General features: G+C 35.3%; 3 protein-coding genes and 1 pseudogene across 11 annotated transcripts; 2 read left to right on the forward strand and 2 right to left on the reverse strand.

The window, feature by feature from the left end:
* Positions 1 to 9,916: 9,916 nt before the first annotated feature.
* LOC306662851 (U6 snRNA-associated Sm-like protein LSm5) lies at positions 9,917 to 10,629 on the reverse strand. The gene has a single exon (XM_079143033.1). The coding sequence runs from the start codon at positions 10,549 to 10,551 to the stop codon at positions 10,156 to 10,158; it is 396 nt and encodes a 131-aa protein (XP_078999159.1). The 5' UTR covers positions 10,552 to 10,629; the 3' UTR covers positions 9,917 to 10,155.
* A 198-nt stretch (positions 10,630 to 10,827) lies between these two features.
* Positions 10,828 to 23,917, forward strand: LOC306662848 (killer cell lectin-like receptor subfamily E member 1). Of its 8 annotated transcripts, XM_079143025.1 has the most exons (8): positions 10,828 to 11,765; positions 15,985 to 16,054; positions 17,495 to 17,580; positions 20,329 to 20,433; positions 20,734 to 20,772; positions 21,413 to 21,576; positions 22,364 to 22,464; positions 23,666 to 23,917. In XM_079143025.1, exons 3-8 carry the CDS (start codon positions 17,511 to 17,513, stop codon positions 23,799 to 23,801), a joined length of 615 nt encoding a protein of 204 aa, XP_078999151.1. In that variant the 5' UTR covers positions 10,828 to 11,765; positions 15,985 to 16,054; positions 17,495 to 17,510; the 3' UTR covers positions 23,802 to 23,917. The 8 variants fall into 8 exon arrangements, with proteins under 8 accessions (XP_078999151.1, XP_078999148.1, XP_078999150.1 ...); XM_079143022.1 differs by having other exon boundaries at positions 17,495 to 20,433; XM_079143024.1 differs by lacking the exon at positions 10,828 to 11,765 and having other exon boundaries at positions 15,911 to 16,054.
* Positions 23,918 to 27,044: 3,127 nt separating this feature from the next.
* LOC306662847 (pre-mRNA-splicing factor SPF27-like) lies at positions 27,045 to 40,582 on the reverse strand (annotated as a pseudogene). The gene is made up of 2 exons: positions 40,463 to 40,582; positions 27,045 to 27,953 (listed from the first exon to the last, which is right to left on the reverse strand). The product of its transcript is annotated as a pre-mRNA-splicing factor SPF27-like (transcript).
* Positions 40,461 to 43,327, forward strand: LOC306662853 (natural killer cells antigen CD94-like). The gene is made up of 4 exons (XM_079143035.1): positions 40,461 to 40,582; positions 41,813 to 41,905; positions 42,050 to 42,112; positions 42,848 to 43,327. The coding sequence occupies exons 1-4, from the start codon at positions 40,576 to 40,578 to the stop codon at positions 42,919 to 42,921; spliced, it is 237 nt and encodes a 78-aa protein (XP_078999161.1). The 5' UTR covers positions 40,461 to 40,575; the 3' UTR covers positions 42,922 to 43,327.
* The last annotated feature ends 28,762 nt before the right edge of the window (positions 43,328 to 72,089 follow it).

Here is a 72,089-nt window from a genome sequence, read left to right on the forward strand (position 1 = left end):
AATGAAGATAGAATGATGGTTATCAGAGGCTGAGTGGTAAGGAATGAGGAAGTAATGGTCAAAAAGCATAAAATTCCAGATTTGATAGTAGAAAAGGTTTTGAGGTCTACTGAACTGAAAATGAGTATGTGGGCTGTTGAATATGTTAATTATCTTGATTTAATCATTCATGAGGTGTATGTGTGTGTATAACAGTATATATAACAAAATATCACATTGAACCCTCCAAATATATAACATTATTTATTAATTTAAAAAGTGAAAGCAAACCAACCACAATAGAAGATATGGAACAATATGAAAAATCTGGATATTGTTTGTTTGTTTTTTCTATAACAATTTTATTTGGCAATAATCCTTTTTAAACAAAGTTTAGAAGTTCGTGGGGCAAGAAGTCATGACTCTATAATGGCAGTTGTTCAAGGTAAGTATTCAAGTGTTCCAATGTGCTCAGCTTAACATGACCTGTTCAGAGGTGCCTTTTCATGCTTCACACACCAGGAAGGTGTCTAAGGAGATGCATGGGACGAGTGGAAGCTTCTCAAGGTTTCTACAAACTCCTGAAATACCTCTGATGACTGAAAAGGTTTTCAAGGTCCTCTAGCTAAACTGCTTACCTGTAGCCTTAGAGTTAGGTGGACCATTTGTTTCTTATGGTAATACACATCTGAGATTGATCAGTTGCCTCTAGACCAATGAACTGGTCCTGTATAATTTCATTGCACCAGGTTGTGGGGTGTTAGAGTCACAAATGAACACTCCATCCACACATCACAAACCCCAAATGCTTAATTAGTACTATTACAAAAATCACAGGTTTTGATCATAACACCCTGGCATTGCATTTGCAAAAAGCTGAGTAAAACAGCAACTTTTAGTGAGACAATCAACTTTCGTGTGCTAAAGCCCTTAACAAATCCATTCATTTTAGGAAAAGTCAAGTAATTAGTAGAACGGTAGATTCTCAGAGTTACAAGAAATTTACTTAGCTTCAGAGTGTTGGAACATTCTTCTAATGCTGATGATCCTCGACCCTGTTCCTTTTGGCCAGCAGTCCCACCCAGGTGTGAATTTTATCATCTGGAAGTGCTCCACTTCAGAAACCTTAGATTACAAAGTATGCTCTCAGAAAACAACCTCCAAACACTTCTTTTTTTTTGCATTACTTTTTTTTCTTTTTTTTTTTTTTTATCAATATGTAACAACATATTGATACATGTTGTTTCTCTGTACATGGAGTAAAGGCATACCATTTGTGTACTCATAAATTTACATAGGGTAATGTTGTTTGATTCATTCTATTGTTTTTTCCCTTCCCCCACCCCTCCCACCCTTCTTTTTCCTCTATACATTCCTTCCTTCGTCCATTCTTGCCCCCTTCCCTAACCCTAACCCTAAATCTAACGTTAACCCTAACACTAACCCCTCCCACCCCCCATTATGTGTCATCATCTGCTTATCAGTGAGATCATTCGCCCTTTGGTTTTTTGAGATTGGCTTATCTCACTTAGCATGATATTCTCTAACTTCATCCATTTGCCTGCAGATGCCATAATTTTATCATTCTTTATGGTGGAGTAATATTCCATTGTGGGTATATATATATATATATATATATATATACCCATATATATATATATATATATATATATATATTTCTTTATTCATTCATCAATTGAAGGATATCTAGGTTGGTTCCACAATCTGGCTATTGTGAATTGAGCAGCTATGAATATTGATGTGGCTGTATCTCTGTAGTATGCTGATTTTAAGTCCTTTGGGTATAGCCAAGGAGTGGGAAAGCTGGGTCAAATGGTGGTTCCATTCCAAGCTTTCTGAGGAATCTCCATACTGCTTTCCAGAGTGGCTGCACTCATTTGCAGCCCCACCAGCAATGTATGAGTGTACCTTTTTCCCCACATCCTCGCCAACATCTATTGTTGCTTGTGTTCTTGATAATCCCCATTCTAATTGGGGTGAGATGGAATCTTAGGGTAGTTTTGATTTGCATTTCTCTTATTACTAGAGATGTTGAACATTTTTTCATATATCTGTTGATTGCTTGTAGATCTTCTTCTGTGAAGTGTCTGTTCATTTCCTTAGCCCATTTGTTGACTGGATTATTTGTATTCCTGGTGTAGACTTTTTTGACTTCTTTATATGTTCTGGAAATTAGTGCTCTATCTGAAGTATGAGTGGTAAAGATTTTCTACCACTCTGTAGGCTCTCTCTTCACATTACTGATAGTTTCCTTTGCTGAGAGAAAGCTTTTTAGTTTGAATCTATCCCAGTTGTTGATTCTTGCTTTTATTTCTTGTGCTATGGGAGTCCTGTTAAAGAAGTCTGATCCTAAGCCAACAAGGTGAAGATTTGGACCTACTTTTTCTTCTATAAGAAGCAGGGTCTCTGGTCTGATTCCAAGGTCCTTGATCCATTTTGAGTTGAGTTTTGTACAGGGTGAGAGATAGGGGTTTAAATTCATTCTGTTGCATATGGTTTTCCAGTTTTCCCAGCACCATTTGTTGAAGAGGCTATCTTTTCTCCGCTGCATATTTTTGGCCCCTTTGTCTAATATGAGAAAATTGTATTAATTTGGGTTTGTGTCCATGTCCTCTATTCTGTACCATTGATCTCCCTGTCTATTTTGGTACCAATACCATGCTGTTTTTGTTACTATTGCTTTGTAATAGAGTTAAAGATCTGGTATTGCGATACCCCCTGCTTCGCTCTTTCTTCTAACTATTGCTTTAGCTATTCTGGGTTTCTTATTCTTCCAGATGAATTTCATAATTGCTTGCTGTATTTCTGTAAGGTATGTCATTGGGATTTTAATTGGAATTGCATTGAATCTGTATAGCACTTTTGGTAGTATGGCCATTTTGACAATATTAATTCTGCCTATCCAAGAACATGGGAGATCTTTCCATCTTCTAAGATTTTCTTTAATTTCTTTCTTTAGTGTTCTGTAGTTCTTATTGTAGAGGTCTTTCACCTCTTTTGTGAGATTGATTCCCAAGTATTTTATTTTTTTCGAGGCTATTGTGAATGGGGTAATTTTCCTAATTTCTCTTTCTGAAGATTCATCACTTATGTATAAAAATGCATTGGATTTATGAGCATTAATCTTGTATCCTGCTACTTTACTGAATTTGCTTATGAGTTCTAAAAGTTTTCTGGTGGAATTTCCAGGTTCCTCTAAATATATAATCATGTCATCAGCAAACAGGGATAGTTTGAGTTCTTCTTTTCCTACTCATATCCTTTTAATTTCTTTGGTTTGTCTAATTTTCTGGCTAGAGTTTCAAGGACGATGTTGAATAGATGTGGTGAAAGAGAGCATCCCTGCCTTGTTCCAGTTTTCAGGGGGAATGCTTTCAGTTTTTCACCATTTGGAATGATATTGGCCATGGGCTTAGCATAGATGACCTTTACAATGTTAAGGAATGTTCCCACTATCCCTGTTTTTTCCAGTGTTTTGAGCATGAAGGGGTGCTGTATTTTATCGAATATGTTTTCTGCATCTATTGAAATAATCATGTGATTCTTAACTTTAAGTCTGTTGATATGGTGAATGACATTTATTGATTTCCTGATGTTGAACCAACCTTGCATCCCTGGGATGAAACCCACTTGATCATGGTGCACTATCTTTTTAATATATTTTGCATGCGATTTGCTAAAATTTTGTTGAGACTTTTTGCATCGATGTTCATTAAGGATATTGGTCTGAAATTTTCTTTCCTCGATGTGTCTCTGTCTGGTTTAGGTATCAGGGTGATATTGGCTTCATAGAATGAGTTTGGGAGGGTTCCCTCCTCTTCTATTTCATGGAATACTTTGAGGAGTATTGGAATGAGCTCTTCTTTAAAGGTTTTGTAGAACTCGGCTGAGAACCCATCTGGTCCTGGACTTTTTTTTGTTGGTAGGCTTTGATGACCTCTTCTATTTCATTGCTTTAAATTCATTTATTTAAGTTGTGTATGTCCTCCTCATTCAGTTTAGGCAATTCATATGTCTCTAGAAACTTGTTGATGTCTTCGAGGTTTTCTGTTTTGTAGTAGCATAGATTTTCAAAATAGCTTCTAATTATGTTTTGTATTTCTCTCGTGTCTGTTGTGATATTTCCTTGTTCATTCCAAATTTTAGTAATTTGAGTTTTCTCCCTCTTTCTCTTTGTTAGTGTGGCTAAGGGTTTATCAATTTTGTTTACTTTTTCAAGAACCAACTATTTATTTTGTTAATTTCAATTTCGTTGATTTCAGCTCTGATTTTAACTATTTCCTGTCTTCTATTACTTTTGGTGTTGGTCTGCTCTTCTTTTTCTAGGGCTTTGAGCTGTAGTGTTAAGTCGCTTATTTGTTGATTTCTACTTCTTTTGTTGAATGCACCCCATGAAATAAATCTTTTTCTAAGTACTGCTTTCATAGTGTCCCAAAGATTTTGATATGATGTGTCTTTGTTCTCATTTACTTCTAAGAATTTTTTTTTATTTCCCTCCTGATGTCTTCTGTTATCCATTCATCATATAATAATGTATTATTTAATCTTCAGATATTGGAGAAGTTTCTGTTTTTTCTTCTGTCATTTATTTCTAATTTCCATCCATTATGATCTGATAGAATACAAGGTAGTATATCTTCTTGTATTTGCTAACAGTAGCTTTGTGGCATAAAATATCGTCTATTTTAGAGAAGGATCCATGTGCTGCTGAGAAGAAAGTGTATTCGTTCTTTGTTGGATGGTATATTCTATATAAGTCTGTTAAGTCTAAATTGTTGATTGTGTTATTGAGATCTATGGTTTCTTTATTCAATTTTTGTTTGGAAGATCTATCCAGTGGTGAGAGAGGTGTGTTAAAATCGCCTAGTAATATTGTGTTGTGGTCTTTTTGATTTCTGGAATTGAGAAGGATTTGTTTGACGTACATGGATGAACCAATGTTCGGGGCATAGATGTTTATGATTATTATATCTCGCTGATTTATGCTTCCCTTAAGCAGTATGAAATGTCCTTCTTTATCCCTTCTGACTAACTTTGGCTTGAAGTCCACATTATCTGAAATGAGGATGGATACTCCAGCTTTTTTGCTGAGTCCATGTGCATGGTATGTTTTTTCCCATCCTTTCACCTTTAGTCTATGAGTATCTCTTTCTATGAGATGAATCTCTTGCAGGAAGCATATTGTCGGATTTTTCTTTTTAATCCACTCTGCCAGTCTATGTCTTTTGATTGATGAGTTTAGGCCATTAACATTCAGGGTTATTATTGTGATATGATTTGTATTACCAATCATTTGACTCATTTTTGTTTTTTGACATGATTTCGTTTTTCCTTTATTTGGCTATTCCTTTAGGCTAGTGCCTCCCGTTGCTGATTTGCATCATTGTTTTTCATCTCTTCTTCATGGAATATTTTGCTGAGAATGTTCTGTAATGCCGGCTTTCTTTTTGTAAATTCTTTTAGCTTTTGTTTATCATGGAAGGATTTTATTTTGTCATCAAATCTGAAAGTAAGTTTTGCTGGGTATAAGATTCTTGGTTGGCATCCATTTTCTTTTAGAGCCTGAAAAATGTTGTTCCAGGCCCTTCTATCTTTTAGGGTCTGGATTGAAAAATCTGCTGATATTCTTATTGATTTCCCTCTGAGTGTAATTTGATTCTTTTCTCTCGCAGCCTTTAAAATTCTGTCTTTATTTTGTATGTTAGGTATTTTCATAATAATGTGCCTTGGTGTGGGTCTGTTGTAATTTTGTATATTTGGAGTCCTATAAGCCTCTTGTACCTGGTTTTCCATTTCATTCTTCAGATCTGGGAAATTTTCTGATATTATTTCATTGAATAGATTGTTCATTCCTTTGGTTTGTTTCTCTAAGCCTTCCTCAATCCCAATAATTCTTAAATTTGACCTTTTCATGATATCCCATAATTCTTGTAGATTCTGTTCATGATTTCTTACCATCTTCTCTATTTGGTCAGCTTTGTTTTCAAGATTATATATTTTGTCTTAGACATCTGAGTTTCTGTCTTCCAGGTGTTCTATCCTATTGGTTATGTTTTCTAAGGAGTTTTTAACTTGGTTTATTGTTTCCTTCATTTCAAGGATTTGTTTGTTTGTTTTTTTCATTATCTCTATCTCTATTGAAATAATCTCTTGCTTCCTGTATTTGCTCTTTTAACTGTTGATTGGTGTGATCATTTAATGCCTGCATTTGCTCTTTCATCTCATCCTTCAATGCCTGCATTTGCTCTTTCATCTCCTCGTTTGCTTCCCTGATTGTTTTAATTATGTACATTCTGAACTCCCTTTCTGACATTTTTTCTGTTGTGCTGTCGTTGGGTTTTATTCATACAGTGTCTGGGTTTGTTTGGGACATTTTCTTCCCCTGTTTTCTCATATTGGTCAGATATCAGTGGGACTGTGAGATATTGCAGATTTCTTCTATTGGCTTATAGTGTCCCTGTAGATTTCCAGTATATCACCTCCCAGCCTTCAGTAGCCTGAAGTCTTGGAGGAACTTGATAACGCAGTGCTTCCAAAGGAAGCTGCCCCTAGCCCACTACTGGGTCCAGGACTTGGGGCTGGTTCTGCGTGGAAATCCTCTCACTGGGCGGTCCTGCTACTAGAAGCTGGCTATAGACAGGGCTTGCCCCCGCCTGAGGGAGCCAGGCTGCTTGGGGAAAGCCTCTCCCTGTCCTGACTTGGTCCCAGAAGCCACCTGCAGGCCGGGGCCCACCTCTGGGTTCAGGGCTTGTGGTTGGTTCTGTGCGGAAAAGCTCTCAGTGGGCAGGCCTGCTCGGAGAACCTGACTGTGGACCGGGCCTGCAGTGGGAGGGAGCAGGGCTGCTTGGGGAAGTCTTTCGCTGCCCTGCCCTGGTCCGAGAAGCCACCTGCGGGCCGGCCTGACGCTGGGTCCAGGGCTGAGGGTTGGCTCTGTGCGGAAAAGCTCTCACTGGGCAGTCCTGCTCCTAGAAGCTGGCTGTGGATTGAGCCTGCCGTGGGAGAGAGCAGGGCTGTTTGGGGAAGACTCTCGCTGCCCTGCCCTGCTCTGAGAAGCTGCCTCGGTCGGGGCCTGCTGCCCGGGCCATGAGACTCACCCCGCAGCTCTATGTTGGTCAGAGTCTCTCAATACCTCCCCTTCTTGAATCCTGAGTTCTGGAGTGACGGGAGATGCAGTCACCCTCTAATCTGCCATCTTGGATCTCTGGATATTGTTATCAGTGCTAGACACTGACTAATAATTTTACAAAATGAGGCATCTAACTAGGAGAAGAGGTGTGTGAATTAAATATGTTATGATATGGAATATTAATCTTGCTTGAGATTCTCACTGAAAGAGGTCTTACTCCCCAGAGTAGAGAAGAACATATACAATATGATTTTAAAATACTATGATTTTGTGTCACTTTTAGTAAATATATGACTAAAAAATGTGGGAGATTAAAATAAGGTGTTAATACCTCAGCAAACCTTCAAGGAGCTACAGCTATGGTTGCCTGCATATGTGGTTAGAAACCATTGTCCTATGGTGAGTTGTTGATGGCCTCAGGTTGCTCATTCTGAAATAGCCAAAGACTTGCAGCAAATAGGTCACTTGCTGAGCAAAGCTCAGGCAGCTTTGTTAAGCTCTGAGCAAGGGAATATAAGAGAAAATTTCTATACCATAAAACTCTGTGGTCTATGATTCTGCTGTTGCAACTTAAGCATCAAAAGATAGAAAGGGAGACAAGCAAATGTCTGAACAAAGATCAGGGGACAATTTATGACAGAGAATTACAGAATCAGTGATCAAATCTATAGTTACACGTTGAGCTCAAGAACATGTAAACGATCACTTGTGACCAATATCCTATTCACCCCCTGTCAATCAGTTTATGAAGTATCAAGCTCTAGAAACCAAAACCAGATAAAATCAGGAATAAAATGAGAAAAAGTCTCATTAACCATGAAACTCAATTATTGTTATAATGTAATTGAAGGAACCCATGCTTCTTTGATGGAGTAATAATTCAATTTTGACTTCATTTAAATATAACACATTAAAAAAATAAATATAACGCATAGTGATATTAATAGTTCTTGATGTTTACTGTGTAGCAGGATTTTTGTTAAGCATTTTCATGCATTAGTTCATATAACCTTTTTCATAATTCAGTGAATAAATCTCATCACTGCCTACATTTACACGTGAGGACACTGAGGATTACCAGCTAATGTGCTCAGTTTCACCTGCTAGTGGGAGAGTTAATCCCCTAAGAGGTTTATCCCACACCAGTTAAGTAAACAGAAAGTAATATGCATAATTACATGAAAATATACTTTCTTTTTTTTTTTTTTTTTTTTTTGCGGTGCTGGGGATTGAACCCAGGGCCTTGTGCATGCAAGACAATCACTCTACCGACTGAGCTATCTCCCCAGCCCTATACTTTCTTTTTTCCTCAATTATCCCAGTAGTTTTATAACTCTAAATTTATCTATGTAAACAAAAATTAATGCATTGCTACTTTGATTATTCATCAGTTGTTTCTGTACATGTGCTTAACTGTGCTCTATCTATCTGTCTTCACTGGGACAAAATATAGATTTTGGTGTATGTTTAAACATGTCAACGTTCACTGCAACCAATGTGGGGGGTTTTAGTCACCTTTTTTATGTGCCTTATTTCTTAGTTTCTCTCTTGCCATGTTTTCTTTCCCATAAAGAACATATATTTAACACTAACCCTCTCTTCCTTTGTATATTTAAGAATTTATGATACTTTTTAACCTAACACCTTGGACATACTTAATAACTTTCTTGGACAGACTTAACGTAGTATTTTGCATATTTTAGATGTATCATACTTATTCATTATTTTTCATTACTCATATTTTGTTTCACCTTCACATTTTTTGTTCTTTTACCTGTTTCAATGAATCTAAGGTACGTTGTTTTCTGTTGGAGGCTGTGCCATGTTGGCGGTGCCAGGATGGCGCCTGATCACATCGGCAGCGAGGAGGTTAATTGACATAAGCACACTCAGGTAATTTTCTCGTCCATGCACACAATGTATGTGCATGTGTTCTTGAGCACTAATTGCCTGCTCGAGCATCTCGCCTAATTTTTGCATAAGAGGCATGGCCCTGCTCTCCGTGTCCTGGAGGTGATATAAGCGTAGGCAGCGCGAGACAGATATACAGCAGCCATTAGCAGAAGAAAAGCAGTAGCAGAAGACACGCCACAGCAGCCATTAGAAGCAGTCAGAGGGAAAAACACAGCAGCAAGTAGGGGCAGCTGCGGAAGGCAGATTGCGGAACGGAGAACTCAGACGCATCACTAGGGGACCTTAGGTAGACACACCCTTAGTTCTCAGGATGTAGGACTTTAAGGCATGGCAGGCCTCTCTCCTTCTAAGCTCTAAAAAAAGCCTGTCTTTCTTTCAAAGTTTCTCTCTTAAGCAAAGTTTCTTTCTCTCTGATAAGCTGGGTCTCTCTCTCTCTCCTCTCAAAGCAAGTAAATCTCATTTCCTCTATCCTCTATAAACAAGCAAGAAAGCAGTGCACCAAAGAGAAAGATAGAAGTGCCTCAGTTTCCACTCCACCACCCATAAGACCCGTGCAAGTTGTTGCTGCAGGCGGTGACAAATATCCATGGATTTTGGAACCGCAAAGAGCCAGCGACAGTTTTTACATTTTAACATCTATGATATCGATACATCTTAATATGTATGGAGTCTTACCATCACTGTTGGCTAAGAGGTAGTCACAATCTGCTTATTTCTGATTTCGATCCTGGCTGGTGACAGTGACAATACAGAATAGTAATAATGCAAGTGTGCATTTTGGCCCTGCATGTTAAGTCAACAGATGATTTTTTAGCATCATTAGCAAATGGAATAGAATTCCTTAATCCTATATTTTCCCCTAAAAGTTCTACAACCTTTTTTTTTTTTTAACCAAAAACACCTTTATTTTTGTCTTCAAAAAACACACTAATTTCTTCTTTTTCCAAGATAATCATGATTAACTTAGAAAAATGGTCATGCAATACATCTTCAAAGCATTTCCCTTTAACGGGAAAATTAGCTTTAGAGAATCTAAACATTAGAAGATTTAAAAAAATCTATTTTGTTGCCATTATAAAACAAAATGGAATCTAGCATAAGTCAAGGAAATTCTTTCATACTTCAGGTCCTTCACCTCCAGGAACCAGCATTGTTATATTATTTCCATTTAGCAAAATCTGATCTACTTTAGTAATCCTTCTTCCTTTTGGTGTGATTTCAAACTCGGTAACATCTTCCAGCACCATATTGACAAAGTCATCAAATCTTAGAAGTGTTCCAACAATTTCCTTATCACTCTTCATCACAATGTGAATTCTTGATGCTATACACTTGTCCACAAGCTCTCGCGGCAGCAGCTGCGAGGGGTTGGTAGTAGAGTTAGCCACCATGGCAAAGCCACCATGGCTAAGCCAGAAGTGGCCAGCCAATCTTTCTTTTTCTACAAGACTTTCAAGGACAACTTCTATAGATCTTTCGCAGATCAAGTAAAAACCAGCATAGAATTTCATTAATGAGCATCAGAAGCTAGACATATTAGAGGATACTTTTCTAAGAAATACTATGTGATCATTGTTCTTACTCTGTGCAGAGTACAGCATTGTGTCAGAACAATTCTAATGACAGTAAATTTTGTTTATTGACATTAATAAACTTTTCAGATTTTTTTAAATATGTATTTTATTGTATGAAATTATATTTAAATATAGTTTCTTATTGATGGTTAAACATTTTTTTCATTTGACCCATGTACTTAGATGAAACATCATTATCATTCTATTACAATAGATTTTAACTCTGCACACTTCAAAATAACAGTTTTTGAGTTCCATTTGAATCTATAATTATATCATATATAGTAAGGTATACATGACTGACAAAATATACTTTATCTAGCCATGAACAATGTATATGTGCTTTCAAGTATGGGACCATTGGCATCAGTATAAAATTGGGGAAGATTTTAAATTAGGCACTGAGGTAGGAAAGGAGGTTGATGTTATCCCTTACATTACAGAATTAAAGAAGTTCTTGATTCTGCTATATCATGAGGACTTTACTTCATGACATATTTCCTGAAAGAAAAAAATAGGTAAACCAAAGGAGGAGAAAAAAATTTTGAATTAGAAATAAAAAAGGCCCAATAACAGTAGTTAACAATGTTTTCTCATTTAATCTCTAGATGAACCCTTTGACGAGGACACATTTATTCTCTTTATTTTACAGATTCAGAAATACACAGATTATAGCGTTAAACTGGACTAAGACTGCAAAAATTATAAATGGCACAGTTGAACTAATATTCTGACTTATGTGATACCAAACATGTGCTTTTAGACATAATATCAAAATGTCTCCAAGAAAATTAAAGATAGGGATTAGAGGCAGTGTACAAAATCTTGGGCAGTTCATTGAATTTATTTATTGAGAAGCAACCTTGACAAATCTTGACAAGAAAAAGTGTGAAATTATTTCACACTTGACTTTTTACAAGGCATAATGAGTTTCTTCTCACATTTACCACAAATTTGCAGTGAAGATGACCTGAGGGCTGTGGTTGTATCTTTCAGGCAGGAAAGACCATTTGGTTGAACTTGCCAAGCCCGGAGGTAGAAGGCCAGGACAACTAGTAATATGTTCCTTAACTGACTGCTCCCTTTGTGGTTTCATCTGAGTACAAAGGAGCTGCCATCACTCTGATTTTGTGGATCTCAACTTTAAGGAAGTGAGTAGAGTTGTCCTTTTGTTGGCTCTAAGGCAAACTAACTTTGAGGATCATTTATTAAATATATCTTGTCCACCATGCTAGAATTTCCCAGGAATTATATTATCCTGTGTTCCTCTCTTTATTCCTGTTCTGGTGTATTAAGATGTCAACCTAGAAAGAAGCATTTACGTCTCCTCAAGTCCTCTCTGGAGTCTTTATTGAGTCCTTAAGGTACTGATAACTTTTTGCTTTCTCTTTTTGGAGAGGGTACTCTTATGAGTGGGGTTGGAAACCAGGAAAGGATGAGCAAAAGAAAAAGCTCCCCTGGGTGGTTTTGCTCACAAACATTTTGACATACTGAAGGCCTCCAGAGCCTTTCAGAAATTCATAGCGTTCGTTCAAAGATCCTGCCCTGTCATTTGCAGCAGCATGGAGGAACTGAAGGTCTTATGTTAAGTGACATAGACATACATGGAAAGGCAAATGCCACTTATTCTCATTTGTGAAAACTAAAAAGACTCTTGTAGAAGAATGGAATAAAACAGTGTTCATAGAGACTAGGAATTGAAGGGGGGAATTGTGGAGGGAAAGAAGTTCAAAAAGGGTCACCACAACACAGAGAGAAGGAATTCTGGTTTTTTCTATAGCATAGTAGGGTAACTATTGATTTAAATAATGTATACTTACAAATGACTAGAAAAGAAGAATATGAAATTTCCAACACATGAAAATGATTAATGTTTGAAGATATGGAAGTGCTTATTACCTTAATTTATTACATATTGTCTACATGTATTGAGTTACCAAAATGTACATTAAGATGCATACATATTATGTCTTAGTTAAAAAAAAAAAAAAAACTACTACCTCCATTTATTCATCTAGGGTCTGTACCTAGATAAAAAGAAAGGAATATCTGTTCCTGAGTCACTTTATCTCAAACTTGCCTACTTGACCTAGATTAAGTCTAGTTGTTAATGTATCAGTCAACTTTCTGAAACATTCTATATTTTTACTTTGTTTTTGCAATATCCTTCTGATTATTAACTTCCATTATATGTTGAGGCAAATCAGTGCAAAGTTGTTTCAAAAACACATAATGCATTAAAATACATAGTTTATTAGGGTAATATTAAATGGTCTTGGGTCCATATCAGGTGCTATAGTTTATATTCTGAATGTCCCAAAGGCCTGTGTATTAAAGATCTGATCCCTGACTTGGTGCTGTTGGCTGGTAGTGGAGCCTTTAAGAAGTGGGCCCTTGGTCAGGGGATATAGCTCAGTTAGTAGAGTGCTTGCCTGGCATGGAGAAGGCCCTGGCTTCAATCCCCAGCACCACTAAAAAGTAAAAAAAAAAAAAAAAAAAAAAAAAAAAGACTGAGGTATTGTGAGAATTCTTAGGTCTTGGCAATATGCCCTCAGAGATAGAAGGACTATAGTCCTTTTTTCTCTCTGCCTACCACCATGAGGTGAATATCTTTTTGCTCCAATAAATGCCCCTTCCTCATCATTGTGTATCTTCTCACCATGGACTGAAACCTCTGAAATCATGTCAAAATAAATCTTTCTTCTTTACATGATGATTTTCTCAGGTATTTTGATATAGTAACAAAAAACTGACTGATACACCAGGAGAAAGTTTTAGGCATTTTCTGATTATAGGGAAAGTGTCATTTAAGACCTTTAACTGAACTGACAAATAGAAGTGCCATGTTTCATTAAGTTACTATTATCAATGCCTCATTTAATACAGTAAAAAATTTGTAATTGGGATCTCTAGCATCCTATAAACCTGAGTTTAAGTATAGTGCCTCTTGATCCTTACTACCATTGTATTCTTAGAAATAAGACATGGAGTTTGGAAAGAGTATTAATTCTTTTTTTTTTCTTTCCTTTTTTTTTTTTTATTTTTTATTTTTTGCAGAGCTGGGGATTGAATCCAGGGCTTTGTGCTTGCGAGGCAAGCACTCTACCAACTGAGCTATCTCCCCAGCCCAGTATTAATTCTTATGACTTGAGCTTTTGGTAATAGTTTAAAAGGCAACAGAGTATAAGTTTTTATCAAAATAAATGAAATACTTCCAAACAACAGATTTAAAATATTATTTTGCTATTTTTAAGAGCCTCTGAATTTTAGAACATTATGAAGCTATTCTAAGAATGGTGATTACCTTTCTTACTTCTCATAACCTATTTGTACTGCTTCTGAATGTCATTAATAATAAAAGTATACTTTTCTTTGGTTTTCTTTATATGCCTAATATATATCTTTCTTGCATCATCACATTTAATTTATTATTGGGCCATTATATAAGTTTATATGTATGTGTTCAAATAACATCATTCATAATTTTAGGGGGAAAGTATATAATATACTGAACAAGTATAAGTTTTTTTCAAAACCATTATAACGGAGATAAATAAAAATTAAAATATAAAGTGTGTATCGGTAAGAAAGAAATAGCACAAGTCAGCAATATGTTTCTGTGGTTGAATCACATACATCTTCTTATAATCTCTCTTTTCCAAATACAAAAATTAAGGGTCTATTAGTGATGTATTTCTCCTTAATTCTGTAGAGACAACAACATACCTGTTTTTCAGTGAACAAATACTTTTCCTGAAAGTTGCATCAAATTAATTTTCTGTTTTGTAGATTATTGAAATGGTTAATCTTACTCTTGTTACTATAATCGAAAAGACCCAGATTCTCAAATTATAGAGAAACTATCTCTATGCTTAAGTTATTTAGCAAAAGTTAAATCCATGATTGTGTAGAATTATCAGTTGTCTTGTGCAAGGAAGAATAAACAGTCATTACAAATAAGACAAGAAGGTAGATTTCAGGAGCAGAAGCACCCTGAGAAAATGTGTGAACATGAAGATAGACTATTTTTGAGGAGGATAAATAACCTCAGAGAAACTAAGTGAAGTGAACCAATGCATTAGACTGAATATTGAATGGTGAGAGGGTATGAGAGTAAAATATTTCAGCCACCTGTGTGTAATTCAGTAAGGTAACTATCTACACCCATTAACCCAAATTGGTCTCAGTTTTTTCAAGATAATGCAGATTTATTCATTCTATTTCTCCAGCATTCTTACATTACTTAGTTTCTTCCATTTTTAAAGGTGTTCTAGACACTAATAAGCCTTAAATGTTATTATATCTCTTGAAAGCATTCAATAGAATACAATAGAAACTCCTTGAAATACACTAGCTCCTTAACTTCCCCACAGTGTAATCTCCTAGATTTTCTGTCTGTGTAACATTTATCCATTCATCCATCTTTGCATTTCTTGCAATTATGAGCTAATCATTGGTATAAGTACATTAATGAATTCATTAGTTACTACTATTTCAAGTAATATTAATTTGTTGGAAAATAATGAATTAAGAAATGAAATGTGCCAGGCATGGTGGTGCATGCCTGTAATGTCAGGGGCTGGGGAGGCTGAGACAGGAGGATTGAGAGTTCAAAGCCAGCCTCAGCAACTTAGCAACTTAGCAAGTCCCTAAGCAACTCAGTGAGACCCTGTCTCTAAATAAAATACAAAAAAGGGTTGGGGATGTGGTTCAGTGGTTAAGTGCCCCGAGTTCAATCCCCCATACCAAAAAAAAAAAAAAAAAAAAAAAAAGAAACTTATCAAAAGCACAGCATAGAGAACTTCAATATACAAGAGAACAAATTTCTCTGTACCCACATATAAAACTTAACTCATAGTGCTGCATAATGTTATTTTGGTCAACAATGTACTACATGTGCTGTGGAGTCCCATAAGAAAACATCACCTTGTGTTATTGAAGCTGTCTTAGTTTGTGTAAGTGCATACTATGTTTGCTCAACTACAAAATTGCCTAATTATGCATTTCTCAGAAGGTATCTATAGCATTTGCTTGTGAATATGAAAATAAATCATTTTTTAGACAATCACAACTCAATCTAGTTTACTTTTTGCTTCCTGAGAGGCAAATATGGCAAAGCTTTGATGAAAATATACTTATTGGAAAAGATTTGTTCTCAGCCATGTTATCCTGTTGTTTACAAATTCTGTCATTTACCATGGCTTGAAATGAAATGCATTACTTCACTTGAGTTCCAAGCAGTGCTCTCACGTACATTGTGGGTGCTAAAAGAAAAGAAGTGAAGTTCCTGTAGGTAATTTTTATATTCAACACAGCAAGCACATTTTTCTACTGGGATTGACAGTTTCTATTTCTGCTTTAATTTACCAGGTCCTGCCTCCTTGGATTCCCACATATTAAATTTTTAGCACAAGTTCCTAGAATTTCTTCCTCATTTCAGGTACGTTTAACCTTTTCTACTTCACTCATAATTTTCCCTCCCTTAACTTAAAATAAACGACTAGTATAAAATTTTGAGGGGAGACTATCTATGTTTTTAGACATTTTAAATTAAAAAAAAAAAAACTGCAATTTATTTTCTGGCTCCCAAATATCTGCCACATTTTTCTTAGTAAAAACTTCTTGAAAGTGGAGTAAGGTATTATTAATTTTATTATTAGTAGTAGTATCATTATTATTTGTATCAGGGATTGAACCTAGGAGCGCTTAATCACTGACCCATATCCCCAGTCCTTTTTAAAATATTTTATTTAAAGACAGGGTCTCACTAAGTTGCTTAGGCCTCACTAGGTTACTGAGGTTGGCTTTGAACTTGAGATCCTGCTGCCTTGCCTCCCAAGCTGCTGGGATTATAGGTGTGTATCACCACACTGGCAAGTAAGGTATTTTAAAATCTGACAAATAACAGACATTGTCTTGATCAGTGCTTTGCCAGTTTTGATGCTGAGAACTAATATTTACAACCAAAAATTCTTCAAACTTTGAAATTTAGATATTTTGGTATTTAATCTCTTAATTACTTTTTTATAATTAAATTACTTATTTACTTTTTCATAATAAGGAAGACTTTTATAAAACAAAGAAATAAGCTAGTAAATCGACAGACTGTATACACAAATAAGGTATCTGTTATGTGTATATATGATGTTACAATGAATCCCTCTATTATGTTTAATTATAATGCACTAATAAAAAAAAAAAAACTAAACATATACTTATCCCACAATCCATAAATTGCACTCCTGGGCGTTTATCTCAGAAAAATAAAAAAAAACACATATACATAAATCATTATAAAAAAATCAATAAATAAAAATAAGTCCTAAAATATTATGAAAGAAAGATGTTTGTCCAATAGTTATTAATTATGAAAAGCAAATGTTAATCTCATGCTTTATTCATGCAATGCTTATTAGGGAGCACAGCTAATAAACGTAATGTTTTTATTTTCAGTAGTGAAGCAGAAAATCACCTGTCATATTCAATTTCAAGCAAGACATTTTAAATTGATAAATTCAATTCAAATTGCAATGATGCTAGAGAGGAATAGTCTTAGAAATTTTGGAGATAAAATCATTGCAAATCTATAATTGTGTTTGCAATTCTTTGTTAATGGCATTAATTACTTCCTTATAAGAATTGGTCAAATGGTTCTGAGCTCTTTCAGGGTTATTTTACTACCTTTAAATCGAAGTTTTTGATGGTACGTTTTCAAATATTTGGGTCTTCAAATAATGAAGACATGCATCTAGAAAAGGTAACAGGCCATATCTATTCTTTGACACAATTTTTAAAAAATATTTTTACTCCTCTTTTTATTATAATATACCTTCCCAAATTATAGAGTAACATACTGATATTTATACTCTTTATTCCACAGTTTTTCCTACATAAAAATGAATGGGCAGCCCATAACTTTTACCACGCTAAATGAGAACTATCAGCAGAAACACACAATGGAAAAAGGTATGAAGACTAAATTAAGTTTGAACAATTGCCATTCATCAGGAAAGAGGTAAAAGACCAGAAACTTCATAAAACAACACAATAACAAAGCAAAAACATTATTAACAAAGGTAAAATATTATATTCAATAAACATGCACAGAAAAAAATCTGTGCTATGTATTGGGGAGATACAAAAATATAGCATAAAATTTTTCTGAACCTAATTAGAAAATATACAAGTAAAATTGAATATTGACAATGTAGATTATAACAAAGGTCAAATGGTCAATATTATAAATAAATTAAAAGGTAATTTGGATAGTTTAGACATTTCATTGCTAAGGTAAGAGTTGCTTTAGATCTGAATGGAAGAATAAAATTTGAATAAGTCAAAAAAGTTGGAAATTAATTCTCTCACTGCAGACTTTAAGGTGTCGAAGTGTGGAAAAAGTTATTGGGCATAGCTGCTTGAGAGGACTGGACTTAAGAAAGTTGTTTGGGGCACTGAGAATTTTATTGCGCAAGAAGTCAACATGTAATTAGACTGATTGATTTCTGGGCCAGAATGTAGTATACAGCTGACACTTGAGTGCTCCATATTAAATCCTGAAACAAACAAAAGACACACATACTTATCTCAAATTTGGATCTCAAACTGCATATAGCAAAGACAAAATTAACCCCTAGATAAGATTTAACACAGTTAATGTGAAGTTGCAGTTAAGTCTTATTTCTGAAACTCTGCATGTGATTGCAGCCAACTTTCCTTCTCCAGATCTGGGAAAGATATGAAAGCATAGAAGTAGCTGGTGAGCTTTTGAAATAGCAAAGACCAAATTCTTGTTTCTATAAAAAATAAGTTTTCAAGATTTCCTTGGATTATTTTTTACAAAAACATAGGCACATTTTGTATGAGCTTACTTTAAATTGCTAATAAAATTCAAACTATTTAGCTTTTAAGAAAAAGCATAATTTGTATTTATATTATTTGTTGACTGAATAAATACATGTTTATTAAAGAAAATGTTAAAAATACAGTATACATTTTAGAAGTCCCCCATGAGGCTATTTTCTGTTTATGTGGCTATGTGATTTGGAATATATAATTTAATATTCTTTATATGTTACTTTCCACATTAAATAGAAATATAAAGAAACTTCAAATACAAAACTTTTCCATGTACTGTATGACTTTATTTATATGAAGTTTAAATCAAGCAAAACTAATTAATGGCAATGGAAATAAGGATAATAGTTATATTTTGACCCTGGGAAGGGCCCCTCTGGGAAACCTGTGGATACTGGTAATATTCTATATTTTGAATAGGATTGTGGTTATACAAGTGTGTACACACTAAAAATTCATCCAACTATATGCTTATGATAGAGTCACATTTTATGTCTCCTAAACTTCAAATATTTTTTAAGGAAAAGAAAGTATAAATTATGTGTAGCTATCATGGGAAGCTATGATTATTGGTTGCAAGATTTTTTCTTAGTAACTAATGGAGGTATTTGTGTGTGTGTGTGTATGTGTGTGTGTGTGTGTGTGTGTGTGTGTGTGTCCTTTATTATATTTTAACACTTAATGTAGTAGGGTCTATCTCGGGCATTTTTTTCAATTTTCTCACTTTAATAATCAATCTTGCTAATTAAGGCTATTTGCTCAATCAAAAATAGAATGAGCCCCTATTATTAAATAATAAAATCCTATTATTTTCATTTGCCTATTTTCCAAACTACTCCAGACTACTAAATCAAGTTCCAGAACAATTCTGTTTCATTTTTAATATTGTGTTTTATTTATTCATGTAATTTGAGAATAGCTGACATTTTTATAGTAATCTTTCCAGTTATAAAAATAATTTATCTGGCCTCTTATTAAATTCTTTTTGTGCTTTACAGAACAGGTTGTTGTGTTTCTACCTTGTGGCAAGATTAAAGGCCATTTCTTAGATTCCTAAATTTGAATGCTTAAATATATAGTCTTTGCATGACTACTCTGAGTCCTGATGGAAACACATAGGAGACACATGCTCAAGGAGATGCCATCTAAATTTCCATCCTAAATTATTTGAAAAAAAAAATCATGCCAAGTCATAAGTATCTAGCTAGTTTGGCTAAACTTATATTCCAGGATAATGCTTCCTTTATCTTGAGTCCTATAAGTTGTTCATCCTTTGTCAGGTATCTGCAATACAGATGCAGGAGGAGGGATACTGAAATTCAGTTCATAAGTGTTAACTTGGCAGATGTGGTGGAAAACAAACCATCAGTGGAGGCTGCATCTCATACTTGTGTCCCTGCTCCTGGGTGTCATCCTTCATAACACATTGTAAGGTGTCCTATATGTTCACTGAGTTAAGGAAAGGAGGAAGTGTGGAAGGAAAAAATTAACAAGTGATACCTATTTGACTTCCTAATTTAGAATGTAACCATTTTTGCTTTTTATATAGGAAAAAACTTAGTGCCTAAGTGAATCATTTCTCATTTTGGTTTCAGAAAGTTTTCTTGCTCAGTTTTTTTTTCCCTTTTCTTAGATGAGATAATAAAGAGTAGGATTTGAAGGCAGAATTTTTGAATTAGGGACTATACTCTGCCATTCATTATGGTATCTTAAAACAATGAGCTTTTTACTTCCATTATTTTATTATGTAAATTGTGAATCATTCTCTCATGTTTTGTTTTGGTATTTCTATTTCTTTTATTGTTTGCTCAGCACTGTTTTTACACCATGGGATTCTGCCTTTGATGTCATGTCTTCCAGGGGGTTGTTCACCTTTTCCATGGAGGCTCATTTCTAGTGCGCTTGGTGTCATGTGCCTTCTCCTGATGGTCGTGGCCATTGCAGTGGCTGTTTTTACTACAAACTGTGAGCAACCATAGAGTCCTCTAAATTGTCTTCCTTTGGAAACAGTCTCTCTTTTATATAATATGATAAGTGGAGACTAGGTTCACAATTTTACCTCATCAAAATTCTACCATTCTACCATTTTCTTATCATGTGCCAGGCCTTTCTTAGACTCAATTCTGATTATCAAGGGAAAAAAAGAACAAACTTCCTTTTAAATTTTTCTTTAAAATTTATGATTTGTTCTCATAGATTTTCTTGATTTTATTTTGATGTATCAGTTTGCAGGAAGATCTAATTATGATATTGACTATTTTGTAGCATTTTCTGAAAGAACATCTCCCTCAATCCGACAAAAAGGTAGGCAATGACTTCATAGCCTGACTACTTAAGCTCATTTAAGCAGAAAATACATTTATTATTTATATTAATTCCTTAAACATAGAGCCTTTCTAACAAAGTACTACAATATATAGTTACAGAAGTGATAAGATATAGTCCCAAAAATTGAATAACATATTCATATTCAATATAATGATACAGAAATAAGTTCATTATAGAAACTCTTATGAGACCGCATAGGTTTGTAGGGGAGTAAAATTAACTAATATAAGAACAAATTTTAAAAAGGCATAGTTGTATGTTGGAAGGTCAAAATTTCATCAAAAAATTAATCTACTGGTGATGTAACATGAAGATATTCCAATCTCTAAATGCTACAATGACACAGAGGTAAGAAAACTAATGGTTCAGATACTTGGATAAACGGGTCTTCCGAACCCATGTTCTTTGATACATAAAGGGTCTAAAAGGTAGCATCAGGTTCAGAGAAAAATAAAAACAATAGTTTGCATATCTAATTCATAATCTTATTATAGAATTTTATCATCTTTACATAATATTCCTATACTATCATAAGGTGTATTTTTATTTATAAGGTGTGTTTTTAACAAGTAATAAACAAAATCTGAGTTTGTGTATCCCTTCAATGTGATGACAGAGAATTTTTGCCTAGGACCTTGCTATCATCCTTGTCCAAAGAATTGGGTCTGGTTCAGATGCAGTTGTTATTACTTCTCCAAGGAACAGTTATCTTGGAGAGAGAGTCAAAATGCCTGCTTATCTCTAAATTCCAGCCTCATGAAGATAAACAGAGATGAGATGGTGAGTTTTTAATTGAGTATCACAATAATATGAGAGATATATAAGGTTGATTAACTTGATTGAACTGGGATTGACATTTGCCAATTTAACACTAGACCAATAACTGAAGGATAACATTCATTGATCTTTCGTTTCCATTGTCACATGCAAAATGTAGGTCTATATGTTATGTAAAAAAGAGGAAGATATTTTGAAATAATATTTGATATTCTCTTCATAAAAAATTATAAATAATGAATCCAGAGTGAGCCAGACATTATAAGAAATATCTCAGTCAGAGAGAAAGGAACCTGTTATATCCCAACACTAATAGGGTAGTAGCTTTTGTAGCTCCAAATCTAATACTATTGTGTGACTAGTACATCTGAATCTGGAACACTGTGTGAGAAGATGGGGAAGGGATCCAAACTCTAGCAATGTGCATCATCATTGAAGTAGAGGCCCCACTGTGTCAGTTTTTCTGATAGAGAATATCCTTTTTATTATGCATCCAAAGAGGGAGGCAGTGAGGGTAAAATTGATCTCCAAGAAATCTGTGATGGTTCTATTCTTTTAAAAAGCTCACTCCCTTCTTCCCCAAACCAACACCATCATTTTACTATTTATTTATTTTCTATATCTTCCATGAGAGCAGGAAGTTGTGTTTTTCATTGCTATTCATCATGTATTAATGATTTTGTGGGCTGGAGGAATTGAATAAATATACATATGATGTTGAATTTTTTTAAAGGTACTTCCATGCAGTTGATGAAAAAATAATAATTTGCTTGTGTTTTCTTACCACTAGAATTTATTCTCTTTGAACTCTTTCTTTTGGGTTGGAGTTTACTATAATGAAATTTGCCATCAGTGGCTATGGGAAAATGATTCAGTTCTACCCCCTGATATGTAAGTATCTACCTGACATAATGTACTTACTTTAATTATGACGTTTTCCTTAAGGAACTGCATTTATCCAAAAAACGGTAATAAAGGATATCTGGGATACCTGGGCCATAATTTCAAGGATATTTGAGGAACTAAGAAAAGAGACAGTGATTTAAATCCAATCTCATATTCAGAATTATGGATTCAAGAAGTAGCTAATATTGCCAGAGGACATATATTCTTTCAGAATTAAGGGGGCTGCAAACCTGAGATCAAGGTGTCAGCAGGTTGATTTCTTCTGAGGTCTCTCTTCCTTGGCTTTCAGATAGCCATCCTCTCCCTATGTCTTCACACTATGCCCAGGTTTCCTTCTCTTCTGACACCAGACACATTGGATTAGGGCTCATCCTAATGATCTAATTTTACATCACCCGTTTATCCTATCTTCAAACTTTCTGAGGATTTGAACATTTGGGTTTTGGGAAGATACAGTTCAATCCACAATACTCTGCCCTCCAGCTCCCCAAACTTCCTACCTTTCTCATATGCAAAATACCTTCACACCATCTCAATAGCCCCAAAGGTCTTAAACCATTCCAGCATCAACTTTAGGTCTACAGTCTCATCTAACTCTCATCTAAATCAGAGCTGAGATATGACTCATTCTGTGGCGAAATTCTTATGCTTAAAATTTAGAGAACCAAATAATTTATTATGTCTTAGGATATGAGGGTGGGACAAATATAGGATAAATATTCCCATTCTAAAAAGAAAAATCAGACATAATAAAGGGGTCATGATGAATCCCAAGCAAGTCTGAAATTTATTAGGGCAAAGCGCATTAAATTTTAAGGTTTAAGAATAATCCTTGATTTAGTGCAGTGTTCTGTTCTCAGGCCCCATTAGAACAGTGGCCCTGCTCACTTGACCCTCCATGGTGGTGGCCTAGACTGATGTAATTGAGGAGGGGGCCCTTCCCTTTGAAACTGAGGCAGTTCCCCCATTCTCTGGAGCCCACTCCCTGGGCCTATTCCGTTATATCTATCAACTTTCAATTTACTAAAATTTTACTTCTCTGTGCCACTAAGTGACAGAAATTAAATCAAATTGTATTGAATTACATAGAAATTATAGTTCTAAAATTTGCATAAAACACAAGTTCTATATTTTCTTTGACATTTTATAGAATTCCATGATAACTATGACATTTCTTCTGTTTCAGGTTTTGGGTTCTTAGACCTCACATGCAACAAACCTGTCTATCTTACAAATCAAAAGAAGTTTATTTACCTGAAAAATGTGAAGAGAAACAAACCTACATTTGCAAGAAGCACCTTATTTATCCTATAATGTCATAAGGCAGATGAAAATTACTTTTAACTTATTCCATGTACTGACAGCACTGCCAGTTTTATAGACAAAATAATGTAAATTTACGTCTTTGATATAATAAAAATGGTACCTTATACAAATACTTTCCAGTGTTATTCTTTAAAGTATACTCTAATTGTGTTGAGCAGTTAGTTTTATTTACATGACTCTCATGAAATGACATTGACAGTATTAGGAGAATAGTCATTTAGGAAACAGAATAAATGATGTCTGAATTAAACAGTGAGATAAGGTCACTGAGGTTAAGATTAGACTATTAAATAGCAAAAAGCCTGAGTTATGTACAGTTTTACAATGATCACTGCCATTGTACATTTTTGTGTGTGTGTTTGATATGTATATACATTAATGGCCTATAAATTGGTTAAAATATCCTGTTAATCAATAACAAAGATTTTATACAGGAAGAAAAAATTAGTATGACCACACAAGAAATAGAATGTTTCCATAAATCTTGATTACAATTGTCTAATTAAAACAACAATCTCTTCAGTATTCGTTTTCTCTAGTCGAATTGAGATAACTAATTAGAGACACAAGCACAAATTAGAGTGATCCAGTCTTTGATTAAGCCTTTGGTTTAAAATCCCAGTTGTCAAATTTCTATTTCTTTACGTTGTTCTATTACATAATCACCTTTAAAATATAACAAATAAACAAATAGTATTTAATTTAATTTAACCATTTCTATGGTTTTAGAGTTACTAAACAGTAAGGATAGCAATCTGGCACTTCTGTTTTCTTCATCCTCTAAACTTCTGTGGCTTCTATACATACTGACATAGTAACCATCCTTCTTTTTTATTCCTTAAGACTGGTAAATTATATTCACAGAAAAAAATTTGTATTTTACTAGTGCATCTATTCTACTTCAACAGAAATGATGTGATCATGATAGAAGAACCAGATACTGTGCTTAGGCTTAGTGCAAAGTATTAGCTACCCCCCCTTCATCACACCTAATTTACTATACTTTTCAGCACTCAGAAGAAAATCAAAGGTAAAAAGGATCCTGTAGAAAATAAGACTATGGTATGTACCATCCAATCAATGCTTTATGGCCCTCGTTATTTTTATTCGACTTTTCTTCTTCCTTATTGTTTTGGTGGGTAAATATTGTCATAGCTCTGACTTCGGTGGCGTTTCCTGTGTTAACATTTGCTGGAATAACACAAATATTGCAGCTAAAGTGATAGTGATTGGCCACATTCATACTTGTGAACCTCACTTTTGGTTTCCTTCTTTCTTCTGTAAGCTATATCCTCCACTCCTTGGTCGGGTACAATGCTTTGATCCCTAATATCATTTGCAGTGGCATCTTGTTTGTCAAATAAGGTATTTCCTCTGCCCATGACCCTCTACTTTGTCCCCAAGATCATACAGTCATATCAAGGCTAGTGTAGGTGTGAACTTTAATTTCAAGTGGCAGTGATTGGCAGTGTTTGGAAATATTCTGTTGTGTATAGTGTGATGTGTCAGCCACATCTGTTACACACATGGAATATACTGAGCTGATGGGCCAGGGGCATGTCAGGATCCATAAATTTCCCCTAAATTTATTCTCCAAACTTACTGTAACTAATAAATAATGGTCTCTGTTCCATAAGTATGTGCACACACACACACACACACACACACACACACACACACACACACACATTTATTCATTTGCCCTTTTAATGCATTAATATATTCATTCCTTAAACAAATAATTAATTTTAAAATTCACTGTAGCTTAGGCACAATTTGAGGATTATGAATATAAAAGTAAACAAGAAGGATCAAATCCTGGTCATCATGTTACTTTTTCTGGCAGTCCTGACACAGAGAGATAACCACCAGACAAGCACTATGGTAGAGTCAGTGTTCAATAATATGTAATTCAATGATATTTTCTTCATTCTCTGATTTAAAATCTTATTGTCACACCTCACCCTTGGCCCTCTTCTTGTTTTATATTTTTCTTTTTTCTCCCCCTTTTCTAGACATCTGAAGCTGTTTGATAAAAATTCAATTTAGTTTGCATAATACAGGTTGCAGCAATTCCTTAATTTGAGCATGCTTATGCCTATTTGTGTGCTTATTTTAGATCCTAGACCTGCCATAACGGTGTCAAGTTTTGCTTTATAATGAATGTAGCTAGTTTTTGTAATGATTAAAAGCCTGGGAGATATTACACCTAAAGTAATGAATGTGTAGTGCAGGGAATGTGTTTGAAGTTAGGTTAGAGAGCCATTGGAAGAATGGATGGATAGGATAAGATTTATAGCTATTAAATGAGTAGTTGTTTATAAAATACTCAGAAGCATGCATGGTAGATAATATGTATTAGTTGGTGTTTGCTAAATAAGTAACATGCATAAATGCAAATCACTCAAAAATTTTTGTCACTTCACATTCATACTTCTCACTGATAAACTGCAAAAATATTATGCAAATGAGTGAATTTGCCCTCTCTTTTCCACTGCATGATAAATACACAAAACACAGAAGTATTTATTCCAATAGTCTCTTTAGCAAATTGGGGCCAAATTGGCATTTTATGTACAAATAGGAAATACCTTTTCACAGAAAAATATGATTCTTAATATCTTTATGTCAGTTGTAAATTTTTATCACCAGCATCGCCTTAGGAGATGACAATAAAGTTTTTGATATCAGAAATGATTGAAAATATTCCTTTGGATTATATGCATAAGAGATTCATAAGGTCTAGAGACCCATGTTCTTATAAAGGCACATAAAACTTTAAGAACAACAGTATAAATATACATAGATACATCTAATTTAGGATTCTTGGTAAAAGCTTGGTTATTCTTTCTTGATATAGCCAGATTCGGTATAAGGAAACACTTCTGGGATTAGATTATAAATTTCTTAGTAGCCGTTTTAGGTCTATTCCAAAAAAACATGAGCTAAATGAATACTTGCACCTTGCTGTGGGTGCCATGGAGCATACAGTGCTTCTCCCCAACCTCTGTGGCTTTCTCATTTTTCTATTTTCATGCGCATTGCTCAGTTATATTTTCTTCATCTCTGATTTAAAATTTTATTGTCACACCTCACCTTTGGCCCTCTTCTTGTTTTATATTTTCAGTGATTTCTTTTTACCCAATAAACTTTTTACACATGTGTGCTCTTATTGTCCATGTAATAAAATGAATATCTTTTTTTCTTTGATGGGATGTAGCATCCAGAAGAATGTCACTTAGTAAATACTCAGTCATTTTTTTTACCAAGTTGAAAATTTTATTTCATTAAGATATACAGATAGAATTAATACTAAAGTCTACATATTTTGTGGTTTCTGAACATTTAACTAACAATGGTTTTCATAAGGCTTGTTCTTCATATTTTAGAGAAAGTTCAGATGTCTGATATTCTGTGAGAGCCCAATTTTTCTTCCTTTCTATCCTCCAAATTGGTCTTTTTCAGAAATTTTGCCAGATGTTTTCTTTGTTTGCCTCTCCATTTTGCTGCTTAATTTGAAAGATATCATTTTCTAGTTGCACAATAGTCTGTTCAATCTCATTATACTTACTGACCAGGGACACCCAATTTGACTCCGTTTTCTCTTAATTTAGATCTAGCTGTGAGTTGGATGTTCTTTTGCTGCCAGTTTAAATCTTGAATATACTTCCTTAACTTCTGAAGCTCTTTGTACGCCATGTTCAATCATATATTTTCATTATATACTTTCCAGGCATTACATCCATGCTGTGACATTAGTTCCAGATTCTCAATTTGAACTGCCTGATGCTCTAACTGGGACATAGAATTGTTTACACATTCTTGCCATGCAGTAATGTCATTTTTCTGACCCAGGGAAGGGGCTGGAAGTTCATATGATTTCATACTGAGCAATTCAATTGGCTGACGAGCAGCTAGTGTTTCAAATTCATTTCTCATTATGACAGTTTCAAATGCAGAATAATCCAGGGCTGTCAGGTAGCTCAGATAGTTCTTGGTAGGTCGGTAACTGCGAGTTGGTGGTCCTCCACCAACACTGCAGCAGCTTCTTGCACACCAGGAGCTTCATAACCTTGATCAAAATATGGAAGAGCATCCACCACAACCTCGCCAGCTACCAACTCCGTGTCCGCCATACCAGGGACCTAAGCTTTGCCTGCGTTTTCTCCCAGTAATTACTTTTAAGTAAAGAAATCTATTTTAGCCTGAAATATTTTTTAGAACAAGTGTTAATGCTATTATCATAACACTTGGGAAAACATTTTAATAATCTAACTTTAAAATATTTCTAAAAACTTGATTTTTAAAATGTTGATTTAAGTCATTCGAATATCAGCCCTTCCACTTTCCCACTAAAATGTTCCTGCTTTGTATCCATGCAAATTTTATCTTTTTAATGTAAGGGAAAATAACTTGTTCACACAGTATAGAAGGGGAGAGAAAATCATTCAAATGAACTAAAGGTGGTTTCAAAACATTTAGCATATCATTTTAAAGATATGACTAGTAAATTGCAAAGATGTAACACTCTGAAGATGCCTCCATGTGTTAATTTATTCATACAGTTTTCCATAGTGGAATAAAAATACCCAACACTTACTTCCATCTCATGTCGATCACTGTAAAGAATAAGAGAAATAACTGCATTTCTAGCACTTGGAATAAAGTAAACAAGGAGCCAGCTATTTCTTTCTCTTTGAATTTTCAGGACTCTAAAGGGTTTTCTAACAGGGGGGAAAAAAAAAAAAAGCCTTATTAAAATGTGCTATGAAATTTAGCATATATGAGAAAAAATTTTGACTATCCTAAAATAGCAAGGTAAAATCAAATGTCTTAATACCATCAAGAAAAGTTTTCTCAACCAAGACACAACTAATATTTCCCACTTTGTTTCAAGAAGGTAACAAATCTTTTATCTCTGAACCTGAGCATGTTATATGCAGCTTTATTAGGTTCCTAATAAATTGTGCTGTAATTATCCAACACTTATATTAGACAGATATTTAAACAAGAAATCATATGTATTTGTTGATGCCATATATAAATTGTGGGTTTGTTTGAGCCAACATAAGGCAGAGAAGCTGCTTGTCTGGGAACTTTCGGGTGAAATTCTCCACTTCAAGAAAGCCCAGATCACGCTGTGCCCTTCCTTAGCTCAAAGCCCTAGGATCAAACACAGCCACCCGGAGATGGGCATAACCTGCCAAGTATAAACAACCTGTTTACTTCAATATTCCTGCCACATTGAAATCTTTGATCTATTTCCCCTTAAATAAAGGATTGGGAACTTGTTCAGTTGTTTTCCAGTTCCTATTAGGGCTGGAAGACCCATCTTTAAATCTAATTTCTGACTTTGTCTTTTATTCCTGACTGATTATTTCAGACTTTATTTTCCCAGGTGGCCCACACCTCCAAGCAGGATTCTGCTCTAGCCAGGTGCTGGTAACCCTAGCATGTATTCACATCATTTTACCCCTTAGTGTCTGCCTGGACCATTGTAAACAAGATAGCCATGTACAGGGAATAGTAAATGTATTTTAGCTGCTGTAGTCAATTATAATGCCTATTTTGCACATTTATGCCTTTCTGATTAGAGTTCTCATCTCTCCCCCCTCACACACACATACACACACACACACACACACACACACACTCACACACACACACACACACACACACCAAAAAACATAGAAAAAAAGAAGGAGCAAGATAGAATTTTTTTCTTCAACCATGAAACCTAACTTCAAATAAGTCCAAATAAATTCTATAAAGGACCATACACCTTGTGGCTGATATCCACTTCAAGTGAATTATTTTATATCCTGAAGTATCATAAAGTTCAGTAAAAGACACTGGTATATTTAGACAGATCCTTTTAAAAATTTAATTATATTTCTCTAGAAGACAGAAGGCATAAAAATGGAAAATGGAAAATAAAGCATATAGCTTAAAGCTTACTAGGACTTCAAATACCACTACTAAATTATGCAGATTTTTTGTCACAAATTAGTTTATCTTCAGTAAGAAAAACTAGACAATATATACTTAAGTTTGTGTGGATACTTACATATGTACATATATGTGCAAGTATCATATAAAAACACATATCCAAGCTAACTATAGCTATTTACATGTTTAAATTAAATGAAGATAAAAAATTTCCAGACTTATAAGGGCAAAATAAAATATAATTTTCTTAAAATTATGTAAAATGAGTGTCTACTTTTTGATTTATAAGATGAAAACAAAATTTAGTGAGACTCAGCTTAGCCATTCCCAGCTCATTTGACTTTACGGTTATCTCCTTGATAGTCCTGTGTCTTCAAATGTGAAATTTAAGAAATAATACTATCAATATTATAGAGTTTATAAAGATTGGATGAGCTGAATCTTGCAGAATAATCTAACACTAAGCCCAGCAGAGAGTAACACAAAAGTTCTTAACAGTAATGAAATGTAGACTGCTTCACTATTAAAGCATTAGAGGGTAAATTTAAAAATCTTAGCAACAATCTTTCATGTGAATTTTTTTCTCATTTTTGTTTCATATCATTGAAGCTTGGAAATGTGTAAAATTTGTAATGCTCATTGAAATCACAAAAAGTTAAAAAGGTATTCTCTTTAGATGTCAGGTTTTCACTGATCTGACTCTGAGTCTCCTGTTTGGGTGCTGGTGCGTCTTATTGTTCTTAGGGAATCCTTTTTTTCTCACGTCACTGTTTCTTCCTGCCCATTTCATCAGCAGATGACTATGGAACTCTGCAATGCACACATTTTTTCCTAAAGGCCAAGACAGAGGCTCGGTGCCATTTCACTGATACTTAGTCACAGTGCTTAAGCTCTAGGGTTCAAGAACTGACCAATCTGTCAACTTTGGTATGCTATTTCAGTTTGAGAACCCAAAGGTCTACCCACCAGCTCACCACAAAGAAGCTATCTGCAACTACACAGGAGGTGACAAGCCACAGCTGTAGCTGAGCTCTGCAGCTCTTTCCTGGGGTTCTTACACTTTGCTGAGTCCCACGTGGCACATTAACCTGTTATTTAGAAAAGATGCATGTTAGCACTGAAAGTAAGAGGTGTTGAGACAGTGATACGTTTTCTCCACTCAGCTTTATAAATCCTTCCTACCCTAAGCAATCAAGGAGAATGCCCAATGTGTTTTCAAAATACATGTGGCCAATTAATTATGCCATCATTATTTGGACACTTATGTGTAGACGTCACTACTTTGTAAAAACGATATCAAGCAGCAACTAGTGCTTAGAGAAATCTACATGTATACAAAACTTGCACCTTGTTATTTCTTTCATTTGACCCTGAGTAAGCTATTCCGGAGTTAGATGCAAATTTGGTTGCTGCTTTGGTGTCATTGTGTTTTCTTTTTTGTTTTGTTTTGTTTTTTAATCTGTTTATTTCCTCTGGTGGGAAGTGGGTCTCTTGGTACTTTTTTAATTTGAGATTGTTGCAAAAGGGAAATTCTTTTCTTTTGTAATGTCTCTGTTCCATATCTTTGAGTGAATTCATTACTATCAGTTAAAATTGAAACTGTAAAATGATACCACAATCATAAAAACAAAGTAGAATCCAAAACCCAAAATACAACTGCAAAGCCACTGGTGAACATATCACAGATTGATTTAAAACATGGTATTGGCTAGAACTGAAAGTCACCATTTCTACCCTGATAAATACCTTCTTACTTACACTGGAGTTACAGTGGTCATTTTTAGTCCTAGATAAGGCAGAGCAAGTTCCATATAGCACCCTCCTAGCCAATTCTTGAAATGTTTGGTGTCTGGAACCAAATGACCAATAAGAAATGCACTATTTAATTTGAAATGATGTCAAAATATTTAACTCCAGGAAGAATATTCAAAGGAATTCAAATGATTTCCTATTTCTAGGTATATTTACATGATCTTTCTGTTTAAGAAAGTATTAGAAATTGAAATTGATTTCATGCATGTCTGAGTTTGTCAGGATGAACCCAATTACTATATATAACCATAAAGATCTAATTTTAAAAAGAAAGTATAGAACATAGAATTCCTCATATATTTATAAATTTCTTCATCAATAAAATAGATGAACATCAAATATTTCATTAGGAGACACATGTATGTATATATGTATGTATGTACATATGTACACATTACGTACGCATGCACACAAATATATTGAAATAAGATGCAACACAAGCTCTAGAAAGTGGGATGTAATGTGTTAAGATTATACTGTACTGAACTGAACAAATGTTTAATTTCTCCTGTATTGAACTAAATCATTAATATGAAAATTGGTAAACAAGTTTCAATGTTTATCCTATCTTTTCTATAATAAACATACTTCAAAGTAATAAAATAATTGGTAGCAATTTTTCACCCCATTTACACATGTGTATAGTACAGAGAGCATCCTAGACGTTGCACAATTTTTTCTCAGTCTATATTAATTTCAACATAGAAATGAAAAGAAAAAAAAAAAAAAAAAAACAGAATTAACAGCCCGTTGTACTGTTATTTCCTTGGTGTTAGCATATAGTTATCTTCATTTTCCTTTTTTGTTATGTCTCAGTCACTTGGTTGGTTTCCTCAGTGAGGTCAAATTCTGTTACATTATTTAATATAATATTTACTCTACATCAAAGATGGTGGATGCTGTGTTTCCGGATCAAAGCTCATGGAGGTCATTGCTAATATCACTTCTACTTGCTGAATTTGGACATGAAGTCTTCTCAACACAACACACTCACACATGTGTTCTTCACTCTCATCTTTTCCCAGTTACTGTGCTTCACAGTAAACTTGTTCATGTAGATCAGTGAAAGACTTCTTCAGAAAAATCAATCTTAAGAAGAAAATTACTAAAGAAAACAAAAAACACAAAAATGCATTAATAGTCATCACCAGTTTGCTAAAGTCTAGCCTCATAGAAGTTCAGTGCCTCAAAATTTCCTTTAGATAATCATTGCTATCCATTTTCTTTTTAATGAAGTTTGCCTCAATCCATTGCACAAACAAGGGCCTACATGATTTAAGCTAGTCAGTTTTTCCTATCCACTGACTAAAGTGGTTTCTCTCTATTCTACTCCAGGTCAGTGTGATAGAATGGAGTTCTTTGATGAATCACAAGAACCAAAGCAAAATAATCTAGACACAAAGGAGTTCACATTATATTCTTCTAGTTCCATACATTTCAAAAGCAGGCAAACTAAACTATAGCACTAGATGCCGTGATAGTGCTAATGTCTGGAAATAGAGGGTAGGCATTGAAAGTTTAAGCGAGATTTCTGGGGAATTCTGGAAGTGTCCTGTTTTCAAACTTAGATGACAGTTAAATGATTGAAATTTATGTGTTTGTATACGTTCTTCAAAATGGCAAAAAAAAAAAAAAAAAAAAAGAATATCATTTGTTAAATTGTTTTCTGCCTCTTTTAGGTCCTCATATCAGATGGGACAGTTACCTGTATCTCACTTCATAGTAGTAACACCTGCATTTCCAAGTCCTATTTTTTCTCTAAGATCATGATCAAATTTCAATTCCATCTGAGTTCTTTCTTCATTTCTATCTGAGGTTGTCTCTCCCTCTCCTGTGACCCTGTTCTGGAACAGAGTGCATGGGGAATAGATCCATGTGTTACCTCCTATTTACTACAGCAACACTTTTCATAGAGAGCCAGGCCCTCTGTAATTCTCAGCTTTCTCATCTATTTCAGATAGACAGTAGGGATGAGTCAATATGTTCTCAAACTAAGTATCCTACAGTGTTCTTTGGGAATTCATAAAAAAATACTTCAAAATTAAACACTTTGAATTTGATTGTTTAGGTACTCAATGGACTTTTGAACAGGTTATCTGGCTATTACTTTACTTAAATCACTCATTAACCTCTTAACTTATTGCATAAATACCATAAAAATCAGTTATTTTATAAATGTGAATGAAACTCAGGTTATTTATAATTACTAAAACTAGATCTTACTTTTACATTAAAATATAGATGCCAAGCTTCCATGAAAATGAAATTATCCAAATCATGAATGAAGCATGTTTATTAATCTTCATATCTTGAGATGTGTTATTTAAATAATTATATTAGGTTAATGCTTTGGCCTTTAAGTAATAAAATAGGCAATTATAATTTTAATACCAGGTTTCAATGTAAAAATGAAATTTCAATCTTCTTGTATTATTTAATAGCCAATTAAAATGCTTTGGATTATGGTAATTGTAATTTATCTCTGTTTTGTTTAAAAATGATGTAACTTTTTAGGGCTGGGGAGATAGCTTAGTCGGTAGAGTGCTTGCCTTGCAAGCACAAAGCCCTGGGTTCGATCCCCAGCACCGCAAAAAAAATAAATAAATAAAAATGATGTAGCTTTCTGACATTTCTGATATAAGATATGAAATAATATTAAAGATATAAATATTGGAATCAGCCCATCCTTTTAAAAAAAAGTGTCTTCCTAAGGCTATAGTCAGAATCTGTGCCATGTGAAAAACAGGACACACTAAGATCTAATCTACAGTTTCCTTGTGTTGTGATGTCCTAAGGTAGTTAAATTGACTGAGTCCTGGACACACCTGGAAATAAATTCCTTAGCTAACAAAGTTCTTAAGTTGTGTTTCAGGAAGAGTCCAGAATTCACTCAAGCACTGTTTGGAAACAGTTTCGTAAGAATGGACAAGTACTAAAGAAGACAACTCATCTGGTCAATGTTTTGCGGTTACAAGCATAAAATCCATTGTGGGCAACATAACTGTTCCCTGAAATATTCAGCCTGTGAAGAAGCATGATGACCTGACCATCTAGGCCTGCATAAAAGAACCCTAAAACTCCCCCTTCCTGCCAGTCAATTAACAAGCAACTTCTCCCCTCTCCCTTCCTATAAATCCCACTCCCTACCAAACAAAGGAGGAAGCAGATTTGAGCTTGTAGATTCTGTTTTTTTTTTTTTTTTTTTTTAACTGACCACATGATAAAAGCGTTTTCTTTTTGCAAAAACCTAGTGCTACAGTATAGACTTCCAAGCATGTCAGGCAGAGAAATCTTTGCAACACAAATGGAACTTGTCCTTTATTCCCCCCATTACACCAGAAAGCATGTCTCTAAATATCATATGTTGAATATTGTACAACTCACTTTTATGATAATGGTACAGAAATATCTTAAGAAATTTAGACTGATATTTTTTTTTCATGTAATAGTATATTTTTAGTTCTGCACTATAATTATACATAATAGTGGGATTCATTATGCCATACTTGTGCAAGCACATGATGTAATTTTATCAATCTCATTCCCCAGTATTTTCCCTTTCCTCTCCTCCCTCCCCCAATCTGATTGCTCTATTCTACTAATGTCCCATCTACCATTATTATTATTATTATTATTAGTGCATTACAATTATATATACATATACATATATATGGTATATTCATACATGGACATATTTTAGTAGACTTCATTCTCCAGTACTTCCCAGTGACTTCCTCTCCTCTCTCTCTCCCTCTCTCTCAGTCCCCTTCCTCTATTCTATAATAGTATATTTTTAGCATTAATAATATTAATTGGGGAACAGATGATTTGATTTTGCCATCTCACTACACAATGCACCAAAACTAAAAAATCTATTTTTTTCTTGAATTCCAGAAAATGATATTATCAGACCAAAACCATTTTTACCCTTGAATAAGGTGCAAATTGGAAAAATGAACTTCATGGTGATAGATGCATATTAAAAAATACCATCTTTCAAAGCATTTAAAGCATTAAAGTGATTTCAGAACTATGCATCTGAAGGTTTATTTTGCTTAATTGTATTCTCTCTCTCTCTCTCTCTCTCTCTCCATACTGGGGGTGGGGGGTTGGATTCTAAGGACACTCTATCACTGAGTTACATCCCCAGCCCTTTGTATTTTTTTATTTTAAGACAGAGTCTCACAAAATTGCTGGGTCTGGCCTTGAACTTGCAATCCTCCTGCCTCGGTCTCCTGAGTCACTGGGATTTCAGGTGTGTGCTACTGTACCCTGCTTGTAAGTTTTTTTTTTTTTTTTCCCACAAAGCAAAATATGCATAAGTTTTAGAAGTCCATAGTACAGACGGCTTATAATGAAAATTAAGTTCTGTTTTCCATTTGTGCTAACCTGGGTCCTTCCCCAAGGGTTAGCTCATTCCCTTTCTGTGTTTTCTAGTTCTATCCACTTTCTCTGTGAAGGTCTATGAAGATAATTTATCACTTTTGCACCCAAGGATGAATCTCATACTTATTTAGTCTAAACAAAACAAATATTCAGGAATATCCTTTTCAACTCACTCTGGATGCTTCATTCTGAATTTTTAATTTTAATTTAATTTAATTTTATTTTTGGTGCTGAAGACTTACAAAAATTCTTGAATATGTCAAGAAACAGGAGTGTCTAGATGTTAAATTATATGAATGTTATCTCTTTTGAAAGGAAATTATCTCCAGATAACAGAAAGAATCCCAATCAGAATATCCCCAGGAAGCAGGAAATGTGTTAGTACTCAGTTTGTAAAGATGGTAAGTTTTCTTCAGACATTTACTCAACTCCCATAATACATGAAGGGAAGCACTGGCCTGGGGGCCACACCGGCATCTCCCAGCTTGGCCTCTCTTCTCACATCATTGTTTCCTCAAGTCAGTAGCACCCAGTCCTGCCTCTCTGATCTCTTCTTTTATCTTCCTCACCCCTCCACAATTACACCATTATGCTTGTTCTCCTTTCCTTTGTTTTCAGGGAGTTTTTCTTAGTCTTGGGGATGGAAAACACTTTTTTCACACATTTCCTCCTTTCAACCATGCATCCCCACATAGTCCCTGCACTTTAGAGAAGGAAAAAATGCTGGAATATTTCTGTCAGGTCCTGAGGATTCCTTTGTGTGAGTGCAGGAAAGATGTCAGCACAGGATGGAGGAAAGAAAGCCCCAGACCAGGAGATGCAGAAGTCTGCCAAAATACAAAGTTCCTATGGATTTGAGGAGGGGCAATGATAACTTTTGCTTTAAGCTCATATGAGTGGCAGGGGTGTTTGATTCTAGATAGAGAATTGTATGCATTTTTTCTCAATAACCTTGTGGATAAAACTTAACAGTTCCTCAAGAATGTAACAAAGGATTTGATGGTCAAATTAGACACATGAATGTCACCACAGATTTCACCCAATATCAAACTTTAATAATAATTTTAGAGATACAGTAATTGTGAGATAAGGACAGAGCAGTGAGATGTCTAGTCTGCCAATGGGCTAACTTAGGTCCTTGCTTTCTGCTTTAGGATACACTCTGACCAGACTAACAGATAACATATGAGATCTCAGAATGATGTATGACTTCATTATTTACACAAAAATAGATGCTTTGGTCATGACACACCTCCTTTTGTCACTCAGATGGTTCTGTAGCTTCTATAACATTTTCCAGGAAACCTTGTTCCATCGACTTATAGGTTAATGAACAATTTAGACAAGGCAATGCATGTTGCTAAAAACATGCCATGGATAAGGATTTTGCCAAGAAAAACCTACTAGTATTTGATAGCAAGTTTATCATTAGTAAATTTATAAAGAACTGTTATCAGCTCAGGATCCTTTCCTTCTTTTCCAGGGAACCCTTCCTGCCTCTGAAAAGGAGAGTGACTTAAAGCCTGGTGACAGCAATTTTCTTTTCACTCAGAGCATGCACATATTTGTCAAAAGTAGTGAGACCAAAATAAATTCCCATTTGGATCTGGTGAAACATGGACTGCTAAGAGGTTCTGCAACATTTTAGTTATAAAATTTTAGAGAAAAAATTTCACCATTCATATCTTTAGTGGACATTGGTTTCTTTCTCCCAGGTCTTTGCTCAAGTTTGAAAGATGTTTTAGTTATTGAAGTCATCATTTGCTTTAAACAAGGGCACTAGAAATTATGAGGGAGGAAGGGCGGAGTTACTTGCTGTGGACACCAGAGAAGGGGAGGAGCTGCAAAGGGAGATGCACCTTTGGAAAGAAGACATTTCAAAAACAAATTTAGCTCCAGTGCAGCTGAACTTTCTGTGGAGTTTCAGTCTGGGATCTTTCTGCCACAGACTCGGAAACGTTTTGGATGCAAAGTTTATTTGGTATGTATATAAAGTAAAGGTAGGAAAGGGAGTGTTAATACAGGAAGGGGAAGGCTGAAGGAAAACAATGTTCTCTTCTTCTCAATCTAGCTGCTTGGGAGACTGGACCTTAACACTGTTGAGTGATTCTGGGAAATGGGATAAAGCACAGTGTCCAAAACTTCCTTGCTTAGGGCTAGTGTCGCCTGGACTATACCAATCTGGAGACTCATTGATTGAGGTTCATCCTGGTGCTAATTATTCAGCACTTCTAGATTGCCATGTGTGAGAGCAACAAGGTTTTCAGTGGGTTTAAGAGGGGAGAAAAAAAAAAAAAAACATTTCCAAGAAACAGAGATGCTGATACTATTTTTCCAGAGTTCCCCAAATATCTCAAGTATGGGAAGGGCAATGAAAAACTGCTGCAAATAGAGATGAAACAACTTAACCGACTAGGTACAAAAAGAAATCAAAGAATCAGCCAGGGCTGACAATATAGAAAGAATTAAATATGTGCTTACTAGTGCGTGTTCAGTAGTCTTATTTGTGTCTCGAGGTTGTAGTTCTTGAATCACACATGTCTTAACTGGATTTTTGCTTCTGAGTCAATGAACTAAGATGAAAAGGAAAAAAAAAATGTCACTAGTATGATTCTCACAAAGAGAGTCTCACCAATAGGTTTGAAATATTCTAAAGGTGGTTTTGTTTTAGTGTGATCTCTGCTTTAGTCCTGTCATGAATTGGTACCATCTCAAAACAAAAGCTAAAAGCAAAATCCTAAATTCCTTTAGAGTTTAGGCAACTTTACATGAGACAAAATTGAACAAAATCAGACAACTTTATGCTAGTTCAGCTTTGTCTTATCCCCAAACTGAAAAAGAATAGAGATCAAGTAAGCAAAGGATCATTTACTTAGGATTTGCATAAAATCTGGATGGAGGGATTTTCATGACTGTGTTCTCTGGTAATGATTTATATTTTAGCAATTTTTGAGGTTCTGTGTAACCAGCTGTATGTACACAATGCAAATTAAACAGATGGAACTTTTAACTTCATGGTTAAACTTTTGACTTCATGGAAATAGAAATCAAACCACAGCCTTCATTTTTGGTGCTTGTGTTGTTTTTCCTTTTTTCGTTGAAAGCCCACCTCTTACAATAAAATGAATGTACAGCAAATTATAATGCTTAAAAAGCATATAAAACACAAAAATCTGACATAGGAGTCTGATTTTGTGTGGGGATGAATGGCAGTGGTGTCCCCAGACACCAAATAATAGACCAAGGTCTCTGCTCTCAAGACTTTTTCTTTCCATATTTGGTTTCTCATAGATAAGGTTATAATTTTGCAGGGGTGGGTGGGTACTGGGGATTGAGTTCATGGGCTCCCAATCACTGAGCCACATCCCCAGCCCTATTTTGTATTTTATTTAGAGACAGGGTCTCACTGAGTTGCTTAGTGCCTCCCTTTTGCTAAAGTTGCTTTGAACTTGCAATCCTCCTGCCTCAGCCTCTGGAGCCGCTGGGATTACAGGCCTGAGCCACTGCACTCACCAAGGTTACTCTTCGTAGGACAGAAAAGTGAACTAAACTATCAGTATATCATCTAACTGTACAATAGATAATCATAATAATCCATATATTAGTAAAAATAAGGATTATAGAGCAACTAGTCATATTCAAAGCCCTTAGTGGGAATGGTCAGTCATGTGGAAATAAACATTTAAGCCTAATGTGAATGGGGCACTGACATGTTGGTTTAGATCACCCAAGGCAGTTCTGGAGCACAGGCATGTGCACGTGTGCTCTGTGTGCATGTGTGAGCACATGTGTGTCTTCATAGAACAGTAGTGGGAAGCCACTCTGGTTCTACTTTTTTGACTGGGTTAGTGAAGCCAAAACACAAAATGAGACATGGAAATACCATCCAGTATGTGCTAAAGAAATGAATGAATATCTACAAAATACATACGTACAAAGAGATGGGCTTCATTTGAAATATATCATGTGTGTGCTCCAAGAGAAAGGATGCCTGAGTTTCAAGTTTAGGAGAACTTGAGCAAGTCACTCATCTCTACTGGATCTCAGATTATCCATTGCTAAAATAAGGCTGGTTTTGCATCTTAATTACCTAGTCATTTTTAGAAGTTAATTTTAAAGAATTTTCAGAAATCAAGTTTAAAGCTATCTGCTTTAAATTGTGCACAGTACAAGATAAATAATAAAAGTTATTATTAAGAGGAAGATCAGTGTGGGGTTTTATTATGCTAAATAAATTTACCACTGGTTTGCACATGTTTTTCCCTATTTTCCAAATAAATTTAAAGACAACTCTGCTGTGCAAATATTGGAAAAAAAAACTCCCTTTTATTCTGGTTCAAGTGTTGGCATTACAAAAGCACAGTGAGAATTTCCTCTGTTGTGGTTCCTAGAATCTTTTAGAAGCTTGTGATTTTACTGTATCTTATTCATATTATACTTAAGCTTCTCACCAATAGATGATTCAAGGACATCATTTTAATCCAAAAATTTTCTTTCTCTTTTTGAGTTTAGTTTCTCCATCCTTAGCCTCCTGCTCAGCTTCATGATCCAACACCAACACCATTCTTCCTAAGCCAGCACACATTGTGTCTTTTCTCCATCGACCCTGGAACATCTTTTCTCATGGCAAGTAAGTGCCCCTGTCGTAAAATTTAAAGAATAAAAAAATAACCGGAAGAGGCATTTCATAGATTAGCTAATTTCAGGGCAGTGCTTTAAACTTAAAAAAGAATGTAATTAAGAGTGGATATTTTTAGACTTTCTATGTATTAGTCCTTTCTACATTCATTTTATTTTCCTGACTCTTCGTTTTATAAGTTAAGCATGATTTTGTGAAGCAAAGTCTTTTATAAATCTTTTCCAACAGTTGAAGAGTGGCTTCTGATAGGGATACCTCTAAATTTTCAATAAAACCTGAATATAACTGGTTCAATTTTAAACAACATATTTCTAGCACAGAAATAAAGAATGTCAGATTTTAATGACACAGTGCTTCAAAGTTTTTAATATTTGTCTTGTGACATCCCAAAATGATACAGAATAACTGACACATTGTACTGTTGTTATAGACAAACCACTCTTTGAGAGTGTGCTAATTTAATTCAGAATCTACTAATGTTGAAATGTTTTAGAGAAAAAGCCTATAAGAAAGAAAATTGAATATGAGTCTTTTTAAAAGCATAAGAAAAAAAAAATCCCTTATGTATCCTAATTCAGTGTGCCGTGACATGCACTTGGGCTTCCAACCCACACACTGTCGTGCACTCTCCCATCACATAGTTCCAGATACTCCTGTGTCATCTCACCTATCATAACTCCACAGACATATTTATTAGAGCAGATTAGGGAGGGGCACAGTCCCTAGTGGTATTATTGTGACAATCACAGAATATGCTAAATAAAAGACTCTGAACCTAGACAAACTTTGATTTGATTTCTCAAGTGGGTACTTACTAGCTTTGATACTTTTTTTCTCATCATCTAATTGGAATCATATTATATATCTTGTGATTTTGTTGAAAGAAAAATAGTAAATGTCTGTTATATAAGACCATCAAACAGTTTGCTGCAGATGTCTTAGCTTCTTTGTCAATGTAAAAAATAAGTGATAAGTCCACTTTACTGAGATAGAACCCATAGAACATGCATGAATTATCTCACTGAATAAGGTACATAAAAATGTTGCTATTGGGTGGCTTTACAAATGAAATATCTTCATTTTCCAATGTTTCATTGGCAAGATGTCTGTGTTACCAAATGAAAAACTCTTCAGATTCATTCTCATTGGTTTCTCCTCTTATGAACTTCAGTTCCTGTGTTTGTTCTTTAAATCATTACCATATGCATTTTTTTCCTACAGTTTCTCAGATCACTCTGTGGAAGCTGATTTCTGGGGCCTTTGGACTAATATGCCTTTTGTTGATGGCTACTTTGGGAATTTTGTTGAAAAATTGTAAGTTTTTCTAGGCAAGTCTATATAAAGATCAAAATTGCAATTATATCATTTAATAGAAAAGATTTCATTTTACTAATTTGTAATATTTTATTATTTCATAAGCCAATGCCTGATTAAGTAAATCCTTAATATTTTTAACAGCATACACTAAACAAAGTATCCAACCAACATTCTCTCCAGGATCTATGACAGAACTTCAAGAAGGTAGGTTTCATTCTTTGCAAATCTTATAATTGATAAGGATTAAATAGACAGTGACTTGTTTTTAACACACAAATGCATGATGGAATATTGCACTTAGTATTGTAATTTTGCCTGTTAAGTATAGGATAGTCACACTTCACTGTTCTCTAAAAATGATTAAATTACATCAAATGTATATGTGTGTCTGTAACAAATATCTGAGTTAATCAACTTCCAAAGAAAACATTTATTCGGCTTGTGATTTTAGAGGTTTAGGTTCATAATAGGCTGACCCTGCTGTTTTGGGCCTATGGCAAGTTACCAGGCCATGGTGGAAGCGTGTGGTGGAATGGAACTACTCATCTCATGGCCAGACAGTGAGAAGAGGCTGGGACCTACTGTCCCCTTCAATGACATGCTCCTAATGACCTAAAACTTCCCGCTAGGCCCTGCATCTTAAAGGCCCCATTACCTTCTGATGACGCTAAGCAGGGAACCAAGTCCCTCACCTCTTGGTCTTTGGGGGATATTTCAGATCCAAACGATTAACAGTCCACAGTTTATGTATCTTATGAATAAGAAAAATTGTCTGGTTTGTTTGTGTTAATATTCTCTGAACTGTGTTGTATATAGGAGATTCTTAAAGAATATTTGTAGAAAAGCAAGAATAAATGGCACACAATTTTAAAATGATTAAGTAGCATTGAAAAAACATTTAAATCTTCAGTATCATCTCATATTTTGTTTTTTTCTTAGTTGCTGACTGCTGTTCTTGTCCAGAAAAGTGGATTGGGCATCAGTGCAACTGTTATTCATTTCTAATGAAATAAAAACTTGGAATGAAAGTTTCCATTTTTGTGCTTCTCATAATTCCAGTCTTCTTCAGCTCCGAAACAGAGATGAATTGGCATGTACTTAATTCTTGTTTCCTACATTTTATTTGACCTATAAAATATGCTATGTAAGCTGAATACTTTGACTTAATGTTTCTAATCAGATAGAAAATGGTTACATTTGAACCAGTAACCTATCAGTTTCAACCTAGAAGTAATCATTAGATTTCTATAAAATTCTTCAAATATTTACATCATAGCCACAAAAATCTGGATAAATCCCACAAACTTGTCAGTGAGAATTCAAAGAATAAACAATAAGTTATTATTTTTACACATGTTAATGAAAGAACCAACAAAAAACTTTAGAATTTTGAGTTCTAATTTAGTGTAGAATTTCCTTTGTAATTATATAGCTTTTGTCTTTCTTTATAGTATTATTATAACCAGGCATTGTGGCACATGCCTGTAATCCCAGTGGCTCAGGAGGCTGAGGCAGGAGGATCATAACTTCAAGCCAGCCTCAGCAACTTAGCAAGGCCCTAAGCAACTTAGAAGGCCCTGTCTCAAAATAAAAAATTAAAAGCCTGGGGATGTGGCTCAGTGGTTAAGTGCCCCTGGGTTCAATCCCTAGTACCAAAAAAGAAGTATGTTATTCCCAGAGTAGATTGACATTTGGTTAATATGCTTGTCTCTCTCTTGAAACAGCATTTCATGAACTCCACTCAGTCCTTTTATTGGATTGGACTCTCATATAGTGAAGAACATGGTGCCTGGTTGTGGGAGGATGGCTCATCTCTCAATCAGGATCTGTATGTTTCTGGCCGTTAAGGCTGTTTTTCCTTTCTTTCTTTTTTTTTTTTTTTTCTTGTGGATTTATCCTTAGTTAGTTCTGACCAGAGCCATTGTAGCTAAAATAACCTGTGCAGGGCATGAATACACAATAAAACAGAAAAGACATAATCATAGCTCAACCCAGAACACTCAAGCTTTGGCTCAATGACATGAAAGTTAGTGTACTGACATCGACAGATGCTCCCCTCACCACCACCCATTTTAAACTTTAGTACAAGCACTTGGAAGTACACTTGCATGCACTGAGCCATACAGAGAAACAGTATCTGTTATTTTCTTTGTTCTGACAAAACCCAGTACCATTAGCATCCTCCTGTTTTTCAAATATTCTGAGCTTATTTTCTGTGTTATCTTAAATATAATGTTCATTCATGAACATGGGATTTACAGAATCATGCAGTGACAAAGTTTATGCACTAGTTTGGTCAACTAACACTTCTTAAACAAAGTACAAGTAAAACATCACACATCCACCATTTATGATCATATCAAACAAAACAAAACAAAACAAAAATTTTAAAAATCCTGACCTCAGTCTACTGATTATAGAGAGAATAATTGAATTTTGTGAAGTACTATATGCTAAAATCATAATTTTGGTTATTGAAAAAACAGAATGGTCTGCTAATATATCACTCAAAAACTTTCAAAAGTTCTATTATTTAATAAAAATAACATCCCTGAACATTCACATTTCTTTTTTTCCATGTTAACATTTTCTTTTTTGTTACAGATTTCTATCAACTGAAACTTTAAATCCAAAATTCTGCATAACATATAATCCAAGGCACACTATTTTGGATGAACTCTGTGAACATAAAAATTACTATATCTGTAAGAAATAACTTACTTAACTATTTTTTGGGGTGGTGGGGGTGGACAGTAAAAGTCCAGGCTTACAAAGAATGGTAACTTTACCTCTAATTGTTTAAATTAATCATCTACTTCTGGGTACTATAAAATGTTTTCAACTGTGTTTTATTATACAATTTTCATATATTTGAAACCCTGTGTTTTAAAATTGGTGAAATTTGAACATCCATACCTGAGAGACGAGTGTCAATCAAGATAAAGAATTTCATGAGTATATTGATTAAATGCATATTTTATACTAAATGTACTTTTATACATACATTTGTATAAATACTCTCTGAAAATGTTTAAATAAAATTTAATTCACACCAAATCATGTATATCAGACCTATCCTTTCAATCTTTAATATGGCATACTAAATTGGGAAATTTTGGCTTATCTCACTTTCTGAAAGTTAAAATAATTTACTTTGTTGGTTCTTCTGAATATACATATATATTCCTACACACATATATGTATACATATAACTCTATTTTAGAGTTGATAGTACCATGTAACAATTTCCTCATATGAATCACTGTTTGAGAAGAGAACCTATCTGTACATCCTCTCAATGGTCTTGAGTTATACAGAATGATTGTAAGCCTGTCTTTGGTCCGTATTGGTTCTCATGGGATTGCTTCCATATTTTGCAAGAATAAAGGGAATCCATGCCCTAGTCACACGAATTTCTTTCTTTCCCCAGATTTTTCTTGTCTTATGCTTATATACCAGGTAACAATCACTTACACATGAATTGAAGATCTTATTCCTTTTCCTAAAATTATATGTCTAACACTGAACCATTCCTTTTGGGGAAGGGAGATGACAAACCATTGACATACTGAGGGATTTCTGAGTATGTCAAAGTCAAGATTGGAACAGCATAAAATTTACAACCTGTGATGTGGATGCACTTTTCCTAACATTACAGCTTGTCAAAAGCTCACACTCTTTCATAAGTATTGCATGTACATCTTAAGAAATTTGTTTTGACATCTCTACTTACTTATGGTATTATATTTTAATAAAATAATAATAATTAAGAACCCAAAGTTTATTCTTAATATATAAAGAGTTATGTCTAAGCAAGGACCTCCTAAATTTGATTTTTCAAAATATAAACCTATATTTTGAAGTTCTATACACTGGACACTTCACTTTCTTGTATGAATACTGACCTAGGAAAAATGTACCTGAGTTACTCTAGGAAAGATACAGAATACAATATACTATCTTTTAAATGTTTAACTTGGATCAAAAGAGTTTATACATTGTATTTTGTGAAAATTTGAAGATTTTGTCCATGTGATCACAAAGTAATACATTTCTTGTGACTGGGATATAGCTTAGTTGTTAGAGTGCTTGCTTTGCATGCACAAGGTCTTGGGTTCAATTCCCAGCACACACACACAAAAAAAGAGTAATTAAATTTGTAAGCATAGGATAGACAAACTCTTAAAGAAAATAAGCAGTTTTTGGTATCCACTATCTCATCTCCCTGTCACGTTCCCTGTTCCCATAAGGCAATTCCTTCTGCTTTTATTTTGCCACCTAAAGTGACAAATGAACAAAAGCTGATTTATGTGCATCGTTTTATTCCAGTGTGAATCTCAAAAGCTTGTAATTAATTAAATTAAAATAGAAAAATAGCATTGCATTTTTTTTAGAGTTTACAATGTTATGTTTTTAAGTGTACATTGTGGATTGGTTAAATATGGCTTGGTAACAAATGTGTTACCTCACATTGTTATCATTTTCTATGGTGGAACTCTATAATTTTCAATAATACAATCTATCATCATTAACTGTCATTATCTTGTGTAAAATAGATCTCTCAAATTTATGCCTTTGCTCTGATATTGACTGTTTTCATGTAGCCACACACATTACAGGTTCATGGTCTTACTCTTCACACCATCAACACCCCAAGATGTCCAAAGGCTGGTCTGTTTTTTTCTAAGCATTCATCACAGCTGCAAGAGTAATGGAAAATAGAAAGTTTTAAATATGTTGGAAACTGTCTATTTTAGAAAGTAAGCTATGCCAGAAATTATGTCCAATAGGAGGAGAAAATTATTTTTGCTTCTCAACTATAACTCACAGTTCTTAATACCTTAATGTGAGGTAACATTCAGTGCATTTTGATGAAAGGTTCTGTCTCAGCCACGTCCTGCATCGGAAGAGAATAGGAACCATTGGAGTGTGGGCTGGCTGGAAATGAAAAGCTAGAAAAGTAATATTAAGAAATGGACACAAAAGAAAGAAATATATTTTTCAAAGTGGGAACATTGATGGGTGGAAGAAACCTGATGGGTCTGATCCAAACAAAGGGAAAAAGTCCACAAATGATTTTTTTTTTAATAGTGAATCACATCAAAGGAATTTATTGTGAGGAGAGATTCTTCCAGGTAAATTAGAAGCCAGAGGCTGTGGGGAAGGTGTCCTGACTGGAGACTTATCACTGGGGCAGTAATTCTTCCTCCTTCAGGCAGTTGGCACCACAGGGCTAGTTGGGGCACTGGTATCTCTACCTCCATGGAGTTGCATTTGAACATAGGGCTGCTTGAGCCAATAAAGTCTGAGGTATCATAGAATTCTCTCTCAGCAGGACGTCTGCCAAAGCAATAGAGCAATCTCAGATCAGTGAAATTGCCCCGAGAGTTCTCTGAAGGGTCTACCCTGACTTTAGAGTTGGCTCAGACATGCCCACTGCTCATTTGTGGCTTCTAACAGTTCTGGCTTAAAAGGAGAAGACTGTTCATCCCAAACAGTGTCTTTCTCACAACATGGTATCACATTAGTCATACTCAGTCCAAGCTCATCTGGTCTGCTTCACTTTTCTTCTCTTTATTATTGTACTCTTGCCACGACCAGCACAGTCATTAATTCAGAAGCTGGAGGGGGGATGGGGAATGAAGAAAAGACAGACACACATAGAGAAAAAAACTGGGGCCAGGTGGGCAGCCAAACCCTGTTGGACTTTGGCCCAGAGCTAGCTTAGTTTATTTATTATATAGATTTTGTCATAAGAAGGTTATTTGTGAGAAAGATTTAGCAAAGCAGGCAGTTTGAAGGGTGTAGCAAAACTTGTGACATTGAGGTCATCTTGTCATGCCCAGAATTCTCTATCCCTGGGAGTTGGTGCCTGAGCTCAAGGCTGGAACTGATACAGCTGAGTGCCTTCTCCACAGCCTCCTCTGACTGGGCCATCTCGACCTGCACCCTCACACAGGCAGTTCCCAGGCAACTGCAACCACGAGGGAATCATAAGCCATGGTTCAGGTCACCGCTCTCCAAACATTCTGATTTTCTTCATTCTGAAATATCTCTGTAGCCTTCAGGACAGGATAGTTATTTTATACATAGAACTTCTTATCAAAAATTTCTCCTCTAATATGAGATTTCTAATATATTTTTCTGGGAGAGACACTTTCTCCCTTTCTCTCTCTCTCTCTCCCTTTACCATGAAGTAAGAAAGTGTGCATGGAAAGCTCTAAGTTGACTGACACTCTGTGCTGGAGATAGAGCAGAATAGCGTAAGTAAATGTGCAAAATGCACACATAAGATAATAACATTGCCTAGAGCCACTTTGTATTTTCTTAATTTCACGTGTTACTAAAAATAGTGAAAAAGCAGAAAGTGTAAATATAATGGAGATGACAATCTTGGAGATAAGAAGAACAATAAAACACCATGTCTCTGAAATGCTCATCCCAGTCCCCCAAATTCTAGATAAGTTAAGGGAACAATGAAAGAAAGTCTGGGCCAAAGTGTTCAGATACATATTATCTTTTTTTTTTCCTAAAAACATATAATTTTACTTTTTAAATTTTAGAAAATTATATATTTGTTATCTTATTTATTCTTTTCAGATACACATGACAGTAGAGTACATTTTGACATGGAGTATAACTTATTCTCAATGAGATCCCATTTTTGTGGTTGTACATGATGTGGAGTTTCAATGGTAGTGAATTCATATATGAAAAAAGGAAAGTGATGTCTTATTCATTCTACTGTCTTTCCTATTCTCATCCCTCCACCCTTCCCTTCATTCCCTTTGTCTTTTCCAATAAACTTTTATTCTTCCCCGTCCCCTTATTGTCTGTTAGTGTCCACATATCAGAGAGAACATTCCGCCTTTGGTTTTGTGGGATTGGCTTATTTCACTTATAATAATAGTCTCTGGATCCATCCATTTACTGGCAAAATCATAAAGTCATTCTTTTTATGTCTGAATAATATTCCATAGTGTGTATATATATATATATATATATATATATATATATATATACACCACATTTTCTTTATCCTTTCTTCTGTTGAAGGGAACCTAGATTCCATAGCTTAGCTATTGTGAATTGAGCTACTAAACACATTGATGTGGCTTTGTTACTTTAGTATGCTGATTTTAAGTCCTTTGGGTCTATACCAAGGAGTAGGATAACTGGGTCAAATGGTGGTTTCATTCCAAGTTTTCTAAGGAATCTCCATACTGCTTTCCATAGTGGTTACTCCAATTTGCAGTTCCACCAGCAATGTATGAGTGTACCTTTTCCCCCATATCCTTGACAATATTTATCATTACTCATATTCTTGATAATTGCCATTCTGACTGGATTGAGATGGAATCTCAGTGTAATTTTGATTTGCGTTTCTCTAAGTGCTAAAAATATTGAAGATCTTTTTCATACATTTGTTGACCATTTGTAATTCTTCTGTGAGGTGCCTGTTCAGTTCCTTTGCCCATTTGTTGATTGGGTTATTTGCTTTTTTGATGTTAAGCTTTTCGAGTTCTTTATATATCCTGGAGATTAATGCTCTATCTGAGGTGTAGTTGGTAAAGATTTTTTCCCATTCTGCAGGATCTCTCCTCATGTTCTTGATTGTTTTCCTGTGAAGGAGATTTTTAGTTCCATTTATTAATTCTTGATTTTACTTCTTGCACTTTAGGAGTCTTATTGAGATAGTATGTTCCTAAGCTGACATGATGAACTGGCCCTACATTTTCTTCTAGTAGGTGTGGGGTTTCTGGTCTAATGCCTAGTTCTTAGTCCACTTTGAATTGAGTTTTGTGCAGGGTGAGAGATCAGGGTTCAATTTCATGCTGGTGTATATAGATTTCCAGTTTTCCCAGCACCATTTGTTGAAGAGGGTCTCTTCTCCAAAGTATATTTATGGCAACTTTGTCTAGTATAAGTTAATTGCAGATGCATATTATCTTGAAGGACAATGGTTTTCTCTCACATCTGCTGGGAATGAGAGCAATTTAGTGTTATCTGTAGCATTCTTGCATGCATGGCAAATTCCTTGGGATGCTGGTCATACAGGGACAGAGCAAGCTAAGCTAGTGATGTCACTGTGTCTGTAGCCTAGATTATAAAATCCCTCTCCTTGTGGTGACTGGCATGGGTCAGAGCACCATGGAAAGAGAAGTGCTTATCTAATCAACCTCCACTGGACAGACTGTCACGAGGAATAGGAGGTTCTATCTTCTGACAAACCCTATAGGCATCATGAGCAAAGACGGTCCACCTGTGTAGCTGGTAGCCATGGACTCTCCTATGAAGCACCTGTCCAGATCATTACCTCTGAACTTTCCCCATAAGCATTTTCCAATTAGCCTTATTAGTCACCCCTCACCTTCAGGGGTCTCCATTGGCCTCTGAGCAATGTATCTCCCTACCTTAGTACAACTAGGTTGTGGATTTTACAATAATGTCTAATTTCAGTGTGTTTTATTCTAACAGGTAAAACCTCAATAAAGTATGTGTTATAACTAAACTGCAAAATGTCCGCCAATTGTGCACTTGCCTAATTTCCTTCCAAATTATATCACGGTTAATCTGTGTGACCAAATCAATACAGTGGAACAATACATGTCACCTCTGAGGCCAGATCATAAAGATATTTTTTTTTTGATTGCTCATGATCAGTATCATGAATATCCCTGTTGAAAGCACCATGTTCAGGTGCCTCTTGTGGACAGCCTGAGAGGACTGAAGTCTATTTCCAACAACCAGGTAATGAGACTTCTTTGAAAGTATGTCCTCTACCCCTAGTCAAGCCTTCAGGCAATTTTAGCCCCACCTAACATCTCAGTGGTAACCTTGGGATAAACTTTGAATCATTTCATCCTTCCTAGTTGTTCAGGGATTCCTAACCCTCAGAAACTATGTGATATAACTGTTTATTCTTTTAAGTTGCTAAGTGTTGGAGTCGTGTTATACTGTAATAGATAATGAATAATTATTTTGTTAACTGAAAGGGAGGTATTGTTACAAAGGGGAAAAAAAAAACACAACATTTTGGAGTGCCTTGACTTGACAGAAATGAAAGGTATAGGGACTAGAAAGACTGAGGCTTCTAGTGTGTGCCTATAGGGAAATGAAAACATGTTATCAGAAACAGAAAGAAGAAGTTGCTTTCTCTTTAGTGTCTGAAAACTTATCAGTACTATCGTCATTAGTACTATGGGAAATAGAAAATGTACTTAATGAACTGGGAGAATGCTCTAAAGTTATTGCTGGTCAAATTGTTGGATATACTGCCTGGTTTCTTCCTACTGCTTATGATGATAGAAGATATGTACTGCAGTGGAAGGACTTTAAAAATAAAGGAAGCCAGAACTTGCTGGTTTTGAGATCTGACCTCTTCAAATGTCAAAAAAATGTTAAAATTAAGAAATACATTCTGAGTAAAGATCAAACCTAGGGTGCTTTCAGGGAAGCATGGGGTTTGGCTTTAAAATTTGCCACTAATATCACAGAAAAAGCAATCGTGGTGTCTCAGTTCAGCCAGACAAAGGATCTTTAAGTGGTATACTTTAGAGATTGTCTTAGTCAAACCATAGGTCTTGGAGGAAGCTTTGTGGAATTTACCCTTGATATCTCAGCTGAAGCTCCAGGGAAAGTCGTTCAAAAATATTTATGTGTGTGGTTTCTGTGAATGGATTGAATGCCACAACTGAAGATCCCAGAACATTTTAAACATAATTATATCATGGAAATAAAAGTTTGGATAGCTTAGACTAAAAGTCATAAAGACAGGAAAATTAATCGTATGTTACATATATGCATGCACACCTACATGTATACATATTTTTACTCCAAACATTTGCAAACAGGAAACACTGAGAAAAATACGAAGTCATAATAAATTTTTCATTAAAAATTAAGGATTAGTCAGAGGACAGAACCAAAAGCCTAAATGGTGGAACCAAGAATTACAGAGAGTTGTTTTGGAGTAGAAGAGAGACTGGTCCTAATCAGGTCAGTCCCAACATTTTCTGTGCTAGATTTTAGAATTACCAAACATCAGTGACTTCTTTGTGCCTCTTATTCCCCTTTCCATTTAGTGTAAGAACGTCTATAGAGTTTATTCTTTTATATGTTGGGTAAATAGGGGTAAAAAAAAATCTATTATTATTAGTTTAGCAGATCTTCAGATTGAGAGAAATTATACTCAAGACACTAAATTTAAGGAAATATAATTGATGAATTTCACCCATACCTGGTTGTGACAAAATACTGGACTTTGAACTGATGATGTAATGAGATGAGATTGGGAGAGGGGCCACGGGAGGTGTGTCTTTTGTATGTGGCAGGAACATAAATCATTTTAGGTAAAAATCTGTACTCATATATAGTTTCTTAGACAGTACCTGTTATGATTTAGATCTTTGATATCCCCTGAGAAAACTCATATTAGGCAATGAACTAATGTTCAGAGGTGAAATGATGAGTTTATGAAGCTGTACCCTCACTGGAGGATTAATTCATTCAATTGGTTCATAATATGAATGGATTATTGGTTGGTTAACTGTAGGCAGATGGGGTAGGGCTGGAGGAAGTAGGTCACTGAGAGTGTGACCTGGACTATATTTCTCCATGGCCCCTTCTCTCTTTTTCTCACTGTGCTTTCTGACTACCCTGTGTTCGGAAGCTTTTCTCTGCCATTTCTTTCCATTGTGATGTTCTGCCTCACCTCAGGACCAGAGGAATGGTCTGTCAGTCATGGACTGAAACTGTGAAACCCTGAGCCCCAAATAAACATTTCCTCTTCTAAGTTGTCTTGTTAGGTATTTTGGTCACATTAATGCAAAGCAAACTAGTACAGTGTCACTGATCCCTTCCTCTTGGAATTCAAATATTTTGAATAATCAATCACATTGTGTTAGGGTTGGTCAGTGTGATAAATAGAATGAGGCAGCTGTCATAGTATGTCACTTCTGAGGATGGGCTGTATAAGAGTGTGTTTTCAGCTTTGCTCTTTCTCAGATCACTGTATCTCAGAGAAGCCAGATGCCATGTCATGAGCAAAACTTCAGAGAAGTCCATGTGGCAAAGAACTGTGGCCTCCTATGAACATATAGTAAGGAACAGACATGCATATGAGCTTCCCTTAGTCTCCTCAGCCAGTGTTACCTCTTGAGATAACTACAACTCACACTTTCACTGCAACCTCATGAGAAATCGAGAGCCAGAACAATCTAACTCAGATGCTCCTAAGCCTCAGAAATTATGTGATATGAGGAACTAGTGTGGCGCAATCAGTTAGTACATGACACTTTGAAGAAACTGTGTGATGCAATAATTGTGGTTTTAAGTGAATAAGTTTGAATCTAATTTGTTATATACAACAGCTAGCTAACAGCCTATGCTTCATTGTTACTCTCCTACGAATGGAAGGTACTTAAGAGCATAGTAGGAGTATACCTCCTCTTCTGAGGTTCTATCACTATAATAACCTCTGTGAAATAAAAGAAAATTATTCTGTGAAATTTAGGTTTTCCAAAGTTCTTAATAATATTATGTAATTCAAGAATATCATTTGTTTTCCTTGAAAATATTCTTCCAAGAGTCCCTACTCACCTGCTGTTATTGGGCTGGCTCCTCACTAAACCTCCTCCATAAACAATTGCATAGATTTTTTTTTCTGTATTGATTTCCTTATTACACCAAATATTTAATTGATTTTGGTTTACCTCTTTCTGTATTTTTAATTGAGAAAGGACATACAGAAATTATATCTATCTTAAATTTGCATTTAGTTGTTTTACTTCTCTCTACACTGGTATACAATGATGAGAAAATAGTTATGAATTTATGCAGTAAATAACATAGTGACTTTTATATAAAATAGAAATTATAGGAGATGGGAGGACAAATAGTAACATTAGTAACAGGTGACTTCAGCATATCACTGGCAATATGAGACCGAAGATATTGACAAAAAAAAATGTCATTTTAAAGATCTAAATATGAGAGTCAGCATCATACATATTTTAGATACATATTCACTACAATACACTGGTAATAAAGAATATTCCTTCAACAAGTGTACCTGTAACATTCACAAAAGTAGAACTCTGTTTAAAAAATAAAAATTATGGATACTTACTTACCTAGAAAAGTCTATATTCTGTGTGTGTGTGTGTGTGTGTGTATGTACCAAACCAGTGCTTTGTAGAAAATCCCTTGAGGTATTTCTACCAAAGTCAGTACTGTGGCATACATGTCAAATATCTCTACTCCTCATTAATGTTGTTCTGGAAAGTTCAGCCAATTAACTACACTAGAGAAAGTGGATAGGAAGACAAAAATGGGGGAAAAAAACCCCTCTGTATTAGGATATCACAAGATAATACATGTAAATAATCTGAGTGAATCAAAGATAAATCTAACTCTAATATTAATAACTTAGTAAGTTAGCAGGTAAACTTAATGAAATTAAGCTGATGAAGTTAGTATACAAAAATAAATAACATTCATTAACATAAACATTAACCAATCAGAAGACATAATGGATAAAATGCTTTATTTACAATACTAAGAAATAAGATAAGATACTTAGAAATAAACCTAAGACTCTTTGAAACTATTGATGGGAGAGCTAAATGTTTTGCCCCAAGGAGGGGTTTTTTCCTTTCTCTCACCTCTCTTGCTCTCACACACAAATAACTCATGACACATTATTTTATATTACAATGTTCTTTCCTCCTTTTACCATTGTGTAATCATATGGCATGGATACATGTATATTCACACATGCACCATGTCCAATTCTTTAGCTTTGGCAGGCAGGAATATGTTATAAAGGTATTCTGCACATTATTCTAGTGGGGCTCAACACTTTTTGACATCTCACATGTTTTCAAAGATTTGGAACACAACTTTCAAAGTTATGATAGTTTGATAGTTATGATAGTTATGATCTTTGAAACACAGTACCAGTACACATCAAGGAAAGAAAGTTTCAGACTAATATCCCTGATGAACATAGATGCAAAAATTCTTAATAAAATACTGGTAAAATGCATACAAAAGCATATTAGAAAGAGTGCACCATGATCAAGTGGGGTTCATTCCAGGGCTACACAGTTGGTTCAATATTTGGAAATGAATAAACATAATTCATCACATCAATCAACTTAAAAACAAGAGCCACATGATTACCTCAATAGATGCAGAAAAAGCATTTGACAAAATTCAACATCCATATGTTCAAAACACAAGAAAAAACTAGGGATAGTAGGAACATACCTCAACATTGTAAAAACTATATATGCTAAACCCAAGGCCAACAAAATGGAGAAAAATTGAAAGCATTCCCTCTAAAAACTGGAATGAGAAAAGGATGCCCTCTTTCACCACTCCTATGCAACATAGTCATTGAAACTCTAGCCAAAGCAATTAGACAGATGAAAGAAATTAAAGGATATGAATAGGAAAAGAAGAACTCAAACTATCACTATCGACCAACAAGATCCTATATTTAGATGACCCAAAATATTTCATCAAAAAACTTCTAGAGGTCCTAAACGAATTCAACAAAGTAGCAGGATATAAAATTAACACCATAAATCAATTGAATTCCTGTACACCAATGACAAATCAGCTGAAAGAAAAATCAGGAAAACTATCCCATTCACTATAGCCTCAAAAAACAAAAAGAGAAACAAAAGACTTGGGAATCAATCTAACAAAAGAGGTGAAAGACCTCTACAATGAAAACTACAGAACACTAAAGAAAGAAATTGAAGAAGACATTAGATGATGGAAAGACCTCCCATGCTCCTGGATAGGCAGAATTAGTATTGTCAAAATGACCATACTATCAACAGCATTATACAGATTTAGTGCAACTTTTATTAAAATCCCAATGACATTCTTCATAGAGCTAGGAAAAGTAACCATGAAGTCCATTTGGAAATATGAGACCCAGAATAGCCAAAGTAATCCTTAGCAGGAAGAGTGAAGCAGGAGGTATCACATACCAAACTTTTAAAACTATACTACAGAGCAATAGTAACAAAAACAGGCATGGTATTAGCACCAAATAGGTAGGTAGACCAATGATACAGAATAGAAGACACAGAGACAAACCCACATCAATAGGGTTATCTCATACTAGACAAAGGTGCTAAAAACAGACAATGGAGAAAAGATAGCCTCTTCAACAAATAGTGCTAAAAAAACTGGAAATTCATTTGCAGCAAAATGAAATTAAAGCCCTATCTTTCACACTGCACAAAACTCAACTCAAAATTGATCAAAGACCTTATCATTAGACCAGAGACCCTAAGCCTACTAGAAGAAAAAGTAGGCCCAACTCTCTATCATGTCAGCTCAAGAACAGACTTCTTCAATAAGACTCTTAAAGCACAAGAAGTAATAGATAAATGGGATGGCATCAAACTAAAAAGCTTCTTCACAGCAAAGGAAACAATCAAGAACATGAAGAGAGAACCTACATAATGGGAGAAAATCTTTACCACCTGCATCTCAAATATACAAAGAACTCAAAAAACTTAACAGCAAAAACCAAATATCCAATCAGTAAATGGAAAAGAGAGCGGAACAGGCACTTCACAGAAGAAATACAATTGATCAACAAATATATGAAAAATGTTCAACATCTGTGGGCAATTAGAGAAATGCAAATCAAACTACACTTAAATTATGAGATTCCATCTTAATCCCGGCCAGAATGGAAATTATCAAGAATACAACTAACAATAAATGTTGGTGAGGATTGTAGGGAAAAAAGTTCACTCATACATTGCTGGTAGGACTGCAAATGGGTGTAACCACTATGAAAAGCAGTATGGAGAGTCCTTAGAAAAGTTGTAATGGAACCACTTTTTGACCCAGTTTTCCCACTCCTTGGCTTATACCAAGACCTTAAATTAGCCATACTACAGTGACACAGCCACCTCAATGTTTGTAGCAGTTCAATTCCACAATAGCCAAGCTTTGGAACTAACCTAGTTCCCTTCAATAGATAAATGGATAAGAAAATGTAGTACATATACACAATGAAATGAAATTATGGCATTTTCTGGTAAATGGATGGAATTGCAGAATATCATGCTAAGTGAAATAAGTCAATCCCCAAAAAATCAAAGGCTAAATGTTCTCTCTGACATGCGGACACTAACCCATAACAAAAGAGATTAGAGAGGGGAAATTTAGAAGTTCTTTGATCAGTCAAAGGGACATAAAGGGAAGGGAGGGGAGAAGGGAATAGGAAAGACAGTAGCATAAATTGGACACAACTTTTCCTATACTCATATATGGATACATGACTAGTGTAACTCCATATCATGTACAACCACAAGAATTGGATCAAATGAAAAGGGTTGCAATTCCTTCTATGTACAATATGTTAAAATACATCCTACTGTTGTTTTTATATCTAAAAACAACAAATAAAAAAATAAAAAAAACATGGGTTTTCAAGTTTTTACTATCCTAAAAGTTATTCTCTAGTTTTTCAACCAGTCCATATAAACCAATATATCTTAAAAACAGAAACAGAGTATATAACACTCTAAGACCATGAACAAGAGCAACCAAAACACAATCTTGATACCACAATGAAACTTAATCATTATGGGAATAATATAACTTTCTCTAACTAAATAACTCAGGAAGGAACCTAAAAAAATAAAGTTATCGTTTAAATAAATGTATGAATAACTCTGATATCTCATTGGCATACTTTTTTATTTTTATTTTATATCAGTGGGATACAGTGTCATGTTTTGGCTCATGCTTGGCACCATATAATGTTCAAAATCAGTTTAAAACACACCCGTGTCTCCGGAATGTTTCTTGTGTGTGTGTGTGTGTGTGTGTCGTTGTGTGGTGTGTGTGTGTGTGTGTGGCAACTTCAGAATCAATTTTTCCAGTTTTTTGCGAAATAAGAACAGTGCTGCTACCTACATTTACCTCACTGTACAACAGCACACACAGGCTTCTTACTCCTGTTTAGCTGTAACTTAGTCCCCCCTGATCCCCCTGTTCCCAACATCACCCCTCCTCAAACTCTCCTAGACCTGGGATACCACCATTCCACTCCAACTTCTGAGATCAACTGTTACAGAGTCAACATGTGGAGTAAGATCCAGTAGTACTTGTCGTTTCTGTGTCTGGTTTATTTCACTCAACATAACCATCTCCAGTTCATCCATGTTCTCACAAATGAGGGATTTAATTCTTTCTCTGGCTGAAGCTATCGCATTGTACATGCACCACATTTTCCCCATCCATTCATGAGGTGGTGGACACTTAGATTGTTTCCATTCCTTACTTCCTGTGAATACTGCTGCAATGAACATGGGGATTACAGAAGTCTCTTTGACATCCAGATTTCCTTTCCTTTGGATATACATACCCCAGTAGTGAGATAGTTGGATTATATAGTAGTTATACTTTTAATTTTTTGAGGAACCCCCATACTTTTTTCTATAAGGCTATAATACTTATTTTTAGTTAAGATAAGTACATAAGTTACCAGTGGTTTTATTGATTTTCTGCTGGCCTATTGGCTTGCCAAGATATAAAATTTCAATCTTTTAAAATTTTTCAAATTCTTAAATTTTCATATTCAATATTATACATTGGAATATAAATGTATATTGAATCTACATTCCCCTTCTGATTAATAGTGCTGATACATTTTGGGATGACTTTTGAGTATTCTCTTCTGTTAGATCTTTGGCCATTATAAACTTTTTAGGTTCTAAAAAGTTATTTTATTATTGATTTCCAAATTTATTGCACTGTGTTATGAGAGAAATGTTCTTTTTGATCCTGCTTCTTTGAATGTGTTGAGAGTTGTTTTGTGTTCTAATAAATGACTAATTTTGAACATGTTTCATCTTAGGTACTTAAGAAGAATGTGATTTTCATTGACAGGATATCTATGAGATCAAACTTTTAAAATGTATTTTCATATTAAATTCATATTCTTTTGAATTTCTGCCTCACCTACTTTTTTGAGAGGGAAGTCTTAAAATTTGTGTGGCAAATCTGGTAATTTTAGCTTTTACAATTTGAGATGATGTCGCTTAAGTACCATATAAATTGGAATTGGCTGTCCTCATGATTTTTAACTTTTTCTGATTACATAGTGACTTTATTTTTAATCTCTGATAACGATCCTGCCTTCAAATCTATTTTTCTGATATTAATAAATCTGTACAAGAACCATTTTAATAGTTCTTTTATACTTTTAATTTGAAGATTTCTGTAAAATTTTATTATAGATATTTTTCTTTTAACAACTGTTGTTTAGTTGACAATCTTTGTCTTTCAACTAGAGGTGGGCTGCACTTACATTTAACATAATTTTTTGAAATAGTTGGAATAATTTTTTTCATTCTTACATGCATGTTTAATTTCATTTATTTTCCTTTCTTTAAATCTTTTAAGATTAGTATATTTTAAATGACTTTTTTTTCCATTAGTATTTGAATGATAAACTCTCAATTTCTATTTTCTCATTGATTACTCTTTTTTATTTGTTCTAATTAGTTATACATGACAATAGAATGAATTTTGACACATTGTACACAATGGAATATAACTTCTCATTATTCTGGTTGTACATGATGTAGAATCACACTGGTCATGTAATCACATGTGCACATGGGGTAATAATGTCCAATTCATTCTACTATCCTTCCTACCCCCTGTACCCTCCCTTCACTTCCCTCTAACCCAAAGCACTTCTATTCTTCCCTAACCCCCATCCTCTTATTGTGAATTAGCATCCTCATGTGAGAGAAAATATTTGACCTTTGGTTTATTGGGATTGGTTTATTTCGCTTAGCATGATATTCTCCAGCTCCATCCATTTACTGGCAAGTGCCATAATTTCATTCATCTTTAAGGCTAATATTCCTTTGTGTATGTATACTACATTTTCTTTATGCACTCATCTTTTGAAGGGTACCCAGGTTGATTCCATAGTTTAGCTACTGAGAGTTGAGCTGCTATAAACATTGATGTGGTTGTGTCACTGTGGTATGCTGATTTTAAGTTCTTTGGGTATAAACCAAGGATTATTAACTTATTAAATGTGTGTGTGTTTGTGTGTGTGTGTGTGTGTGTGTGTGTACATGTATTAGAAATAATTTGTTGTACAGACATATTACCAATATTTTCTTATTCAGTAACTTTAGTTTTCAATATCCCTTGTGAACAGAATGTTGTCTTTCTATAAATAGAAAATTTAATCTAAATACAAAATTTAATTAATCAAACTTTTCATTATTACTGTTTTCTTTCTTTTTTTGGTCTTGATTAGAGTTTTTCTATCACAAGTTCCTTTAGATATTTTATGTTTTCTTTTGTAAGTGATTCTTTACAAGTTAATCTTTGTTTATTTATGGTATAAGAAATAAAGATCAAAATCACTTTAACTCTGTCACTTTTATTGAAAGTTCATCATTTTACTCACTGAATTGCAATAATGTCTTTGTCACAAATCTGGAAATATATGTGGCAGTAAAACTCTGGTTTTTGGATTCTTATTGAGTGATATATCCTTGCACCCTATTATACTTCCTTGAATAATTTAGCATCAGAGTAAATCTTGATACCTTACTGTATTTTTTCTTAACTACTGCCTAATTATCTTAGATAATATATGCCCATTGTGTGTGTTTGTGTATTCTATGATAAAAAGATTTCCACACATACACATAGCCAGACTAATTTTAAATCAAATTGTATAGAATGTGTATGCCAATTAAAAGAGAACTGAAACCAAAACAATACTGACTTTTCCAACCTATGAACTTAGAGTATCAATGCAATTACTTATGTTGTCAATACTTTCTCATAGAAAATCTTTGTTCATTTCAGAAGAAATGTCTTGCAAAACTTTTGTTAGTTTTTTTCTCCCTAGGCATTTGATAGTTTTAATGTTATAGAACATGGACTTCTTTTTTTTTTAAATTTATTTTTATTGTAAACAAATGGGATACATGTTGTTTCTGTTTGTACATGGGGTAACAGCATACCATTTGCATAATCATACATTTACATAGGGTAATGGTGTTTGAATCATTCTGTTATTTTTTCCTTCCCCTCCACCCCTCCCACCCCTCTTTTCCCACTATATAGTCCCTCCTTCCTCCATTCTTGCCCCCCTCACACCCCCCATTATGTGTCATTATTGCTTATCAGTGAGATCATTCGTCTTTTGGATTTTTTGAGATTGGCTTATCTCACTTAACATGATATTCTCCAATTTCATCCATTTGCCTGCAAATGCCATAATTTCTATCATTATTTATGGCTGAGTAATATTCCATTGTATATATCTACCACAGTTTCTTTATCATTCATCAACTGAAGGACATCTAGGGTTGGTTCCACAGTCTGAGTTATTGTGAATTCAGCAGCTATGACATTGATGGGCTGTCATCTCTATAGTATGCTGGTTTTAAGTCCTTTGGGTATAGCCAAGGAGTGGGATAGCTCGGTCAAATGGTGGGTCCATTTCAAGTTTTCTAAGGAACCTCCACACTGCTTTCCAGAGTGGCTGCACTAATTTGAGGAAGACCTTAGAAGATAGAAAGATCTCCCATGTTCTTGGATAGGTAGAATCCAAGAACCAGCAATGTATGAGTGTACCTTTTTCCCCACATCCTCTCCAACACCTATTGTTGCTTGTATTCTTGATAATCGCCATTCTAATGGTGAGATGGAATCTTAGTGTAGTTTTGATTTGCATTTCTCTTATTACTAAAGATGGTAAACATTTTTCATATGTTTGTTGATTGCTTGTAGATCTTCTTCTGTGAAGTGTCTGTTCATATCCTTAGCCCATTTGTTGATTGGGTTATTTGTATTCTTGGTGTAGAGTTTTTTGAGTTCTTTATATATTCTGGAAATTAGTGCTCTATCTGAAGTATGAGTGGCAAAGATTTTCTCCCACTCTGTAGGTTCTCTCTTCGCATTGCTGATAGTTCCCTTTGCTGAGAGAAAGCTATTTAGTTTGAATCTATCCCAGTTATTGATTCTTGCTTTTATTTTTTGTGCTACAGGAGTCCTATTAAGGAAGTCTGATCCTAAGCCAACAAGTTGAAGATTTGGACCTACTTTTTCTTCTATAAGATGCAGGGTCTCTGGTCTGATTTCAAGGTCCTTGATCCATTGTGAGTTGATTTTTGTGCAGGGTGAGAGATAGGGGTTTAGTTTCATTCTGTTGCATATGGTTTTCCAGTTTTCCCAGCACCATTTGTTGAAAAGGCTATCTTTTCTCCATTGCATATTTTTGGCCCCTTTGTCTAGTATGAGAAAATTGTATTTATTTGGGTTTGTGTCCGTGTCCTCTATTCTGTGCCATTGGTCTACCTGTCTATTTTGGTGCCAATACCATGCTGTTTTTGTTACTATTGCTTTGTAGTATAGTTGAAGTTCTGGTATTGTGATACCCGCTGTCTCATTCTTCCTGCTAAGAATTGTTTTAGCTATTCTGGGTTTCTTATTCTTCCAGATGAATTTCATGATTGCTTGCCCTATTTCTGTAAGGTACGTCATTGGGATTTTAATTGGAATTGCATTGAATCTGTATAGCACTTTTGGTAGTATGGCCATTTTGACAATATTAATTCTTCCTATCCAAGAACATGGAAGATCTTTCCATCTTCTAAGGTCTTCGTCAATTTCTTTCTTCAATGTTTTGTAGTTTTCATTGTAGAGATCTTTTACCTCTTTGGTTAGGTTGATTCCCAAGTATTTTATCTTTTTTGAGGCTATTGCAAATGGAATTGTTTTTCCATTTCCCTTTCAGCTGTTTCATCACTTGTGTATAAAAATGCTTTCGATTTATGCATGTTAATTTTATAGCCTGCTATTTTGCTGAATTCATTGATGAGGTCTAGAAGTTTTTTTGGAGGAGATTTTTGGATCCTCTAAATATAGAATCATGTCATCCACAAATAATGACCAGCTTAAGTTCCTCTTTTCCTATTCATATCCCCTTTAATTTCTTTTGGTCTGCCTAATTGCTCTGGCTAGAGTTTCAAGGACAATGTTGGACATTGGTTCTTTGAGAAAGTAAACAAAATAGACAAACCCTTAGCTACACTAACAAAGAGAAGGAGAGAGAAAACTCAAATTACTAAAATTCGTGAGGAAAAAGGAAATATCATGACAGACACCACTGAGATACAGAACGTAATGAGAAGCTACTTGTCAAAGAGCTACTTGGAAAGAGGACATCCCTATCTTGTTCCCATTTTTAAAGGGAATGGTTTCAGTTTTTCTCCATTAAGAATGATGTTGGCCATGGGCTTAGCAGAAATAGCCTTTACAATGTTCAGGTATGTTCCTACTACCCTATTTTTTCTAGTGTTTTGAGAATGAAGGGGTGTTGTATTTTGTCGAATGCTTTTTCTGCGTCAATTGAAATAACCATATGATTCTTATCCTTATGTCTATTGACATTGATGGATTACATTTATTGATTTACAGATGTTAACCATCCTTGCATTCCAGGGATGAACCCCACTTGATCGTGGTGCACAATTTTCTAAATATGTTTTTGGATACGGTTTGTCAGTGTTTTGTTAAGGATCTTTGCATCTATACTCATCAAGGATAGTGGTCTAAAATTTTCTTTCCTTGATATGTCTTTGCCTGGTTTGGGTATGAAGGTGATATTAGCTTCATAGAATGAGTTTTTTAGGGTACCCTCCTTTTCTATTTCCTGGAATACTTTGAGAAGTATTGGAATGAGTTCTTCTTTGAAGGTCTTGTAGAACTCAGCTGAGAATCCGTCTGGTCCTGGACTTTTCTTGGATGGTAGGTTTTTAATGGCTTCTTCTATTTCATTGCTTGATATTGATCTGTTTAAATTGTGCATATCCTCCTGGTTCAGTTTGGGAGGAGCATTTGTCTCTAGAAATTTGTCACTGTCTTAGGTAGTTTCTATTTTGTCGGAATACAGATTTGCCAAGTAGCTTCTCATTATGTTCTGTATCTCAGTGGTGCCTGTCTTGATATTTCCTTTTTCCTCATGAATTTTAGTAATTTGAGTTTTCTCTCTCCTTCTCTTTGTTAGTGTGGCTAAGGGTTTGTCTATTTTGTTTACTTTCTCAAAGAACCAACTTTTTGTTTTGTCAATTTTTTGAATTGTTCCTTTTGTTTCAATTTCATTGATTTCAGCTCTGATTTTAATTATTTCCTGTCTTCTACTACTTTTGCTGTTCTTCTGTTCTTCTTTTTCTAAGGCCTTGAGCTGTAATGTTAGGTCATTTAGTTGTTGACTTTTCATTCTTTTCTGGAATGCGCTCCATGCAGTGAATTTTCCTCTTAGTACTGCTTTCATAGTGTCCCAGAGATTTTGATATGTTGTATCGTCATTCTCATTGACCTCTAAGAATTTATTTATCTCTTCCCTGATGTTTCTTATTATCCATGTTCATTCAATAGCATATTGTTTAGTCTCCAGGTATTGGAGTAATTTCTGTTTTTTATTTTGTCATTGATTTCTACTCTCAGTCCATCATGATCTGATAGAACACAAGGCAGTATCTCTATTTTTTTACATTTCCTAAGGGATGCTTTGTGGCATAACATGTGGTCTATTTTCGAGAAGGTTCCATGTGCTGCTAAGAAAGTGAATCCACTCGTTGATGGATGGAATATTCTATATTTGTCTATTAAATCTAGGTTATTGATTGTGTTATTGAGTTCTATGGTTTCTTTGGTTGGATTTTGTTTGGAAGATCTATCTAGTGGTGACAGTGGTGCGTTAAAGTCACCCAGAATTATTGTGTTGTGGTCTATGTGATTCCTGAAATTGAGAAGAATTTGTTTGATGTACAAGGATGCACCATTGTTTGGGGTATAAATATTTACTATCGTTATGTCTTCCTGATTTATGGTTCCCTTAAGGAGTATGCAATGTCCTTCTTTATCCCTTCTGATTAACTTTGGCTTGAAGTCCACTTTCTCTGATATAAGAATGGAAACCCCCTCTTTTTTACTGAGTGAACATGGACTTCTTTATATTTTCATTTCCTAAATTTTGTCAGTAGAAATTTAAAAAGTATTTATTTTTTTTAGCTTGTTGAGGTATAACTCATTTACACTGAAGGACAGGTGTAATGGGTACGATTTGATAGGTTTTGACATGTACATTACCATTAAATTACCATCAAGATAATGAACACATACTTCTTGCCCCCAAATTTTCTGTGCCCTTTGTCTTCTGCGGATGCTGGTTCCATGGCAGTTCAGGGTTAAAACATTTTTTGTACTGCTTGGGCTCTGCTGTCTTAGCTTCATTTCACATTTTATGTGATTAACCTGGAGTTATGTCTATTTCATAGACAAAATTAAAATATCCTCTTCTCCAGTTTTCTTTCCTCTAAGGTTTACTCTGTTCCTTATAACTATGGGAAGATAGGTTTTGCTTAGAGTTTGGGTGGTCCAAACTCTATACTTAATGGCTATAAAACAAAATTTAAGTGGAAACATAAGTATATGATGATCTAGGATGAGGAAATATATTATCATTGAAGAGTCACCCCTTCCAAAATTAATTTAAATTGGCTCCTATTTCATTAGATGTTTATTTCTTCTTTAAGAGTACACTAGAAAGTTAAATGAAAGAGAATGTAAGGATAATATTTCACTAGGTATTAACACTTTGTAAGGACTCAAAGTAAAAAAAATATTAAAACACTTACTCTGGAAAGGGCAATCTAAAGATAAACAGATAAGTGTTTAAATAAAGAATCAGAGAAGGTTAAACGTATGCAGATAAAAATAACAAACAGCAAGTGTGATATTTACTTTTCATGTCAAAAAGATGTTATAATAAATACAGAGTACTAGAATAATTGTTTATACAACTGGAAGAAAATATAACAGCAAAAAGTAGTGAAAGAAATTTCATATAATTTAAAATTGAACTATAAATCCACAATACTTTATAAACAAATTTACAAGGGTATTCTGATAATCTTAGAATGCACTGAAAGTAAAGAATCAGAGTATAATTTCTGTGAAGAATGGTATCCAGAGTTATATTGGGAAGACAGCAATATTAAATTCCATGAAAATGTTAAATGATGAAAGATATATATCAAAAGAAATATAGAATATAAAACCTGTGATAATATACACCTATATTAACAAATATTAAAATACCTTGTTCTAACAAAACAGTTGGTAAAAAAGAAGACAAATCTTTCCAATAGGAAAACAAAAGTTGATGGGGGACAATTTGAATAGGCCCTTCATAGTTTTTCTCCAGTATTTCCCAATCACAAGTGTTCCATATTCCATTACCTCTATAAGACTAACTTTGTATATAGGAGCTTAAATTCTATTCAATATTTGAAAATTTAAGAAAAAAATCCCTTGGTATAAATGATTTTTTTCAGGATTTTTATCATAGTGGTAAAAAGTTAACATATGAAATTTGATTTCACTTGTGAACATATATCCTTTACATGTACTTGCAGACTTAAAGACTATTATACAAAATAATTAGTCTTCAAAACTTAAATTATTTTGACACATTTATTTCTGATTTATATCACATTATTCTTTGATAATAATTCTAAATGTAAAAAATTATATAAATGACCAAATTGCCATTATATAAATACAAAATAAGTACTTTTCTAAATAATTCCCTGATCAGGTAGAAAAGTTAAATCAAAATTTAAAAATACATAAAATACTTAATCAAAACATATAGAATTTGAAAAAATTTTCTTCCACAAGTATCATAAGGAAAAATGGATATTTCACTCATACATAATCTTGTGATCAGAATTTTAGCAAAGGACAAAACCCCCATGGTCCAGGAGAAACCATTACAGTTTACATACCTAGCAAAATACTAGTTTGGTTATGATAGACAAAGAAGTAGAACTATCATAGTCTAGAGAATTTCATGCTAAAGTATATTTGCAGCATTATTTGAAATCTTTAATGACCCTGAATGGAAAAAAAAAAAATTTGTTCTTAATATTATCCTCATCACACCAAAGGTATTTTTCTTAGAACATGTTATGAGGAAGTAGCAGAAAAGTATGAAATTTGCACGGTTTTGAGCATTTCTGGAGTTCTCATGTTCTAGAGTCCAGCTGGAGTTGAATACAAAGGTGAATCAAACTCTGAAACTCAGCGAAAATCTCTTCCAGATCAAATATTAACAAGATCAAAGAAATCAGACATAACACTGGTAATACAGAAATTGTGTTCCAGGTTCTTGTAGATCAACACAATTCCCGAGATTCAAGATGGCAGACTAGAGGGTGGCTGCATTTCATGTTGCTCCAGGACTCAGGACTCAAGAGGAGGAGATATAGAGAGACCTGGGACCACCTCAAAGCAGCCGGGTGAGTCTCTCCAGTTGGGGAGGCTTCCCTGATGGGGCAGTAGCCCTGAATGCAGGGATCTTTGTGAAGTAGATTTGCCCGACGAAGACACCCCTCCCTTCGCTGGAGCAGTGAATGCAGACAACTGGGAGCATCGGAGGAGAGGCCACTCAGCACAGCGCTGGGACTCAGAGCAACCCACTGGGGCTTTGGGAGGCTTCCCAAAGGAGGGAGTGCGTGGTGAGCTGTTTGGACTGAAAGCGACCACTCCTGAACACCGGGGGCTGCCCAGAGGAGAAGGAGAAGCACGGGCTTGGCATGTTGCTTGGACTTGGAGCAGCTGCACCAGGGCTCCGGGCGGCTATCTGGAGGAGCAGCGTGGACTCAGGACTCAAGAAGAGGAGATATAGAGAGACTTGGGACCAACTCAAAGCAGCCGGGTGAGTCTCTCCCATTGGGGAGGCGTCCCGGATGGGGCGGTGGTCCCCAAACGCAGGGAACTTTGTGAAGTAGATTTGCTCGATGATGACACCCCTCCCCTGCTGGAGCAGTGAACATGGACAACTGGGAGCATTGGAGAGGAGGCTGCACAGCACAGCGCTTGGACTTGCAGCAACCCACCCAGGCTCTGGGAGGCTGCCCAAAGGAGGGGGTGCGCGGTGAGCTGTTTGGACTGAAAGTGACCACTCCTGAACACTGCGGGCTGCCCAGAGGAGAAGGAGAAGCACGGGCTTGGCACGTTGCTTGGACTTGGAACAGCTGAACCAGGGCTCCGGGTGGCTATCCAGAGGAGCAGCGTGGTGAGTGGTTTGGACTCAGAGCAACCGCTCTTGAACAGAGGGGGGTTGCTGGGAGGAGGAGCAGGAGCGTGGTGGGGTGCTTGGGCTCGGAGTGACTGCACCAGGGCTATGGGTGGCAGTCGGGTTGAGGAGGTGCACAGTGAGTTCCTGGGACTCGTGACGAATGCACCAGATCTCTGAGTGACTGCCTGGAGGAGAAGGAGGTGCACGGTGGGTCACTTGGACTTAGAGTGACCGCACGGAACACCAGGCGGCTGCCGGAGGAAGAGGCGTGTGGCGGGTCACTGGGATGTGGAGTGACTGTAAGGGGCTCCAGGTGGCTGCTCAGAGGAGGGGCTGCATAGCCAGGCGATTAGGTGCAGAGCAGGGTCACAGGACCTAGGCAGCTTCTTGGTGGAAGAGCCGCACAGACAAACTGAGGGGCGGAGCGAAGGCTCCAGGACTGAGGCAGCTTCTCTGAGGAGAGGTAGCCTAAGGAGATTCGTCTGCAAAGGGCGAGGCTTCCAGGCCCAGGAGGTAGGTCCGGGTCCCTGGGAACATTGCAGAAGAAGGCTGCCCAGCCCAAGCGGTAGTTGTGAATTGAACGGAACCTCTAGGAGGGGAACTGACCAGTGAGACCTCCCCACCAGGTGAGTCTTCCCTGCTGGGTGAGGTTCTCCCACAAGGGCTGTAAAACCAGAGACACAGGCCCAAACAGGCCTTGCATCATCCCACATCCTACTTCCCCTTTGGATGACTATTCGTCAGCAAGTGAAGGTACCTCTGCCCACTAGCAGGGAATATACCTCACCGGAGGGCCACCACTCCTAGAGAGGCAGCTTCCTTGTGGACCACCGCATTATCAATTTCCTCCAGGACTTCAGGCTACTGAAGGCTAAGAGGGGATATACTAGAAACCTTCAGGGACTTAATAAGTCAATAGAGGAAATCTGCAATATCTCAGCGGTCCACTGATACCTGAACAATATGAGAAAACAAGGAAAGAAAATGCTGCAAACAAATTTAGATGTTACATCAATAAAACCCAATGACAGCATGGCAGAAGAAATGACAGAAAGGAAGTTCAGAATGTACTTAATTAAAATGATCAGGGAAGCAAATGACGAGATGCAAGAGAAAATGCAGGCATTGAATGATCGCACCAATCGACAGTTAAAAGAGCAAATACAGGAAGATCATTTCAATAAAGAGTTAGAGATATTGAAAAAAAAAAAACCAGAAATCCTTGAAATGAAGGAAACAATAAACCAAATTAAGAACTCCATAGAAAGCATAACCAATAGGATAGAACACCTGGAAGACAGAACCTCAGACATTGAAGACAAAATATTTAACCTTGAAAACAAAGTTGAACAAACAGAGAAGATGGTAAGAAATCATGAACAGAATCTACAAGAACTATGGGATATCATGAAAAGGCCAAATTTAAGAATTATTGGGATTGAGAAGGCTTAGAGAAACAGACCAAAGGAATGAACAATCTATTCAATGAAATACTATCAGAAAATTTCCCAAATCTGAAGAATGAAATGGAATATCAAGTACAAGAGGCTTGTAGGACTCCAAATACACAAAATTACAACAGACCCACACCAAGGCACATTATAATGAAAATACCTAACATACAAAATAAAGACAGAATTTTAAAGGCTGCAAGAGAAAAGAATCAAATTACATTCAGGGGGAAACCAATATGGATATCAGCAGATTTTTCAATCCAGACCCTAAAAGCTAGAAGGGCCTGGAACAACATTTACCAAGCCCTGAAAGAAAATGGATCCCAACCAAGAATCTTATACCCAGCAAAACTTACCTTCAAATTTGATGATGAAATAAAATCCTTCCATGATAAACAAAAGCTAAAAGAATTTACAAAAAGAAAGCCAGCATTACAGAACATTCTCAGCAAAATATTCCATGAGGAAGAGATGAAAAACAAAGAAGCAAATCAGCAATGGGAGGAACTATCCTAAAGGAATTATCAAGTAAAGGAAGAACCAAGTCATGTCAAAATAAATAAATAAATAAATAAATAAAATGAGCCAAATGACCGGAATACAAATCATATCTCAATAATAACCCTGAATATTAATGGCCTGAACTCATCAATCAAAAGACATAGGCTGGCAGATTGGATCAAAACGAAAGATCCAACAATATGTTGCCTGCAAGAGACTCACCTCATAGAAAGAGATACCCATAGACTAAAGGTGAAAGGATGGGGAAAAATATACCATGCACATGGACTCAGCAAAGAAGCTGGGGTATCCATCCTCATTTCAGATAAAGTGGACTTCAAGTCAAAGTTAGTCAGAAGGGACAAAGAAGGACATTACATATTGCTTAAGGAAACCATAAATCAGCAAGACATAACAATCATAAACATCTATGCCCCAAACAGTGGCTCATCCATGTATGTCAAACAAATCCTTCTCAATTTCAGAAACCAAATAGACCATAACACAATAATACTAGGTGATTTTAACACGCCTCTCTCACCACTGGACAGATCTTCCAAACAAAAATTGAACAAAGAAACCATAGACCTCAATAACACAATTCCCATCCCTGTTTTCTTGATTATGGTTCAAAAGAATAAGAGCAGAATATACAAGGAATGCAACAATCTGAGAGAAGGGAAGGACTGGTAGAAGACCCCTCTGCTGCTCTCTCCCCTTGACACAGGGTGTTCTTCAATGCTTTAGATCAATGGATCTTGCTGCCCCTATGGCATCTAACCTGGGGTGGGTTGCTTGAGTAAGTGGGGCATACCCAGTAGAGAATCCATCCAAGTTAGGCAGTTTTTCTGAACCTCAGGGGACCAGCTCTAAATGAATCTTTGGCTCATGTTATACCTTGCTGCTTGTCTTATTGTCCCTTGCTGTCCCTTATTATGGGTGTTTGCCTCACAGGACTCAGACAATTTGTTAGCTAGTGTGAAACATTTCACAGCAAGGTGGAAGACAAACAGTAACCAGAAAGGAACTCAATGACATTAAGACTTAGTTCACAGTGGCTCATCCATGTATGTAAAACAAATCCTTCTCAATTTCAGAAACCAAATAGACCATAACACAATAATGCTAGGTGATTTTAACACGCCTCTCTCACTACTGGACAGATCTTCCAGACAAAAATTGAACAAAGAAACCACAGATCTCAATAACACAATCAATAATTTAGACTTAACGGACATTTATAGAATATACCATCCAACCAAGAGCGAATACACTTTCTTCTCAGCAGCACATGGATCCTTCTCTAAAATAGACCATATATTATGCCACAAAGCTAATGTTAGCAAATACAAGAAGATAGAGACACTACCATGTATTCTATGAGATCATAATGGATTGAAGTTAGAAATAAATGAAAGAGTAAAACACAGAAACTATTCCAACACCTGGAGATTAAACAATATGCTATTATATGATGAATGGATAACAGAAGATATTAGGAAGGAAATTAAAAAATTCTTAGAGGTAAATGAGAACAAAGAAACATCATATCAAAATCTCTGGGACACTATGAAAGCAGTACTTAGAGGGAAATTTATTTCCTGGAGCGCATTTAATAAAAGAAGTAAAACTCAACAAATAAACGACCTAACACTACAGCTCAAAGCCCTAGAAAAAGAAGAACAGACCAGCACCAAAAGTAGTAGAAGACAGGAAATAGTTAAACTCAGAGCTGAAATCAATGAAATTGATACAAAGAAACAATACAAAAAATTGACAAAATAAATAGTTGATTCTTTGAAAAAATAAACAAATTGATAAACCTTTAGCCACACTAACAAAGAGAAGATGAGGAGAAAACCCAAATCACTAAAATTCGGAATGAACAAGGAAATATCACAACAGACAGGATTGAAATACAAAACATATTAGAAGCTATTTTGAAAATCTATACTCCAAAAAAATAGAAAATTTCGAAGACATCAACAGGTTTCTAGAGACATATGAATTGCCTAAACTGAACGAGGAGGACATACACAATTTAAATAGACCA

The sequence above is a fragment of the Sciurus vulgaris genome, assembly GCF_902686455.1.
Source record: "Sciurus vulgaris genome assembly, chromosome: 5".
Taxonomy (NCBI): Eukaryota; Metazoa; Chordata; class Mammalia; order Rodentia; family Sciuridae; genus Sciurus; species Sciurus vulgaris.

Excerpts from the sequence above, each read along its gene's own strand:
- LOC306662851 (XM_079143033.1), bottom strand. The coding sequence starts at position 10,551 with ATGAAATTCTATGCTGGTTTTTACTTGATCTGCGAAAGATCTATAGAA.
- LOC306662848 (XM_079143022.1), top strand. The coding sequence starts at position 20,238 with ATGTTTTGTTTTGGTATTTCTATTTCTTTTATTGTTTGCTCAGCACTG. Across the intron at positions 20,773-21,412 it reads TCCCTCAATCCGACAAAAAG|AGAATTTTTGCCTAGGACCT; the intron begins GTAGGCAATGAC and ends ATGTGATGACAG. Across the intron at positions 21,577-22,363 it reads AGATAAACAGAGATGAGATG|AATTTATTCTCTTTGAACTC; the intron begins GTGAGTTTTTAA and ends TCTTACCACTAG.
- LOC306662853 (XM_079143035.1), top strand. Across the intron at positions 41,906-42,049 it reads GGGAATTTTGTTGAAAAATT|CATACACTAAACAAAGTATC; the intron begins GTAAGTTTTTCT and ends TATTTTTAACAG. Across the intron at positions 42,113-42,847 it reads TATGACAGAACTTCAAGAAG|TTGCTGACTGCTGTTCTTGT; the intron begins GTAGGTTTCATT and ends TTTTTTTCTTAG.